The sequence below is a fragment of the Monodelphis domestica genome, chromosome 6 (genome assembly GCF_027887165.1).
Source record: "Monodelphis domestica isolate mMonDom1 chromosome 6, mMonDom1.pri, whole genome shotgun sequence".
In the NCBI taxonomy this organism is placed as follows: Eukaryota; Metazoa; Chordata; class Mammalia; order Didelphimorphia; family Didelphidae; genus Monodelphis; species Monodelphis domestica.
Genome location: NC_077232.1, coordinates 19,011,005 through 19,083,093, shown reverse-complemented (window position 1 = coordinate 19,083,093; position 72,089 = coordinate 19,011,005). Strand labels below are relative to the sequence as shown.

Sequence of the window (72,089 nt, the reverse complement as noted above, 5' to 3'; positions counted from 1 at the left end):
TATCTGAGCCTGGATTTGAACCCAGGTCCTCCTGACTCCAGGCCTGGTGCTCTAGCCACTGTGATTCTTAGCTGTCCCCAGGATTTGTAGATATTTCAAAGTTGTTTGTTTTTATAATATTATTTTTATTGTATAAATTGTTCCTCTGGTTCTGCTCAATTCACTTTGTGTCAGTTCATACAAGTCTTCCCGGATTTCCTTGAAACCATTCCCTTCATCATTATAAAAGCTTTCTATCACATTTATCTGCCACAATTTGTTCAGCCATTCTTCATTTGGTAGACAGCCTCTCATATTTCCATTTTTTACTATCATGAAAGAACTGCTATGAATATTTTTATCATATGGGTCCTTTCTCTTTGTTTGATTTCTGTGGCAAAGATAAAAGTAGCAACATCACGGAGTCAAAGAGTATACACAGTTTAATTGCTTTGTTGGCACAATTTTAAATAGATTTCTAAAATGGCCAGGCAAATTCACAACTTTGCCAATCATTAATATATGGGTTCCCCTACAGTTCCTCCAGCATTTCTCATTTCATTTCTTTTGTCAGCTTTGTTAATATGATGAATGTAAGGTGAAATCTCTGAATAGCTTTAATTTTCATTTCTCTTATTTTGAATGAAATCCCTTTACCACATTCTGCTGCTTCAGATTCCATTAGATATCTGGGGAAATATTTGAATCCATAGACTTCCTTTGCCCTGACATGATCCTGAGGTAGGCCATCTTGAAATTTCACACATTCCATCTTTTTTTTTTTCATATAGTTAAATGGAATGAGGATCCATGATTTTTCATTTGTTATGGTCTTCTAGAAGGAGGAAACATTGGCCAGTAGGTAATCTGTCTGCTCTTTGTTTGAATCTCTTCCAGTTGAAGGTGTGGAAAAAACTGTTGTTCCATACACCATGTGAGGACCTTGGATTCTCTGATTTACTTGATCATTTTTAAGGGGGTAAACTAGTTTAAGAATTTAAAATTTAGGTTTTATGCTGAATATGAAAGTTCTAAAGTAATATTGTGGTTGCCGATTTAAAAAAATTAACTCTTAAGTCATGAGTCTGTTAGCTGCTCTTAACAATTTACTTTAATAGAGATATAGTAAAAGAGAGAAATGTAGGAAGGAAGTAGAAAGTATTGCCTAACTAGATACCCCATAGTTTCTGTCCAAAGAAGTTCAATTCACCACCCAGTAAGGGCTCTCAAGTCCTGATCTCCATGTGAAGTCATGGTAGTCTCTTAAGCCAGGAGTCCTGGTGGTGTCTTCAGCAAGGAGTTTACCAATGCAGCCTCCTCCAAAGGCAAAGCAGGAATCTCTGGAACCAGTCTCTCAAAAAGCTAGGAAAGGAAGGCCAGCTACTCACCCAGCAAGCCAATGGAAGATCCAGGGAAAGAGTCTCCTCTTTCAGTCCAGGTCACTGATGCAGAGTCTCCAAAGATGAACTCCATAGAAGAGGAAGTTCAAAGGAGAAGTCCCTTGGACAGGAAGTTCAGGCCTTTTTATAGTCCTTTTTCCACATCACTTTCTGACCCTTCCCCACTTTACACAAACTAATCACAGTCTTTCAATTTGTCTAGCACTTCCCAGGAGCAGAGAAGTGGCCTCTGGAGTTGTCACCAACACACTTTAGCAAGTGACTTGTGAACTCTCTTACTTATTGTCAAGTACAGGTACTTTAAGTTCTTGATTTCATTAGCTAAAAACAGACAAGGGGAGAGTTAATCCTATCTTCATACTAGTAAACATTTAACAATTGGCTCCCTTCTTAGCATGACACATTTTTTGTTCTATTCTGCATCATTAACATTTTAGCCACAGTTTTCCTAATTCCAGGCAATCAACAGAAGAATAAAATGAGCATCATCTGTAGCATTTGTTGATTTTTAAGCCATAAATGCCACACTAAAAAGTTTAACAGTTGGTTCTCATGATCCAGGTCAAATGGCTCTAGCACACCCCTACTATATGACTGATGATCAATCCAATCCTTAGTATCTATCATTGCTTCCTGCAAAGAAGAGTGGTGATGTTGCCAACATTTGAATATAGCAAACACACTAAATAGGATCAAAAGCAATCATCAGCTCACTTTCTACTTGTGTAATTTTTTGTTTTATCCTGACTTCCCAGGTGTATGAGTATCTGTTGTGGGTCAAGATCTAAGATTTTTTTTTTGCTCAGGATGCAATAGGGATATAGATGAGGATAATATTAAGCTCTTCTGTGGTTGAGGAAGTGACAAAATTGCTTCTTCCTGAGACCTGAGTAGCATGAATTCTGACCTTGTATCAAAAAGATCATGAATTTAGTTCTGGTCTAATTCTTAGGTCTATGGGCAAATCAAGTTCCCTCTGAGTTCTGTTTTTCATTTATAATTCAACTAATTGTGCTAGATCTTTATTGTACTTAAGGCCCTCCTCCTAAGAATTGGGTAAATGATCATAGTTGACACTATTCTTGCTCTCATTGAAATTAAAGTCTACTGGGGATGTAAAAGTCACACAGATAAGTACAACATATGATACAACATGAGACTGGCCAAATCCTCTAAGAAAATTTGAGAAGAGAGATCTCTTATAAGATATTCAGGAAAGATATATGGAAGAGTCTACTACTTGATCTGAGAATTGATAAAAAAAAAGAAGCTTTCAGTGGAGATGAGAAGGAGTAGCATTCTAGACATGAAGAATTACTTGTGAGAATGTTTAGGGCAGGGGAATTGGTAGATATGTTTAGCTAGAACATTTAAAAATGAAATGAGGAGGATGATTTAGAGAAAGCTATATAGATATCAGATTTATTTTGTTGAAAAGAACAAAATTCAGAGATGGAATCTGATTTGCCCATGGATGTAGAATTTTATCAATAATCTCTTGGTTAAAGACACCAGCATTCTCTCTCTCTCTCTCTCTCTCTCTCTCATTCTCTCTCTCTCTCTCTCTCTCTCTCTCTCTCTCTCTCTCTCTCTCTCTCTCTCATTCTCTCTCTCTCTCTCTCTCTCTCTCTCTCTCTCTCTCTCTCTCTCTCTCTCTCTCTCTCTCTCTCTCTCTCTCTCTCTCTCTCTCTTTCTCTCAAATAGGTAGATAGATGAAAAACAAGGTATCCTTAGAAAGGACAGACGGGGAAGATTAAGAAGTCTCCTGAAGAAGGTAGAACTTTTAAGGAAACTAAAGATTATGAGAGATTTAGAAGGAGGGAGAGCAATTGTGAGATATAGCCAGGATAAAGGCAAGGAGGAGAGAGACTGAGTATTTTGTTCTTAAAGAATTTTATAGATATCTTTTTATTTTATCCTCATTATAAGCTTATGAAATAGTGAAAGTATTGTTGTATCACTTCTCTGCTCTTCAACTCCCTCTTTTCCTTGTGTAGTTACAGGATTTTGGAAGTCCATTGTGGAATCCAAGGAAGAGAAGAGAATGCAAGTAGAAGTGACAAGGTAAGATAGCCAAGTCTAGTCCTGGAAAACACGAATTGAGAATATGATATACTCATTAAACATCAAAAACTTGAGGTAAAGATATCAAGGTTTAACATATATGTTTGAGTAGAAAGACAGTGACAATCATCTTGCTGTTGACTCAACCTACTCTTGGGTCTAATTTATTTTACATAAAAGTTGGTCAATGGGCCATATTGAAAAGCAATTGGAAGTCCCTGCCAGTGAAAGAAAAGTGAATACAAAAGCACTGACTGTGCAAGTTTTTGTCTACACTAGATCTCATGCCCATGCCCTTATACTGGCGAAGGTTAAACCTGCTCTTCTGCAACTTATCCCATACTACTAGGGGAAGATCCTTCTTACATGAAATGCCTCAATGTGTTCTTGGGGTCCCTGTTCAGGTGCCACTCTGTCAGGTCTAGCCTGACAGTGAATTGAGGTATTGGAAAGGTGATAAGAAGGATGAAATGAATACACTGGGAATCCGGAGGACCATAGATAGCTATCAAGGCAAGGTTTATTGAGAATAGTTTCTTTTTTTGTAGACTATGCTGGTTTTTCCTTCCCTTTCCAGTCAGAAATCTGAGTGAGGAGGGCAGGCTCCCTGTGTATGGAGCTAAGGAGCACAGGTTTTGCCTGAGGCCAGTTTTTGAGTCTCTCCAGCATGGAGCCCTTCTCTGTACTATCTCTGCACCCAAGGTCGGTGCTCTTCAGCCTGCTGGGGTCTCAAGTAAAGCTGCTCTCAGGGGTAGGTCCTTGGTGGTCTTAGTCAACTGCCAAGGACATAGAGATGCCCTCCCCAACCATAACACCCCCTGTTGATTCTAGCATGAGCTGGCTTTGACTCTGGCTCCATAAGTGGAGTGGGGGAGGGTTGATCCAGTTTCTATTTTATAGAAAAAGCAAAACAAGGTGGGGATTTTGCACAAGTTTTTTCTCATATGCAGTAAAGATAATAATTTACAGAGTGACCTTAAGCAGTTACAATGCAATCTATATACCTCATTGAGTCTTAGACAATGATTTCTCTAAGAAGATAAATCATTATGTGAAACAACCTATACTCAGTGTTCCAAAGAATGCATAAATCAGTGATTTTATATGAAGTATATTGTGTAGGGCTACACTAACACCAAACCCCCCTTTTGATGGTAATAGAGGAAGTGGGTTTTGGCAGTATGACAGGATAGGGCCCAGGGCAAGGTCCTGGATCCAGAAGGCATCAGACCCAATCTCACAGACAGATAGATCAAATGGTTCAGGATGATATCAGGAAGTTCAGTAGATGACAACAAGTCTGGAGATAAGCAGATAGGATGGGAAAGACAAAGTAGAAATAGCCACCAAGGGAAATCAGCCAGTCCCTCCTGTTCAAACCAGAGAAAAACCCAGCTCCAATCTCAGTTAACTGCCTCACACTCCCCCCCCCCCCATTCTAGAATCTTTTCTTTGCATCTGCATCTCCCTGCAAACCCACCTCATTGGCTCTCTTACTTTTAACACTTTTGCACACTGGCAGCTAAAGCAGTTAGAGGACTTAAATACTTTCTTAGAATTACTGGTTTGACTACCTATGGGGCTACTTCAGTGCTTCCTGGGGCAATGGGAAACTATAAGCAGACTATTTTATTACAGTATTATTTATTGCTTTTATTTGTAGGGATTAAATTTATGTTTGGACTAAATATAAGAGAATGGGGTTGCCAATTGAAAAATAATTAATACAGCTCAAGTCAAAATGACTTTTAGCAGCTTTATTTACAAAGAGAGAGGGAAAGAGTGAGAGTAGAAAAATGTGTAAGGGTAGAGTAAGATATCTAACCTAACACACTAAATATTTGCTCTGGTCCCTGGCTCAAACCAGGCAGGGCTAATTAGCCTTCAGCCAGAGGATCCTTAGCTGGAGGGCCTGGTGGTGAATAAAACAAAGATTCCACCCATGTGATCTCCTACGAGAAGGGGAGGCCTCTCTGGAAACTAATCTCTACAGAAGCCAGGAAAGGAGACGATTTTTCTTTTTCTTTCTTTTTTTTTTGGAAAATTTTAATTAGTTAATTTAGAATATTTCCCCATGGGTACAAGATTCATGTTCTTTCCTTCCCCTCTCCCCAACCCATGCCTGTAGCTGACGTGCAATTCCACTGGGTTTTACATGTGTCATTCAAAAAGACCTATTTCCATATTATTGACATTTGTACTTGGATGATCATTTAGGATCTATATCCCCAATCCTATCCCTATCGACCCTTGTCATCAAGCAGTTGTTTTTCCTCTGTTTCTACTCCCACAATTCTTCCTCTGAATGTGGATAGTGTTCTTTCTCATAAGTCCTTCAGCATTGTCCTAGATCATTGCATTGTCATTAATGGAGAAGTCCATTACATTTGATTGTACCACTGTGTATCAGTCTCTGTGTACAGTGTTCTCCTGGTTCTGCTCCTCTCACTCTGCATCAATTCCTGGAGGTTCTTCCAGTTCACTATTTCTTTGAGCACAATAGTATTACATGACCAAAATATACCACAATTTTTTTCAGCCAATTCCCAATCAGAAGGCATGCCCTCATTTTCCAATTTTTTGCCACAACAAAGAGCTTGACTGTGAATATTCTTGTATAGGTTTTTTCTTATTATCACTTTGGGGTACAAACCCAGAAGCGCTATGGCTGTATCAAATGGCAGGCTGTCTTTTATTACCCTTTGGACAAAGTTACAAATTGCCTTCCAGAATGGTTGGATAAATTCACAAGTCTACCAACAATGCATTAATGTCTCAATTTTGCCACATCCCCTACAACATTTATTACTTTCCTTTGCTGTCATTGTTGGCCAATCTGCTAAGTGTGAGGTGATACCTCAGAATTTTTCGATTTGCATTTCTCTGATTATAAGAGATTTTGAACACTTTTTCATGTGCTTATTAATAGTTTTGATTTTTTTTTATCTGAAAATTGCCTATTCATATCCCTTGCCTATTTATAAATTGGGGAATGGCTTGATTTTTTGTACAACTGATTTAGCTCCTTCTAAATTTGAGTAATTAGACCTTTGTCAGAGGTTTATGTTATAAAGATTTTTTCACATTTTGTTGCTTCCCTTCTAATTTTGGTTGAATTGGTTTTGTTTGCACAAACCCTTTTTAAATTAATGTAATCAAAATGATTTATTTTATATTTTGTAATTTTTTTCTAGCTCTTGCTTGGTCTTAAAATCTTTCCTTTCCCAAAGATCTAACAAGTATACTATTCTGTGTTCACCTAATTTACTTATAGCTTCCTTCTTTATATTCAAGTCATTCATCCCTTCTGAGTTTATCTTGGTGTGGGGTGTGAGATTTGATTTAAACCTAATCTCTTCCATACTGTTTTCCAATTTTCCTAGCAGTTTTTGTCAAATAGTGGATTTTTGTCCCAAAAGCTGGGATCCTTGGGTTTATCATAGACTGTCTTATTGAGGTCACTTACCAGGTCTATTCCACTGATCCTCCCTCCTCTCTCTTAGCCAGTACCATATTGTTTTGATGACCACTGCTTTATAGTACAGTTTAAGATCTGGTACTGCTAGGCCACCTTCCTTCACATTTTTTTCCATTATTTTCCTTGATATTCTTGATCTTTTGTTCTTCCAAATGAACTTTGTTATGTTTTTTTTTCTAATTCAGTAAAAAAGATTTTTTTGGTAGTTCAATGGGTATGACACTAAATAAGTAAATAAGTTTGGGTAGGATGGTCATTTTTTATTATGTTAGCTCATCCTACCCATGAGAAGTTAATGTTTTTCTCATTGTTTAGATCTAGTTTTAATTGTGTGGAAAGTGTTTTGTAGTTGTGTTCATATAGTTCCTGTATTTGTCTTGGTAGATAGATTCCTAAGTATTTTATATTGTCTAAGGTGGTTTTAAATGGAATTTCTCTTTCTAACTCTTGCTGCTGAGATGTGTTGGAAATATAAAGAAATGCTAATGATTTATGTGGTGTTTTTGTATCCTGCAACTTTGCTAAAGTTGCTTTTTAGTTGATTCTTTAGGATTCTTTAAGTAGACCATCATATCATCTGCAAAGGGTGATATTTTGGTCTCCTCCTTGCCTATTTTAATACTTTCAATTTCTTTTTCTTCTTTGATTGCTACTGCTAGTGTTTCTAGTACAAATGCTAAATAATAGAGGTGATAATGGACAACCTTGTTTCACTTATGATCTTATTGGGAATGCATCTAATTTGTCTCCACTGAAGATGGTGCTTGCTGATGGTTTAAAATATATACTATTTTTTTTAGAAAGGCCCTTTTATTTCTATACTTCCTAGTGTTTTCAATAGGAATGAGTATTGTATTTTGTCACAGGCTTTTTCTGCCTCTATTGAGATAATCTGTGGTTTTTGTTGGCTTGCTTGTTGAAATGGTCAATTATGTGAATGATTTTCCTAATATTGAACCATCCTTGCATTCCTGGCATAAATCCCACCTGATCATAATGAATAACCCTCATGATCACTTGCTGGAGTCTTTTTGCTAGTATTCTATTTAAGATTTTTGCATTTATGTTCATTAAGGAGATTGGTAGTTATCTTTCACTGTTTTTGACCTGCCTGGCTTTGGAATCAGTACCATATTTGTGACATAAAGGAAATTTGGTAGAACTCCTTTTCTTATTATGTCAAATAGTCTGTATAGTATTGGGAGTAGTTTTTCTTTGAATGTTTGATAGAATTCACTTGTGAATTTATCCGGTCCTGGGGATTTTTCCTTAGAAAGTTCTTTGATGGCTTGTTCAATTTCTTTTTCTGATATGGGATTATTTAAGTATCCTATTTCTTCTTCTATTAATCTAGGCAATTTATATTTTGGTAAATATTCATCCATATCACCTAGATTGCCATATTTATTGCCACATAATTGGGCATAGTAGTTTTTAATGATTGCCTTAATTTCCTCTTCATTAGAGTTGAGGTCCTGCTTTTCATCTTGGATACTGTTAATTTAGTTTTCTTCTTTCTTTTTTTAAAATTAGATTGACCAGTAGTTTGTCTATTTAATTTGTTTTTTCTCCAAACTACTAGCTTCTAGTATTATTTATTAGTTCAATAGTTGTTTTACTTTAAATTTTATTAATTTCTCTAATTTTTAGGATCACTAATTTAGTTTTCATCTGGGGATTTTTAATTTGTTCACTTTCTAGTTTTTTAATTTGCATGCCCAATTCTTTGACTTCTGCCCTCCCTAATTTGTTAATATATGAACTCAAGGATATAAAATTTCCCCTGAGTACTGCTTTAGCTGTATCCCATAGATTTTGAAAGGATGTTTCATTATTGTCATTTTCTTCAATGAAATTAATTGTTTCTATGATTTGTTCTTTAACCAGTTTTGGAGAATCATATTATTTAACTTCATATTGATTTTTTATTTGCTTCTCCTTGTACCCTTACTAATTATTATTCTTATTGTTTTATGATCAGAAAAGGTTGCATTCATTATTTCTGCTCTTTTGCACTTGTTTGCCCATGTTCTTATGCCCTAGTACATGGTCAATCTTCATGAATGTACCATGTGTTATTATGATTTTAAGGAAAGTGGAAAAGAAGGTTATACATAAGGGAGGAATCACATATAAATAAAATGAATTCATTAACAAAGAAGGGAAAGGTAAGGGAGGATAAAGGGAAGGATTTGCATCTGACTTATCCCTGTTATTTAACTCACTATCTAGCAACTCTAAACTAAATACCTAAGTTTCCTAAAGCTAAGTCCAACTGGGAACCAGATTTCTCACACATAGAGAATCCTTGGTGGGTCAGGTACAGGAATCCAGCTGGGTCCTCAGATTGCCCAGGAAAAAGATGTTCCTCCAAGTTTTCACTCTGTCCACCAGAGGGTATGGAGAATTTCCTCTCACCCTTGTTTGATTGTATTCAAAGAGGCTGCTTGTACACTGTCCAGGAGTGTCCAGGAGAGATCAGATCTTCACCTGTGAGGCTTCTCTTTCAGCTCCAGACTGACAGTTAGAAACCTGCTCCTTTCAAAAGCTTAGAATCCTGACCCAGTGGCTCTCAGAATCCAGGTCTGTCAATCATACTCTTACTACTTTTACCTTCCCTTGCTACAGTTCCCCCTTTGTACAAAGCCTGAATTATGTTGAAAACACTATTTTGGTATTTGTGCACTAACTAATGTACTTACATATTAATTAAACTAAAATATCTATCCAAAATAACAAATGACCTACATTCAACTATCTTAAGTCTTCTTAGAGATCCATCTTATTTGCAAACATTCCAGTCCTGCCTGGATGACAAGCTGTCTTCCAAGGAACCACTCACTTGAAGCTCAACCGAGAAATGGAACCAGTTCAGAGATGCAGTAAAGTCAACATCAAAAGCAGTCGTAGGCCCCAAATAACGCAACCACCAGGACTAATTCGATGAGAACAACACTGCTATTGAAGACCTATTGAGCAAAAATAACAAAGCCTTTATGGAATGGCAAAATAACCCAAACTCTGCTCCTAAAAAGGACAGATTAAAGTCTCTCCAAGCCACGGTGCAGCATGAGATCAGGAAGATGCAAGACCGATGGTGGGAAAAAAAGGCAGAAGAAATCCAGCATTTTGCTGATATGAAAAACTACAAACAATTTTTCAGTGCCCTCAAGACTGTCTATGGGCCATTAAACCCACCACCACTCCCTAGAGTTCTCCCTTGAGAACTCTACTTAGATCAGAAATGGGAAGACCTCTACTCCACCCGTACTTAAGACTGCTTAAGGGGAGAAAACTCCTTGCTGAACAATGAAAAGTACTTAAACCCATACTTAAGCCATGCCTGTTTTTAGAAAGGGGTGCTAAGTACCTATAAAGGTCAGGCAACTTGTGAATTTACAAGGAACAAAGAACTGGGAAACTTACTCAGAGCTTTCCTGGTGTGGATTACTCAAAAATCCACACCTTCTTAGGTGTGGACTAAGAATGGTCTGTCCTTTGAAAAACGTCTACTGTGATTGGTAGATGTAAGGACTTAGGGGAGGTGACATAGGAGAAATTGCCCTTTAAATAGGAGCTCAGATAGGAGCTCAAGGGACTCATTCTGAAATATTCAGATTGAGGATTGAGCTGGTGAAAGCAACTGAGATGATGCTGGCCTGGTGTCACCTGAATCCTCGCTTGAACAGATCTTATGGTGAGTAATTAGGACTGACTGATCTTTTCTTTTAGGGCTTAGGCCTGGGTTGGCCAGAGCTGCCTGGGCCAGCCTATTCTTTTCTCATTTATTTTCTCTCTCTCTCTCTCTCTCTCTCTCTCTCTCTCTCTCTCTCTCTCTCTCTCTCTCTCTCTCTCTCTCTCTCTCTCTCTCTCTCTCTCTCTCTCTCTCTCTCTCTCTCTCTCTCTAATTCCTCATTGTATTATTAATTAAAAATCTCCATAAAACCCAGTTGACTTGGGTATATTCATAATTGGGAATATTTCCCTGGTGACCACCTTATATTTGATTTAAAACAAGACACTGTAGTGAAAACATATTTTCTGCTGTCACAATTTACTCACCCACTCTTATATCTACTATAATTTATATCTTCCACTATTTTACTCACTACAGTTTATGACTCCAACCATTTTAACTCTTTCATTTTATGGCATCCACTCTTTTAAATGCCACATGCCCTCTTCACAGGAAGTCCTGAGAACTCCAGAGGCTGTTCTCTATCTCACTTCCTGCATCTCACATGTGCCAATGGTTGCTCTAGCTTGACCTAGGACTGCCCAGAGGTCTGTCCTATTTTTGCACATGTCTGTTGAAGGCCATATTCTCAAATAATTAAATCTTGCATTTGCTGCAGCCCTTCCTAATCTTGTTACACTGAGTAGGGTGGAGATTGTAGTTTCCAAGACCTCATTCTGTTATTGCAAATATCTCTATTGTTATTGATCAGGAAATAGCTAAATCCAATCTTCTAAAGAATGGTCTGAATAGAGTGGAGTAGTTTTGAAATTCACACATCTATTACCTCTTTCTTATTAATTTTTTGGTTTGATTTATATAGATCTGATAGAGAAAAGTTCAGGTCTCCCACTAGTATACTTTTACTATCTATTACCTCCTTCAACTTCACTAGTTTTTCCTTTAGAAATTTGGATGCTATGCCATTTGGTACATACATGTTTAGTACTGATATTTCCACATTGTCTATACTGCCTTTTATCAAGATGTAATTGCCTTTCCAGTCTCTTTTAATCAGATCTATTTTTACTTTGACTTTGTCCAGTATCATGATTGTAACTCCTGTCTTCTTTTTCTCAGTTGAAGCCCAAAAGATTTTGTTCTAGCCTTTGAGCCTTACCTGTGTGTGTCTACCTGCCTCATGTGTGTTTCTTGTAGACAACATATGGTAGGATTTTGGTTTCTAATCCACTCTGCTATTTGTTTTCATATTATGGATGTGTTCATGCCATTCACATTCAGAGTTATGATTGCCCCCTGTGTATTCCCCAACATTTTGATATCCTCTCCTTGTTTTGCCCTTTCTTCTTTCACCATTTCCTTTTAAACCAGTGGTTTGCTTTTAATCAGTCCCCCTAATCCCCACCCTTATTTTACATCCCTTTCAACTCCCTCCCTTTTTGTTCCTTTCTTCTTCTTGATCATCTATTAAATTCCCTCCCCTTTCTCTTTCCTTCCCTTTTTGTACTCCCCCACCCCACTTCCCCTCTTAGTTTTCCCCTTCTCACTTTCCCTGTAGGGTAAGGAAGAATTTGATACCCCAGTGGATCTAGATGCTCTTCCTTCTCAGAATTGACTCCACTGAGAGTAAGGTTTAAGTATTACCTATTAGCACTCTCTTCCTCTCCTTGTTATAATAGTATTCTTCCCCTCCCCTTCCCATACACCTCTTTGTGTGATATAGACTATCACATTTATCTTATTCCTTCAAGTTTCTCTTGGTGCTATCTTCTATCCCTCCCACCTTTTCATTCTTTTTTTTTTTTGCATATCATCTTAGGCCACTTATTACCCTAACCTCTACCTATGAATAATTCTTCTAATTACTATAATAATGAATATAATTTTTGAAAGTTACAAATAACATTTTTCATATGTGAATATGAACAATTTGATATTATTGAAGCCCTTAAAGAAGAAAATTTAAAAAAAAAAACCTTTTTTTCTCCCCTCTCTTTCTTATTTACCTTTTCATGTTTCTCTTGATTTTTGTGTTTGTATAGCAAACTTTCCACTTAGTTCTGGGTCTTTTCTTTACAAATACTTGGAAATCTTCTATTTTGTTGAATGTCCATACTTTCACCTGGAAGTATATAGTCAGTTTTGATGGGTAGGTGATCCTTGGTTAAAGACCCAATTCTCTTGCCTTTCTGAATATCATATTCCAAGCCTTGCAGTCCTTTAGTGTGGAAGCTGCCAGATCTCCTGTAATCCTGATTAGTGCTCCTTGACATCTGAATTGTCTCTTTCTGGCTTCTTGTAAAATTTCCTCCTTAGCTTGGAAGGTCTTGAATTTGGCAATTACATTCCTGGGGGTTGTCTTTTGAGGATTTAGTGTAGAGGGTGTTCTATGAATTCTTTCAATGTCTATTTTGCCCTCTTATTTAAGAATATCAGGGCAGTTTTCTTGGATAATTCTTTGTTAGGGGTAAAATTAGGGGTTGTTGACTGAACATATTATATTAGTGGTCACCAGGGATTAATTCAATCCTAATAAAATACTCGTCAGTTTGAGATTTTTATGGTGGTTTAATTATAATAGAGGGAAGAAATTAAGAAGAGAGAGAGAAAAGGGTATAAGATTTCTCCAGCCTAGCCTAAGCCAAGGGAAGTTCAGAGAACTCAGCCACGAGGCCTCCTCAGAAGATTAAAACTAGCTTGGCTTCCAGCCATAAGGTCTATTCCAAGATGAGGGGCCTCCTAAGAGGATAATGCTTTAGGAAGTAAAGGAAAGGAGGAATAAGCCTAATCACTCACCTAGGTCACTCAGGGAAGATGCCTCACTGAACCCATGCTACAGAGCTTCTCCATTCACCTCACCAGCAAGCCACAACCCCCAACTCAACAAGACACCCAGCACACTGCCACAAGCCATATGAGCCAGAGAGAAAGCCACATCTCCATGAGAGAGGCCAGAGAGAGGAAGTGATGCGAAACATATAGATTGTTCTTTACATCACTTTCTGTGTCTTACATGTACCAATGGTAGCTTATGTTTGACTTAGGACAGGCCAGGGGGACTGTCAGTTGTTTCTTATTTGTCATTTTCTAGCACATGTAGTCATAGGCCATCCTCCTCAACACTTAATCCTTAAGTAGGGATATAGACATTCCTGGTTTCTAGGATTTTAAAGAGTAATCAGGATGGAGAAAATCTAAAATTCACATCTTGTGGTGTGATGTCAAGATTTCTGTTTATTTCTGGGTTTTCAGGTAGACCTATGATTCTCAAGTTGTTTCTTCTCAATCTGTTTTCCAAATCATTCATTTTCTTAATGAGATATTTCATGTTTCCTTTTTTTTTTTTTGGTCAGTCTTTTGACTTTGATTTATTAATTCTTGTTTTTTTGTGAGATCATTGGCTTCCAATTGCCCAATTCTGGTCTTTAAAGACGGGTTTTCCACTATAATCTCAGGTTGGTCTATCCTGCTTTTCATGGCTTCCAGCTATTTAATTTTGTTCTCAAATTTATTTATTATTTCATTTGATTTCTGGGCTTCTTTCTCTAATTGGGAGTTCCTATCTTTTAGACTGTTTTCTTTTTGAACTATTTCCAACTTTTCTTGACAAAAGTCTTACATCTTTCTCAAAATCTCAGATTTAAATTCTTCAAGAGCTTGTGGACAATTTCTCCATAAAAATTATCCAGAGTCAATGACTACTTTTTGATCTTCTTGGTGGTTGGAAGTTGCATTTTCTGGGCATTGTTTGCCATCACTATGCTGGTTTTCCCTTCCCTTTCCAGTCAGAAGTCTGAGTGAGGAGGGCAGGCTCTCTGTGAATAGAGTTAAGAATCTTGATTTTTGCCTGAGGCCCCCTTTTGAATCTTCCAGGCTTCTACTGTGTGCCACTTCCCTCTACGCTATCTCCATGCCCAAGGTCAACACTCTTCAGCCTGGTGGGGTCTCAAGTCTAGCTACTCTCAGGGGTAGGTCCCTGGTGGTCTTAGTCAGCTGCCAAAGACCCCTGCTTGCTCATGGATTTCAAGCTAGAGGTGCCCCCTGCTTGCTTGTGGATTCTGGATCATTGGCTCTGTAGGTGGGGTGGGTGAGGGTTGACCAGCTCGTATTTTGGTGGGAGCTATTTCACTCCCTTATAGTGTGGAAATGCCCAAATACCAAGTACTTTCAATGCTGTGCCCTATTGTGGAGTCCCTTTGTTCATCTGAATTTAGATATTTTGACCTTAAGAGGTAGTTGATATTGGTAGGTAGTGAGGAGAGGAAGAGTCCTCCTTCTACACTGCAGCCATGTTAACCCTGAAGTATTCTATCTCAGGAGTCAGTTTTTCATTCACCCAAGTCATAGCTCCACATTGCAATCCCAGTCCAAGATTGCAATGTGGAGCTATGACTAGGGTGAATGAAAAACTGACGCGAAGTTTGGGCCCTTTTTAAAGATCCTCTTTTACATCCCTTCCTGTCCCTTCCTCCACTTTACAGGGACCAATTACAGTCTTTGAATTTGCTTAACACTGCCCAGGGGGCAGTTAGTGGCTTCTGGAGGTATAAACCACTTTAGTAAGTGGTGTGTTAACCTCCCCTACTTAATGTTAAATAGGGGTGTGTTCACTTTTGGTTGATTAAATGTAAAAATGGTGAGGGGAGAGTCAATCCCATATTTACATAATGACTCTAGGAAAAAATAAAACACTATAGGCAGGCATGATCTATATGTATCAGATAGTCTACTCCATTATGCCAAAGTCCATTCTTTAGTTAAATTTTACATATAGTCTAGGAGGAGGCAGGACAAAATCCATGATAGATAGTGAAAGAAAGAAGTAGAATTAACCTATTTGGGCGAAATTCACACTTCCATATCCTTTACACTACTGAGTCAACAAAACAGCCCAGAAAAAGGCAGAGCTGAAGATAAAGGGCTATTTTATCACTGAAAACTATAGCTAGTTGTCATTTCCTAAACACTTAAACATTAAGACCTATTTGGAATTCTTCAAAGATGCTGATCTTGTTTTTAAATGTGACCATGGTACTGGTTGCTAAAAGCCTCCTAGTGATTATGTTTATTATTTCCATTTTACAAATAAGAAAACTGACACAGTACTCAGATATGAAATTACTTGCCAGGATTATAGACAGGAAATTTCAAAGTTGCCAGTTTTCTCTTGACTGATTCTGGGACAACTCTTGACTATACAAGGTAACCTCTACAAATGGTAAGACTTGGTATCTGTGTATTTAAAAACAAAACAAAGCAAAACAAGAAATGAATTGGAGGCTAATAAATGTATGAGTCCGGATTTCATCTCAGGTCTTCCTGACTCCAGGCTCAGTACTCAATCCACCGAGACACCTAGCTGTCTCCCAATATGCCACAGATGTAAAAATTTACACACCTTAAGGTGAACAGTTGCTTTGTTTTCTGATAATTAATGTAAGAATGGATGTGATGAAGCTTGGGGTACTTTGATAAAAGAAGAGAGAAAAAAGGAAAGGGGATGAGAATCAAGAAAGAGAAAAATGAAGCAGGAAAGACTGGAAGACAAAATTGAAAAGAGGGTCAAGAAAATGAAAATAATAAATTGAGCAAAAGAAATCTAGGCAAAGGTTTAATAAATGGAGGACAAAGTGTGTGTGTGAGTACATTTAGAGCTATATATTAAAATAGAAAGAGATATAATAGCTGACAAGGCATGGGAAGATGGAAAAAATTCCAATTTTGAAAAATAACAATACTATAGACAATTGGAGGAAATAGAAACTCTCCTAAATTTAATTGTGAATATTGGTTGAATAATATAATGAAATGAAGAGTGACAGATTCCATAAGAAAAGAAGTCCTACAATCTGTTGCTTACAACATTTATAAAACAAAAATATAAATAAAATTGATCTCTTTTGAATAAAAGACTAGTAGAAAAATTGTTAGGGTCAGATGACATGGGACATTTAATAAAATTTTGTGGACGATTCTAAATTCCTTTCCAAAATGGTTGTATATTTTCAAAGGTCAGCCAAGACTGTATCAATGTATCTGTTTTCCCATAGGCTCTCAAAAATTTATCATTTACTTTTTTGGTAATCTTTACCACTTTGATGAATTTGAAGTAAAATCTCAGAATTGCTTTATTTGCAAGTCTCTAATTATTAATGATTTAGAATATTTTTTTCATAAAGCTTTGGTTGGGTTTCTTCTCTTGATAACTCATATTTTAGACCATCTATCAACTGGAGAATGACTATTTTTCTTTTAAACTTGAATCAGTTTCTTTTATATCTTTGATGTAGACCTTGATAAGAGAAATTACTAGAGATTTACCCCAGTTAATCATTTCCTTTTTAAACTTAGTTTTATTAAAATTGCTTGTGCAAAATATTTTAATTTCATGTAAACAAAATTATCAATTTTGTGCTCCTTGATTTTCTGTATTCTTTGCTTGATCATTAACTTTTCTCCTATTCATAGAAGCAAGAGGTATTTCCCCCCCAAATGTCTCTAATTTGTTTGCAAGAAGACTTCTATATCTAAAGTTACCTTTGTATGAGGTGTGAGTCTAAATCTAATTATTTCTACATTATTATCAAATTTTTCCCATTTTGGGGGTCAAATCTTTGACCTTGTAGCTGGGATATTTGCTTTTATCATATTTGCTTCTACATGCTGCAAATTTAATTTTTCCCACTGACTGACTTCTCTATTTCTTAACCATTACCAAATTGTTTTTAATTGCTATTTTGTAGTATAGTTTGAAATGACACTGCTAAGCCCATTAGTTACAATTTCTTTTCTTTATTTGTCTTATTATTGAATTTTTTCTTCCAGATGAATTATTTTTTCTGTTTTTTTGGTAATGTGTAATTAGAAATCTTGAACCCTTGGACTTCATCTCCCAGAATCCTTTTCCCTTCATCCACATTTCATCCTCAAGTTTGGTAAATAAGTTGTGTGTAACTATGCCCTTTCTTTCTCTTCTCATGGTGCTCTGCACTCTAAGGGCCATGTGTGGGGTCCCGGGAAGTTTTCTTTCCTTACTGAGGTTATTATTTTCTTTATGCTTCAAGTATTTAATAATATACTTTATAAAACAAAGAACTTGGAGTATTTGGGTATTAATTTCTAATCTTATAATAATTTAATTGGTATGGTATCAAATAGTAAAATTAATTTAAATGGTAGTATCATTTTTTATTAAATTGGCTTATCCTATTCATGAGCAGTTATTTTCCCAATTATTTAGGTCTGCTTGCAAGCAGTTAATGAAATACTGAACTCTGCTCTGATCACAGTGATAAAAGTGCAACAGTCAAGGAAAGGTATTTTCTCATAGATTTCTGTCATTAGCTTATTATGAGTAAAGTGTGGTTCAAGAAGCCCTGACTAGGGGCAGCTGGGTAGCTCAGTGGATTGAGAGTCAGGCCTAGAGGTGGGAGGTCCTGGGTTCAAATCTGGACTCAGAGACTTCCCAGCTGTGTGACCTTGGGCAAGTCACTTGACCCCCCATTGCCTAGCCCTTACCACTCTTCTGCCTTGGAGCTAATACATAATATTGACACCAAGACAGAAGGTAAGGGTTTAAAATACACACACACACACACACACACACACACACACACACACACACACAGACACACAGACACAAGAAGCCCTGACTAGGTTTGTGGGGAAAGAGAAGAAATAGAGTATCTTTCTCATTGCACTGGTTCTACCATCTCTTCTTGGTGTAATCTTGGACAAGTCACCGAATTGCTCAAAGCCTCTTTTAACTCATCCTTAAGATGGATGGAATAACCCTTACATGCATACTTTGAAAGGCTGTGTTGAAACAAAAATTGACTACTGGATGCTGAAGAGCCAACATATGTAAGAATTGATTGAATTTACAATTGGAATATCTGGGATAAAGTACTAGCTCTGTGTCATATTAACTGTGCAACCTTAGACAAGTCATATTGATTCTCTGATTCTTGGTTTTCTTATTAGTAAAATGAAATTAATAACATTCCCATCATAATGAAATCTTAGTTCCTCATACTCTAATAGGTTCTGATCTGGACTAAGTCCTATAAGGTAAGTGGAGAACAGGAGGTATCAATTGTAAAATGGAAATGATACCTTCAAAGCCAATTGAAGACTAGACCCAGAGGGATGAGTTTTTATTAACTGGTGGCCAATCAAGCCACTCAGAAGATATACCTAAGGCTAATCCATTTTCTATCCCCCTAGTGATTTGGGTCCCGTATGTGGCCAGCCTCCAGGAAATACACTAGTCTAATTAATGATTGACACTTGCATCGTAAAAAATGATTAAGTCCAGTGAAACCAAACAGTCGTCAAGTGAAATTGTGATTTTGTGAACATGTCAAATTGATGTTCATATCAAGTCATTCAGTCAAATGGGCAGAGACATAATCAATATTTCTCACTATCAAATTGGACACTCAAAAGAAGATGTGTAAGTATATTTACTTAAGCTCTGGACATTGGCACAGCCATCACAAATGGCCTAAATAATGTAAATCTAATTTGAAAATCAAGTTCAACTCAATATGTGGGGGCAAATGCATGGTGGGCCTTCATAACAACTTAACTGAAAAATTGACAAGTATATGATCTTTATGTATCTGCCCACTGAAGGGGATCCTTTCCCAAGAAATCCAAATGGATTATTTTTCAGGCCCATTTCCAACAGATTGCCTCAGTAGTACAATGGATCCAGGCCTGAAATACCAATGGAAATGAATATGCTACACAGGATTGAGGTTATCAGAGAGGCTTCCACCTCTCATAAGAAGAAGCTAAGAGAGGGGGCAGCTGAGTATCTCAGTGGATTGAGAGCCAGGCCTAGAGATGTGAGGCCCTAGGTTCAAATTTGTATGACCTTGGGCAAGTCATTTAACCCCCATTGCCTAGCCCTTACTGCTCTTCTTTCTGCCTTAGAACCAATACATAGTGTTGATTCCAAGATGGAAGGTAAGGGTTTAAAAAAAAGAAGCTAAGAGAGTGAAGGCTAGTTATACATCCTGTCAATTCCATCACCATGTGCAAAGGAAACACAAAAGAAGGTCTCCCCAGCAGATAAAGCCAACCAGATATTAAAACATCATATACTGTAAATACCTTGGTGTCATTCTCACTATTTTTGTTGGATTATTTGATTTTCCATTTGATCTTCAATCCTGATCCAGGATGGTGAAGACATTCATACCCAAGAATCACTATGAAAGTAATATAGAATTTTCTGGGGGAATTTATAGTTTTTATTATTCCCCAAGAACATTGCAAGGGTGTCAATAGTACTTTTTTTCCTATGTCCAACTCAAGAAATGACTCCAGTAACATGTAACTTCAGCAAAGGTGGAAGTTTCACCTGACTTTAGAAATATCCAATGGGTACCTCTAAAGTACCCTTCAAACTCTTGCCCACAGCATGTCAGTCATAGCCATAATCCTCCCTATAGCCTCCTATGTACACTAATGTGCTCAGCTTCTGCTCATTGATTCCTTCACTGTCCACTTATGCCTTGGGCAGGACAACTTATTGGGACAGGGTGGAGGAGGTAGATTAAGAACTGAGGAAAATTATTGCCCACTGGGGATATGGATGAACACAATGAAATTTTCCCTATTATTAGTCTTTTTCCTCCTCCACATGTGAATAACAAAAAAGTTTTTTAAAGCTACCTCAATGTGGACTCACTTTTTATCCCTAATCCATTGCTGTAATGAGGTATATCAATTCCAACTTTGGGGAATTATGAATTGGGTAGTCCACTCTGGATAATAAGTTGGAAATATACACCAAATACCACTAAATTTTTCATAATATTTTGACCCATGGATACCACTACTGGATTTATAGATTAAAGAGATCAAAGAATGATAAAAGGATCAATTTATATAAAATATTTATAACAGATTTTTTATAAAAGCAAAAAATTATTAAAAAGGTATCCAAATACTGGGGAAGAGCTAAACTAATTATAGCATATAAATATAATGGAGCCATAAACATGATAAAATGAATAATTTAAGAGAACTAGAAAGTCTTATATAAATTAATGCAGAGGGAAGTTAGCTAAACCAGGATAACAACTGATATAATAATAGTATAAAGAGAAAATCACTTTAAAAAATTCCTTTCTTTTCAATTAAAATTTTTTCACTCCTTTTAACTTTCCTTCTTCCCATTCCTTGTACGAATTGGAGATGGAGGCAGAGAGGGGGTATCCTTTGAAACAAATGTACGTAGTCATGTAAAAATCCCCTTATTGATTATATAATATATTTAAATACAAAATGTATTTAGATATAATGCATTTAAACATCATTATTTTGTAAGAATTTGTAAAGTCCTTCTTTAGTCTACTGGAATCATTGTTGAGTATTGAGTTGATTAGAGTTCCCAAGTTTTTCTGTTTATTGTACCTATTCTAGAAGTAGTGCCCAGACATGAATAAAATCCTCCAGTTATAGTCTGATCAGGGCTGTATATATGGTGGGAATTATTATGCACCTCATTCTTTTCATCATATCCGTCTTACTGTAGTCTAAGTTAGAAGATTTTCTAGCTCTGATGAGACTGTTATTTTGTGTAAGTTCTAGAGAAACATATGCACATTAGCTATAATGATGACTATTGTTGAACCCATCACAATGCTTTAGTCATATCTCTGGATGGCTGACCACAAAAACTGCCATATATTTTCCAGACAAATTGTTAATTGTTAACTATGAGTTTCTCCTCTGCCATCTACCTCATGCTTTTTAAATGCAAAAATAACATCTTTTTCTGACTTACTAAATTTCATGTGATTAGAAACTATATTTTAGTCCATCAAGATCAAAATAATGAAGTTTACAAAGTGGTGACATGAAAATATGCCTGCCATCTATACTTATCTCAAGGTAATTGGTAAAAGTTTTTAATGTCAACACCCTAGGGCACTCCCTTAGCCTCTACATTTGACTGGTAGATAGTGGTATCAACCAATCAGAGACGTATCCTTGAATCTAGATATTTAAAGAGATATATTTTCCCAACTTTAAAACTTGGGTAAATATTTTGCTAAAAGAAAGGTAAATAAAATATTTCCTGAATTGATGAGGTTAGTATATCTTCTGTACATTTGTCCTTCAGGAATAGGTCCATTAGGCTGAGGGGACCAGGATAAAATGAATGAATTGGACACAATCTCAGGGATAAACCTCAACATAGATTAATAGAAAATTTTTATCAGTAATGATTAAAACCACAATAGTTTATATATTTATGGATTCACCAAATTCTTTCTTCTTTATATCCTTATAAGGTAGGTAGGGAAAATATTCAAGGATGAGGAAACAGATTCAGACTCATTATGCCATATCTTGAAAGTTCTGTCACTAATAAGAGATATTATATTATTTTGTCTATTCTAGTATTATATTGGATTTATATAATAATTCTTAAAAGTTTATAGAGAAGTGATTGTTATTTCTATTTTATAGATGAGTAAACTGAGGATTGGAGAATTTGATTGGATTGCCAAAGTCAAATAGTAAGGAAGTGGTTGAATCCAAACTAGAAACTGAGTATTCTGATTCCAAAGTCCGATACCTTCTCCACTCCCAGTTCACTAACAATGAGCTAAGAATTACAAAGATGAAAATAGAAAATGAGAGGATGATCTCCCTGGACAATCAGATTTGGTCCCTATAGTTGGAGCAGGTTTAATGACTTGTGTTTGTGCTTTTACTCTGGCACTGCCTAATGTCACCAAGGGACTATACTTAAAGATCTGTATAAACTCCTAACTGATCACTATCATCAGTCACAAACATCCAGATAACACTATTTTGGGGACTCATTGGTATGGGACCTACTTGGAGGAAGGACCCTCCTGAGTCTCTCTCTCATTCTTCTGCTATCTATTTTCATCTGAAACAAATTGGAGAGGAAGTCACTAATTTTCTTGCCAATCCCAATGCCACAGTAGCTAGAGATGACCCATCAGGATCTAGTGATCTTTGACCACTTAGTTCCAGGGATTTGAAGGCAGCTTATTTCAATAACGACATTTATTTCCTGGTATTAAGACTTTAGCTTCAACCACTACCTATCAATGTGTTTGAATACCTTTGTCTTTTGGAACTCTTATTGATCCTTTTCTTGACATCAGGTAAGTTCTGAGAAATCAAATCCTAGAACCTAACACTTATGACAGGAGTGATGATAGAAGAGAGTTCAATATACTGAATAGAGCAATAGTCTTAGAGATAGGGAATTGTTCATTGATTTTAGCTGTGTCTGACTTTTTATGACCCCATTTGGGCTTTACTTGGCAAAGATATTGGAGTGGTATGCCTTTCCTTTTCCAGTTCATTTTACAGATGAAGAAACTGAGGCAAAAAGGGTAAAGTGCTTTGTTCAGGTTGACACTGCTATTAAGTGTCTGAGGTCAAATTTGAACTCAGGAAGATGCCAGACTCCAAACCTGGCACTCTTTCATTATGCCATCTAGATGCCTGAGAGACAAGAAGATCTGGTTTCAAATTTTACTGCTGACACTAAGTGTGTGAACATGGGGAAGCCCCTATTATTTGCTGAGATTCCATTTTCACATTAGGAAGTTGATGTATAATAATGCCTTTTGTCCTTCCCAACAAAGGTGCTATGAAGTTAAAATGAAATAAAATATTCAAAGAGTTCTATAAGGGTTTCAAAGGGTCCATAAATGCTAATAAGCTACTATGTTACAGTCATACCCTGATAATAGCTCCTCAGGTTTGCCTTTCTGTGGCATCTAATCATCCCTAACTTATCTTGAATTTGGTTATTCAGCCATAACCTAACTATATTCTCATTTTTCATGTTTAGGCTTTTTGGAATGCTTCACTAAAATATAAAGACGTAGGATCTAGAGAAATGCCCATGTCGGCCAGCAATCAGATATACCTTTCAATACCAGACCCACTAAGCTGATAGGACCAAGGTAAGATGGTTGAATGGGACACAGTCTTACTGGATAGACTTCAGAGTAGTCTAAAAGAATAATAATAGAAGGGGGAAGCTGGGTGGCTCAGTGGATGGAGAGCCAAACCTAGAGATGGGAGGTCCTAGGTTAAAATCTGGCCTCAGACACTTCCCAGCTGTGTGACCCTGGGCAAGTCACTTGACCCCCATTGCCTAGCCCTTACCACTCTTCTGCCTTGGAACCAATACCCAGTATTTATTCCAAGACAGAAGGTAAGGGTTTAAAAAAAAGAATAATAGAAGTAGTAATTATTCAAAGCAGAAGGGTTCACATTTTGATCATTTATTATAAATTACAAAATTTTTTTCTATTGAGCAGGGAAATATCAGCAATTTATTGAGGAAATGGGGATTCAGATAAGTAATGTCATTTTTTAGACTGTCTAGCTAATTAGAAGCACCACACTATCTGTTTGTATGTAGTATTACATTTGAAACTCTCCCAAAACCTGTAGTCATTCAAAGTATACAGGGAAAGGATTAATATCCCTGGGTTACAGATGAGTAAACTGAGGCTGTGAAGAGTTGAATGATTTGCCATTTAGTTAAATCAGGTTCAGAAGTCAAGTTTTCTGACTCTCTTGCCCAAGTTGTTTTCTACTATACTTCACTAACAATGAGCTAAGGTGAAAATAGAAAGGACAAAGATGGCATCCCTGAGCAATCTGCTTTGTTCTCTGCTCAGAGGAAAGCTTATTTATTGAACTGGATGCAAGGGAGTGCCCAAGTGCTTCCAAGATAGCACAGTAGTCTGTCTTTAAAAGACAAGTTCCAAGGTCTGCATGAAGCCCTTACCTGCTCACTGTCATTTGCCACCAACACCCAAATGCAATCCTCATCGAGCTCATTGGCTTGAGACACACCTGGAGGCAAGACCTCCCCAGGGTCATTTTTCCTTCATCTGTTTCTATTATTCATCCTGAAACTGAGTGGGAGGGAAGGCCACTAACTCTATGACCATCCCTACAGTAGTAGTAGCCAAATATGAGCTCTCCAAATAGTGGAGCTTTTGACCAGTTAGCCTAAGAGACTAGAAAACAAAATACCAACACCCACCTGTCAAGGAGCTTGAAAGTTTTCTCTTCTGGAGCCCATCAGTCTTTTTCTAAATGTTAGCTATATTCTAAGAGGTAAATCCTAGATTCCAGTGCCTGGGAGTGGGAGTGGGAGATAAGAGGGAGGGAATAAACATGGCGGAGTGGAATGAGTGACAGATTCCTACAGGGAAACATGGGCTCAAATTCTGTCTCTGATACTTGCCATGGTCAAGTTCCTAATAGTATCTGGACCTCAGGTCCCCCCTTAGTAAAATGAGACCAAAAAGATCTGTGCAAGGTGCTCTGGACAATGTTGAAAATATGATAGCAATTATTATCTACTTTTCTGTAGTTTTCAAGGTGATTTTCTAGCAATTAACTAAAGGAACATTCTAAACAGTAAGGAAAGAGGTAATAGTTGTGCTCCTAATGCAGATAGAGCCTTAATAACAAGTATTTATTAATATAAATAAATATAAATAAAATTTATTAATAATTTATTAATAATTTTTAAAAAGCATTGAAGAAAGCAAGACTATGAACAGAGTCTCATGTTAAACTAAGAGTCTGCATTTGGGGTTGGGGGAGAAATACAAAGGTTAAATAGGACCTGGTTCCTGTCTAAAATAATAAACCATATTTTCAGGGAGCTCTTATACATGATCTTTTTTTAGTATCAAGACAAATCACTGAACTACATACCATAATGATTATTATATTCATTTAATAAATTATAAAACTGTTCCTACAGGAATTTGAGTTCCTTGTCCAGGGTAATGAAGCTAAGAAACAGTTGAGTCAAATTTTCCAAAGTCCCATTCTAGCTATTTACCCATCATTCCTTGTTGTCTCAAGGACTGTAGGGAATGGACAGAAAAATTATTAGCCTTATAGGCTACTTTTTTTCTGTCCTTTCCACACTGTGATCATAAGTTCTTCAGAACATTTTCTCATCCACTATCTCACATTAAGCCCAACAGCATGTGTAATTAATTATATCTTCCTTTTTTCTAAGCAATTTGGAGATTGTAACAGTATGTCACACATAAATACAAGATGTTTAGTTTTTTCCAGTGGTATCAAACTCTTTCTGACCCAATTTGTGATTTCTTAGTGAAGACACTGCAATATTTTGCATTTCCTTCTCCAGCTAAATTTTCAGGTGAGGAAACTAAGGCAAACAAGGTTAAGTGGCTTGTCCAAGGTCACATAGCTAGCAAGTGTTTGAGGCCAGATTTGAACTCTTGAAGATGAGTGTATTTGATTTCAGACCCAGCATGCTATCTAGGGAAACACCTGGCTATCCAAACCACACACACACAAACCTATGACCTAGAAAATATAAATATTAATATTTCTATCTCACAGAAGTGACAGATACTGAGAAGATTCAATTTAGCCAGTCAATTAACATTTATTAAATACTTACTATTGGGTAGTACAGTAGATAAAACACTGAACTTAAAATCAGGAAGACTTAAGCCCAAATCCATCCTTAGATAATTATTAGCTATGTACCCTGGACAAGTCACTTAACCCTGTTTGCCTCAGTTTCCCCATCTGTGAAACGAGTTAGAGAAGGAAATGGCCAACTCTTCCAGTATCGTTGCCAAGAAAACTCCAAACGAAATTATAAAGAGTAAGGAACAACCCAAACAACTTAACAATAATAAAAGCACCTACTATATGTTGAGAATTATGCTAAGTTCTGGGGATATAAAGGACTCAAAGCTGTCTGGGCCTTCAAGATACTCACAATTTAATATGAGAGAAGATATGCATGATTTGAATCCTCTATTAGATACTTACTAGTTGTGTAAACCTGGGAAAGTCACATAACTTTGCTCAGCCTCAGTTTGCTCATCTGTAAAATGAGAACATCACATACTTCAAAGGGTTGTTGTAAGGATCAAATGAGGTAAAATTAATAAAACTATTTGAAATCCATAACGTACTATAAAATATTGTCCTTGTCATTTTTGTTTTTGTTCAAAACAAACTTAATAAGCTTCCAAGGCAGGATTAGATCTCAGGTCTTTTCTGAGACCTGATTAGGCTTATTTACTAGATGGTTGTATCTGAAGTGGAGGAAAAATGCTCTTTCTTTTCTGTGCTTCAAGGACACAAGACCATACTGTCTAACAGAGCCAGTCAAATATATCCTAAGCCAAACCTTAATTGCAATGAATTTTGAGGGTTCTCAATCCAGCATATGAGAATGATATTCTTTGAAAAGGTCTATATCCTACTGATAGGAGAACAGCTCTGGAAGTAGAGGAGATCTCAGGGAACAACCCTTTCATTTTCTATATGAGCCAAATGAGTCCTAGGTAAGGAAAATGACTGGCCAAAGGCCAAAGAGGCAGTAAGTATCTTAGATGAGATCGGAACTCAAACTCTCTGAGTCTAGAGCTTGTCATCTATAAAAATGATCTGGAGGAGGAAATGACAAGCCACTCCAGTATCTTTGCCAAGAATATCCCAAATGGGGTCATCAAGAGTCAGACATGACTGAAAAAAAAATAAACAACAAGCTTAATGCTACTTATATATTAATTTGTCAGTAATCTGTTTACATATTTGTGTACACACTCATTTCTCCCCCCTCGATGGAATATAAGCTCCTTGAGGATAGGAGTCATTTCAAATTTGTCATTGTGTCTCCATGGTAGTTTCCACATCCTAGATACATAATACATCTTCATTTTATTGAATTCAATTCACAGGACGAGCCTCAGTATAGATTAGTTCTATTTATGTTTTTCTCCTCCAGAGTTTCTTTCTCTCTTACTTTCTCTTACTCTCTTCTCTCTTCAACTCAATCCAAAAAATGGTTTATCAATTGAAAAATGAATGAAATCTATTTCTGAGAAAAGGCCTAGCCCCTTTTCCATGGACATTAGCATATACTGACCCTAAAGGAGTGTATCACTTAAAAAAAAACACAACAAAACCCCTTACTTTCCATCTTGGAATCAATACTGTGTATTGGTTCCAAGGCAGAAGAGTGGTAAGGACTAGGCAATGGGGGTCAAGTGACTTGCCCAGGGTCACACAGCTGGGAAGTGTCTAAGGCCAGATTTGAACCAAGGACCTCACATTTCTAGACCTGGCTCTCTATCCACTGAGCTGCCCCCTGAAAGATTGAAAAAGACAGGAAACACAAGGAAAACAACCTCTTTCTCAAGAGGAATCTAGAAGTACAGAATTTGATGGTTCAATGATAGCTCTGGTGACAACCTCCAAGACTCTCTGGACCATCAGTCCCTGTCCCCAGTACTCATACAAAGGATATGTTTTTTGCCATAATTCATATTAGAGAGTTAATTCTTCTAATGATTTTTTATGTTGCAGGTCAATGATCTCACTTCCAAATGGCATCTATGGAAAATAGGACACAGGTGAATGAGTTTATTCTTTTGGGATTGACAGATGCCCCAGAGCTTCAGGTGCCCTTCTTTTTGCTTTTTACCCTCATCTACCTCATTACATTAGTGGGGAACCTGGGCATGGTGGCCATGATCTCCTGGGACTCCCACCTCCACACTCCTATGTATTTTTTCCTCAGTAACCTCTCTCTGGTGGATTTTGGTTACTCTTCAGCCATTACACCCAAGATGATGGCTGGGTTTCTCATGGGGAATAAGGTCATCTCCTACAATGGATGTGCTGCCCAGATGCTCTTCTTTCTGGCCTTTGCCTCCACTGAAAATTTTCTCTTAGCCACAATGGCTTATGATCGCCATGCAGCTGTGTGTAGGCCTCTCCATTATACCACCACCATGACAACAAGTGTATGTGCTGGTCTGGCCATTGCTTCCTATATCTGTGGCTTTCTGAATTCTGCCATTCACACAGGAGACACATTTAGCCTGTTTTTCTGCAATTCTAATGTGATCCATCACTTCTTCTGTGACATCCCTCCACTCCTCGATCTCTCTTGCTCTGACAGCCACACCGCAGAATGGGTGCTCTTTATTGTAGGGGGATTCACTGCCTTTTTTGCCATCCTGGTCATCTTGGCCTCCTACTTGTTCATTTTCATCACCATCTTGAAGATTCGCTCTTCTGAAGGCCGACAGAAAGCCTTCTCTACCTGTGCTACCCACCTCACAGCTGTGTCCATATTCTATGGGTCAACAATCTTCATGTACTTACAACCCAGCACTAATCATTCCATGGATACAGACAAAACAGCATCAGTGTTCTATACCATGATCATTCCCATGTTGAATCCTCTGATCTATAGCTTGAGGAACAAAGAAGTCAAGAGGGCTCTCCAGAAAGCTGCCAGGAGGCAAAGATGTTCATAGGCTTACATTTTTAGGGAGGAAACACTATAAAGATCTTCTTAATTCTTTATCCTTAACTCCAATGGTTTCTCCTTAGCTTCAGGATGAGATAGACAATTGTTTCACCTGGTATTTAAATGTCATCACAACCAGGATCCAGATTAAGAGCAATTTGTGTGTGTGTGTGTGTGTGTGTGTGTGTGTGTGTGTGTGTGTGTTCTTCTTATTGTTTGCTTCATACTATGGTCCAGGAACGTGATCTACTTAATGTTTTTCACATTCAAACTTCTATCTCCTTAGACACTCCTCCATCCCTGAACAGACTTGCCTCAGGCTTGAATATACTCTTTCGTCATCTCTATCTCTTATAATGTCTAACTTCCAAACCAAACAGGATGCATCCCTTCCTCCTCTCCCCTCCCCAAATCAGGCCTTTTTAATTTATTCAGTTGTTAAGGCTTCCTCTCACTGAAATTGCCTTTCATTTTCTTTACATAATTTTAATACATAATTATGTGTTTATGTTGTTTTTTTTTCTCAATAGAATGTAAAGTCCATGAAGGCAACAGCCTTGTATTCTTTTTTAAAAATCTTTGTAACTTTAGTGATTAATATAACATCTGGTACATAGAATGGATTAAATAACAAACATCTTATTTACTGGTCAAATAAAGGATTGATTGACTAATGTGGTTGTTTATTCTTTTTATTAAGGCCTCCATTGAGGGGGCAGCCATAAACTCTTTGAACAATACATTCCTCTTTTGGATAACATCAATTTTTAGGAATGTTTTCTTCAGATCAAGCTTCAATTTCCCTGTTGAATATATCCATTACTGTTAGTTCTGCATTTAAGGCTAAGTAGACCAAGTCTAATCCTTCTGTCATATCATAATCTTTCAAATACCAAACAACAGTTATCATGATCCTACTTTGTTTTCTCTCCTCTAGGCTACATGTTAACACTTATTATCCTGGCCCTTATTGGCTAGAAGGCCAGGCACATTCCATTTCAGTCCTCACCTAGTGTTTTCAAGTACCATTAAAGGAGTTTGGGGATGCCTAGACTCTTTGGAAATGGACATCTCTCTCATCAGTGTACTTCTATCTTGGGTATGGGAGGTGAGGTTCCTCTATGCTCATTTTGTTTAGCCTCTAACATATCCTTTTACAAAGGAATATTTATTTCAAAATCTATAATCACAAGCAAACTTATTTCCCACAAATATAATTCCCATCCACATCATCAGCTCTGGGTGGATTGGCAGGATATTGGGTTCTCAGTTCTCAGATCCTATAGAGCACAGTTCTAAATTCAAAGTCTAAGACCCCACTTTGGCTTAAGTCCTAGGCATCCTGGTACTTCCAGGCTTCCCTAGTGGCATGGCTGACTGTGCCATTTCACCTGGAAACTAGCCCTCATTTTAACATGGCTTGAACTCCCAGGTCAAATGGGGATCACTGTACCCAAACCAAGGAGGCTTCCCTTGAATGGTAGAAGAACCCAGGGAAGCAGGATACCTGGCAATCTCAGCATGCTCATGTAAACCTCTTCATATTTGCAAAATATGCAAATCTACTTTGTCTTTGACAATGATTCTGCTTATTACACCTATTCTGAAAATAATGCCATTCATTCACATAATACTTATTTTGATGTGACCAGAGTAGTATACAATGGGACTACCAACTGTGTCATCATCCTCTCTCTAAAAAATAAATATTTAATTTAAATATTTTTTTCTTTCAAAATTTTAAATTCCAAAATCTCTCTTCCCCTCTAACTCTCCACCATTGTTAAAGATGAAGAGATCCCCTCTTTAGCTGGTATAAAGGGGCGACCAGGATTTTACAGAACCTGGTCTGACAGGGAAGTCTCTTCAAGGCCAGAGAGCAAAAATGGCTGCTCTCTCTGACCTCAGGCCAGTGAGTAATCAATCTGACTGCTTCTCTGAGATAGAATGGTTTAATAACGTCGATAACTAGGTATGGGGTGAAGGAAGTGGATTGAGGTTTATTCCCTGTAGCTAACAAAATATAACTTGTTTTTCCACCAACTGACTTTGATGGCAAGTCTCTTCTGTCCTTGACTAGAGTTGAGGCTATGCTGAAATACACTCTCTGCCTGATAAATCCCTTCTATTCTTAACTAAATCTAGGCTAAATCCACTTAGAAACAAGTCTCTAGATTGTAGATTGGACAGAAATGAAGACAGGCTTCAGGGGCGATCCAGTCTCCCTCTGAGAATACCCCACAAAGGCAAACTGCTGGGTCTGATCAGCTTCCTCTCAGATCTTGTTCTTCACAGAGTCATAGGAGAGTCATACGTCTCAATGGGATTCAGGCTTTTATTAAATTCTCTTTTAGGAATGGTTTCCACTTTCCAAAGGGTTGAAGCAGGGGTGTGAGAGCTGATCGTCCTTCCAGAGTCAAGCTGGCTGTTGGAAATCACAGCATCCCCTCTCCTCCCAAGATTCTAACAGGGTTAAACCCTATCAGTCTTGCTTCACCACATTCTATCCCACTCTCTTCATAATCCATGTGGCTTCCTAAAATCTCCTGTTATACCATCCAATGAGAAGCTGAACAATATCATATTGATTATACTTATGAAATCATGAAAAAACATTTCCAAATGACCCATTTTGGAAGTAGATTGCATTTTTTATTTATTTGCTTGTTCATTTGTTTATTTATTTTAAAACTCTTACCTTTGTGAATTTTAGATTTACTCCACCCTGCTTAGTCTAACAAAATAAAGAATGTCTACACCCCCACTTAAGGATTAAGTGTTGAGGAGGATGGCCTATGAAAGACATGTGCTAGCAAGTGACAAATAAGAAACAACTGACAGACCACCTGTGCTGTCCTAAGTCAAGCTTAAGTTACCATTGGTACATGTGAGACGCAGGAAGTGATGTAAAGAATGGTCTATATATTTTGCATCACTTCCTCTCTCTGGTCTCTTTTTGTGGAGAGGTGCCTCTGGCACTCTTTTGGCAGAGAGGTGGCTGGTGGCAGCATGCTGGGTGTCTTGGCGTAGCTGCAGCTTTTGCCTGGGTTTGGTGGTGAGTGTCCTTGATACAATACTGGAGAAGCTTAGTAGTGTAGTTCAGGTGATGCATCTTCCCTGAGCTCTCTCAGAGTGTAGGCTGATTCTTTTTTTTTTCCTTTACCTTTCCTAAAAATGCCATTGTCCTAGGAGGCCCATCATCTCGGAGGCCTTGTGGCTGGAAGGTCTCTGAACTCCCCTTGGCTCAGGCTATGCCGGAGAAATCTTATGCCCTTTCCCCTCTCTCTTCTTCTTAATTCCTTCCCTCTATATTAATTAAATCACCATAAAATTCCCAAATGGACGAGTATTTTTATTGGGATTTGAATTAATCCCTGGTGACCAACTAAATTTATATTTCAGTCAAAAGACCCTAAATTTACCCCTTACACCTTCCATCTTGGAATCAATACTCTGTATTGGGTAGAAGAGTGGTAAGGGCTAGGCAATGGGGGTTAAGTGACTTGCCCACGGTCACACAGTTGGGAAGGGTCTGAAGCCAGATTTGAACCTAGGACCTCCCATCTCTAGACCTGGCTCTCAATCCACTGAGACATCCAGCTACCCCCTGGATTGCATTTTTTAAATCATGTTTCTTTTGGAGTTCCCTCACATCATTATATTGGTGAGAGTAGCCAAGTCTCTTGCAATTGATCATTATGACAGTATTGCTATTACTATGCACAATGATCTCTCAGTTCATATCATTTTACTTTTCATCAGTTCATATAGGCTGGATCATATTTTGTTTTTCTGAAATCACTCCCTCATCATTTCTTATAGCAAAATAGTACTATTTCATATTCATATGCCACAACTTGTTTAGACATTCCCTAATTGTTGAGCATTCTATTAATTTACAATTCTTGGTTACCACGAAAAAAGCTGCTATGAATATTTTTGTACCCGTGGGTTCTTTCCCTACTTCTTTGATCCTAGAAGTGACATTGCTATATATGCATAGTTTTATGGCCCTTTAGGCTATTCTCCAGAATGGTTGGACCAGTTCATTAGTGGACCTATTCTTCCCTCATCCCCTCCAACATTTATCATTTTTGACAGATATGAGGCAGGACTTCAGAGTTGTTTTAATTTACATTTATCTGATCAGTAGAACCTTAGAGCATCATTTTATATATCATTATTAAAATCTTTGATTTGTTCTCCTATAAACTGCCTGTTTGTATTCTTTCATCATTTATCAATTTGGGAATAGCTTTAATTTTTATGAATTTGACTTCTATATTCTATGTATACTTGGAAAATTATGCCTTTATCATAGAAACATACTGTAAAATTTTAAATATTATTCCATTGACTATAATGTATTTAGCCTAATGTAGTTTCCCCTGATTTTCTCTTTTAATTAGGTCCCTTTTTGCTTTTGCTTTGTCTGAAATCATCCTTGCTCCCCTTTCATTTTTTTTTAGTTCTGCTAAAACATATTAAATTCTGCCCTCGCCTTTTATTTTAGTTCTGGGTCTGTCTTGTTGCTTCATATGTATCTCTTGTAAGCAACATATTGTTGGATTCTGCTTTCTAGTCGGCTCTGTTATTCTCTTCCAGTTTGTGGATGAGCTCATCCCATTCCCATTTACCATTATGACATAACTTTATACCCCTGTATCCTATTTTCTTCTGCTTCTTCTGTTCTCTCTGTCTCTCTCTCTGTCTCTCTCTCTCTCTCTCTCTCTGTCTCTCTGTCTCTCTCTCTCTCTCTCTCTCTCTCTCTCTCTCTCTCTCTCTCTCTCTCTCTCTCTCTCTCTCTCTCTTTCTCTTTCTCTAGCCTGTTCCTCCTGAGAAGTCTATTTAGCTTCTAAGTACTGATTCCCTTAATCTGTCCTCTCTTCTACTGTCCCTTCCCTTTTCCTAAATCCCTTTCCCCTACTATTTCCCTATTTGCTAAGTTCTATTTCTATACAATTCAAGGTGTATTTCATTGAGAGTGAAGGAACTCTGCTTTCTTACAGCTTCAAATGCTTTGTCTTGAAACAGTGACCAGGGCCATTCTTCCCTTGCTATTGAAAGTGCAAATGCTCCTCTCACCCTTAGAACTGTCACCAGGATTGTTGCACCCTTGTGACCAACCATAATTGGTTCTCTTACCCTGAAATTACAACCCAGAACTGTATATGATTAATGGAGTTGCCAGATAGTACCGGTTGAACCCAGTGCCAATAGAGGGTCCTCTCTAATCTTTTTCCTTTAAAAAATACCTTACTTTCCATCTTAGAATCAATACTGTGTATTGGTTTCAAGACAGAAGAGAGGTAAGAGGTAGGCAATGGGGGTTCAGTGACTTGCCCAGGGTCACATAGCTAACAAGTATCTGAGTCCAGATTTGAACTCAGGACCTCATTTTTCTCGGCCTGGCTCTCAATCCATTGAATCATCTAGTTGCCCATATCTAATCTCTTTCTGACCAATTGTTGAACCCCATTACTGTCTCTGGGCTAAAAGATTTTGAAGCTGTTTCTCTCCTCCTATTGCAGTCATTTTTAAGACCCGCTACTGATACTCTTGGCACATTTCAGGCCTGAGTCCACCCCAGTATTACAGATCTCTTTTGTAGATCTTCTAAGTGTTCTCTGGGAAAATGACTTGGAAGCTTCAGTTTGATTTGAGATGCTGTTTAATTGTTTGGAGAAGAATATTGAGAGGTCTATAATGTGACAAGGAAATCACTTTAAAAGACTGATATATATTAATTTAAGGTCACCAAGGAATTCAGCTATGTAATTCCTAAATGAAAACTCAAGTCAGCCGTCAACCTTTTATGGAGGTTTTAATTACAAACAGGAGGAAGAAAGGTATTAGAGATAGATAGATAGAGAGAGAGATAAAAAGAGAGAGAGAGAGAGAGAGAGAGAGAAGGGGAGAGAAGGGAATAGGGCTTAAATATAACTGAGGCAAAGAAAAGAGATCAGTCCCTATCACTCATGTGACCAAAATGGAGAAACAGTCTCAGGGGCCTCCACCTCCAGCCTCCTTCAGAGCAAAACTTCTCAGAGCACAACCTCTCAGAGCAAAACCTCTCCAATCCCCCTCCAGTCCTCAGATCCCCGTTATCTTTAAGGAAACCATCTAAATGCCCTCCCCTCAGTTCTCACATCTACCAATCACTGTCCATGTTTCCCCTGTGCCAATGGTGGCTCTAGCTTAACCCAGGACCGCCCAGAGGTCTGCCCCCCTTTGCACATGTCTGTTGAAGGTCATATTCTCAAATAATTAAATCTTGATCTATGCTGCAGCCCTTCCTAAATCCTGTTAGGCTGAGTATCGTGGAGATTGTAAGTTCTAAGACCTGGTTCTGTCATTCCAAGTATCTCTATTGTATTAATTCTAAAATGAATCGTGACTCAAAGAACTTCCTGTTCTATGCTTAAGCATAGGTCAAAGCCCTTTCCATTGTTCAGCAAAAGGTTTCTGTCCTAAAGCAGTCCCAAGTAGGGAGGAGAAGGAACCTCCCATGCCAAGGGGGTTCACATTCTAATAGAGTTCCCACTATCAGTAGGAAATTCCCTCCAAGCATGAAACCTTCCAATGGTGAAATTTCCAACATTCACAAGTCTAAGAAATTTTAAGGTTTACACTAATCTGCCATTTTTAACTACACAAGTCATCAATGTCTTTCTCTTTTTAAAAAACCTTTACCTTCTGCCTTTAGAATAGACAACAAATATAGGTTCCAAAGCAGATGAATAGCAAGGGCGAGGCAATTAGAGTTAAGTGACTTGCTCAAGGTAACACAACTAGGAAGTGTCTGAGGTCAGCCTTGACCTCAGAACATTCCATCTCCAAATTTGGTTCTCTATGCATTGAACCAAAAAACTGCCCCATCAGACACTCCTAATACAGTCTAAATTAGTAGGATAATTCATAGCTCAAATGAGACTTGTTCTTTGCAAACCTTAGAGCACCATATAAACACCAACTACTCTTGTTACTATTAGTAAATACATCATAATGTGTTAATCACATATTGAGTTTGCAGTCCACAAAGAATACCAAAACTCCCATATCTTTTTGCAGACAAATTGCTTGCTAAACACCGATTTCTCTTCCCTCATAATCTTGTGAATCTAATTTTTTTTAATGCAAGAGAAACACTTTTTATTTGTAGAATTGAATTTCATGTGATTAGACTTAGAACAACATTCTATCCTATCAAAATCTCATAATACTAGCATTTATGAATAACTTTAAATTTGATAAATGTTTTATGTTATCTCATTTCATCTTTATAACAACCATGGATAATCAGTATTGTTTTTATTCCCATTTTGTGGAATGGGAAATTGATAAAGACAGAAGTTAAGTAATTCCCAGAGTGACAAACTAGTCAACTCATAGGCAGCAAGGTCACATCATGGATGGAGCATAGGACTTACTGTCAGAAAAAAGGAGAGATAATTAAATCTATTTTATTCCCAACATCTACAGCCTACTAGATCTATATATTTGTAGGTCTTTTGAGAAAATGTTCACTAACCTTGAGAGAACAAGGTAAGGTCAATGAATGAGATACGGTCCCACTGAATAGACTTCTGGGCAAGCCAAAAGAATAATAGGAGTATTATTAATAGGAGTACAAATTTTTGGATTTACAAAACTGTTTCTTTCCAATAGTCCTATCAAGCAGGTACAGAAGTTATTATTGTTGCCCTTTTATAGAGGGGAAACTCACTTTCAAATAGGTAATGTCACTTCTTTCAGGTTTCATAGTTCATAAGAGGCACCACCTGATCTTTTCCACATCCAGTATTTCTCTGATTCTTACAACATCTTGTCAATCTACTGAGAGAAGATGTTATTATTTCCATTTTACTGATAAGCATATTGAGGACTGGAAAAAATAGAGTGGCTTTGCCAAAGTCAAGCCAATAGAAAATAGTTCAATTGAAGTAAAAACCTTGTATTCTAATTTAAAAAATTAATTAATCAATTCTAATTTCCACAGCCAAAACATTCTCTACTCCATCTCATTAACAATGAACTAGGAACTACAAAGGCAAAAATGGAAAATGAGAAAATCACTGCTCGGGGCAATTAGGTTTGGTCCCTATGGTCAGAGAAAATTTTAATGACTAGTTATGTTTATGAGTTGATTTTGAAGCTCCCAAGTCCCTTCAAGGGAGCACAGTAGCTCTTATGAGACTATACATGAAAAGCTATATAAAGTCCCTGCTTATCTCTGATTTAGCCACCAACACCCAAGTGTACTTTTATTAGTGCTTTTTGGTGACCCACCTGGAGGAAGAAACTCCCTGAGTCATTCACTCATCCATATTGTTTATATTATTCATCCTGAAACTGAGCTGGAGAGAAGGTAACTAACTCCTACCATCCGTATCATCGCACTAGCTAGGGTGGAAGTGTCAGGATCTGGTATAGCCATCTAACTCCAAGGAGTAGAAGACACTCTCCAATGGGGTCATGTGATTCCCAGCATGGAGACTTCAGTACCAGTGCCCATATGTCAAAGGGTTTGGCCAACTTTCTCTTCTAGAAATCCATTAGTCTTTTGCTTGAATCAGGTAGGTTTTGAGAAATCAGATCTTAGAATCAAATATGAACTGAGAGAGGGGAGCAGTGTGATGTAACTAAAAAACTATAGAGCAGCAGATGGGGAAATCTGTACTCAAATCTTGTCTCCAACACTCAATCGCTACGTCTCTATGGATGAGCCTTTAGAGTCTCTGATACTCAGTTTTCACAGGAGTAAAACGGACTGTGAAAATGCCTCTAAGTATTTCCTCCATGCTGAATCTTTGAATTTGAAAAGAGAAAAAATGAGCAAACTACTTCATAAATTTTAAAAGTTAAATAAATACCAATTATCATTGTCACACCAAGCCAAGAACAGCTCCATAGACATGTCCCTTAGATTCTACTTTCTAAGCAGCATCCACCCATCAGTGATTCATCATTGAACTTTCACTATGCAGGTAGGTCTGAACTAATGTAACTAACTTATCATGTAGCCTACCTTGTTTCATCTTTTAGATTTTGTCAAGTGCTTTGCTAAGATAAAAACTAATTTATGTACATGTATTCTTTTTTTTAAAACCCTGACCTTCTGTCTTTGAATCAATACTATATACTGGTTCCAAGGCAGAAGAGTGGCAAGGACTAGGCAAGGGGGGTTAAGTGACTTGCCCAGGGTCACACAGCTAGGAAGTGTCTGAGGCCAGATTTGACCTGAGGACCTCCCATCTCTAGGCCTGGCTCTCAATCCACGGAGCCACCCAACTCTCTATGTACGTGTATTCTTAGGGAATATGTCCACTAAACTGAAAGAAGTAGGATAAGATGGATGAATGATACCCATTTCCATAGGAAAGATCTAAAGGTAGACTAAAAGGATAATAGGAGGTGTAATTATTTAAAGCACAATAGCTTACATATTCAGGGATAAGGCAATGAAATCCTTTGATGCTCTCTAAATTGAGAGTCCTCATGAGAGACCTCAATTGGAACTGTGGCCTTAATATGTACAAAACATTTTTTCTTAAACCAATTAAAGGAAGATCACATGCAGAGCATCTGGTTATATAGTTGGTGAAAATATTTATAACTTCCATTTCTAAACTCTTTAGGGATTACAAAGGTCTTCCATATACACAACTGAGACAAATCATAAAAGTATTAATCTTCCAATTCCATACATAGCATTTTGAATATATTGTGTAGCCCCTCAACATCTCACTCTAGGACTATTGCAATCATTTTCTTTTCTTTCTTTTTCTTTTTTTAAACCCTTACCCTTACCAATACTGTGTATTGGCTCCAAGGCAGAAGTGTGGTAAGGGCTAGGCAATGGGGGTCAAGTGACTTGCCCAGGGTCACACAACTGGGAAGTGTCTAAGGCCAGATTTGAACCTAGGACCTCCCATCTCTAGGCTTGGCTCTCAATCCACTGAGCTACCCAGCTGCCCCATTTGCAATCATTTTTTTGGGCCATCTCCTAACACCAAATCTCTCTCCATTCAAATCCATCCTCCATTCAGCTACCAAAGTGATTTTCCTTAATTGCTGTCCTGAAACCCTCAGCCCTTCACTCATTATACTTCAAAGGCTCCCTATTACTTCCAAGATCAAATATAGAATCATCTCTCTGACTTTAATAGTTTTTTATGACTTGGTCCCTTTTCTAACTTTCCAATTTTCCTAGTTTTCTCCTTTCCATGTTCCCTAGGATCCAGATCCACTAGCCAACTTTGCCTTCTATGCTCCATCTAATCTTCTGAAATTATTTTCTGATTTATGTTTTCTGATATTTCTCATATATATATTCTGATATATATCCATAGCATATATGGAGATATATATATATATAAATACATTTTGTATAATATATTTCTATATCTACCTTGGATGTATGTATATGTGTCCCATAGTTGCTGGTAGACTTCCCTGTTAAACATAAAGATTTGGGGGGTCAAGGGCCATGTTTTTGCCCTTCTTTGTAGCCCTAGCCCTTAGCAAAGCTCTTGGCACATAATAGGTGATTCATGAATGTGCATTTCTTGGCTAACTGACCAAAGATGATACCAGTAGCAGCAGGACTGGCCTCAGCAATAGTAACTATTAGAAAGCCTGACACTTTTATAACACTGTAGTTTATAAATCACATCACATCAATTTTTTCGAATGTCAGTGCTTATCTAAAGAGAAACAGTGACGTCTATTTCAACAGCTAATTCTTTTTTGATTTTTTAAAACCTTTTAAGAAATACTTTATAAAATCTCCAAGGCACTTTTTTACATTATCTTTACAGTACCTGCTAGGCAAAACAAGGGAGGACAAGACCCAGCAGAAGCAGCAGTAATGATATAGGCACCTGAAGCACTGGAGACATGAGTTGTCTCCCTACATCTTTGCCAAGAAAACCCCAAATGGGATCATGAAGAATTGGCCACAACTGAACAACAACAAAATGGAGCACTCAGAAGTGATCTCAGTACTCCAGTGACAGAATCTGGTGGATCCATTGGATGTCATATTCCTGGATGCTGCTGGCCCTCTTGATGCAGTCCAAGATCACAGTAACGTTCTTGACTGCTATATGGTGTGAGTAAAACCTATTAAATTTCCAGTTCACTAAAGACCCAAGATTTGCTTATCAGATAAACTGCAGACTACTCCAGGCTCCCTCACGGAACACTTAGGAATTTATAGTTTGATCCCCATGGTCACACTTTGCTTTTCTCTCTATTTAATTTCGTCTTACTAAAAATAGGATATGTTTTCTTGAGATCTATTGGAATTCTGATTCTTTCACATATGGAAGCAATTCAACTTTTCGTCTCCAGCTTCATGTCAACTGCAATTTGGACAATCATATCATCTATTGATAAAATATAAAAATATTTGGAAATTATACTTCTGTGCAGTGGTTTCCTGGAAACCTATAAGTTGATGTCATGTTTTTTGTATTTATTCTTTGGGTCTAGTAATTCAACTATTTCTGACTTCACATAATTATACTATCACCAAGCCTGGATCTCACCAAATATTCCTTAAACATATCATGAGATTTGTTTAACATTAAAATCTCAGTGAATTATATATATATATATATATATATATATATATATATATATATAGCACTAAACCATGCTATTACTTTAGTTTTCCCCCTTCATATATCAGTGATTTCCATCAATGCAGCAAACTCCCAAGTGAGTAAGAGCCCTCTGCAAAGCATCACCATCTGCTCTGGAATTGATAGCCTTGGAGAATTGTCTGTGGAACTAAAATGTCAAGTGATGTTTTCAGGGACATATAGCCTCTGTGAGTCAGAGGGAGAATATGAATTCAGTTTATCCTAACTTTGAGACTAGATCTCTCCCTAGTATACCACATTTTAGCAACCCTTTCACAAAGAGGAATAAGTTTAGTTTGTTATCATCTATTCTTTTTTTTTTTAAATAAACCTTCCGTCTTAGAATACAATACTGTGTATTGGTTCCAAGGCAGAATAGTGGTAAGGGCGAGGCAATGGGAGTCAAGTGACTTACCCAGGGTCACACAGCTGGGAAGTGTCTGAGGCCAGATTTGAACCTGTCTCTATGCCTTGCTCTCAATCCACTGAGCTGGATTAACTGGGCTGCCCCCGTTATCATCTATTCTTGATGTATGAAGTCATGTTAAAGTTAGAGTTCATGGAAAATATCAAGATTTTTCAAGGAAAAATTAGGCCAATCTGCATTGGGAAAGGTCTTAGGATATTAGTCTCATTACAGTGGGAGCCAGCTCGATTGACAGTTTATAGTTAGAAAGTGAAGTAACTATAAGAATATATGTATTGTACCACTTTGTGATCATTGCTTTGTTTTCTAGATAATCATATACTAACTCTTTAATACATGCTAGACTTTCCCAAGAACTTATATTTTTCTTAGCTATGATTTCAGTTATCATACATTTTTTTGAAATTCTAGACACCATTTGCTTTTTCTTCATTTCTTGACTATATCTCTAATTCTTTTCAATCTTTCAAAAGTTATTGAGGAAAAAAAGGGGTAGGTAGGTAGTACAGTGGATAGAATACCAGGCCCAGAATTTGGAGGACCTGCCTGAGATAATTACTAGCTGTGTGACCCTGGGCCATTCACTTAATGCCAGTTGCCTAGCCTTTGTTAGATTTCTGTCTTAGAAATGATACTAAGATGAAAGGTAAGGAAGGTTTAAAAAAAATCTCTGATGGGGGCAGCTGGGTGGCTCAGTGGATTGAGAGCCAGGCCTAGAGATGGGAGGTCCTAGGTTCAAATCTGGCCTCAGCCACTTCCCAACTGTGTGACCCTGGGCAAGTCACTTAACCCCCCCCCCCAATTGCCTAGCCCTTACCACTCTTCTGCCTTGGAACCAATACACAGTATTGATTCTATGACAGAAGGTGAGGGGTTACAAAATAAATAAATAAAATAAAAAATCTCTGAGGAGAGTTCAGAAGGCAAATTCTTTGAGTACCTACAATTATAGTCTACCATATCCCAATGACTAATGATTCCACTATAGCTAGTTCTGACTCCAGGTCTCATGTTCTATCCTCTTTGAAGTGTTGCCTTTGAGGACATGTGAGGGAATATTAAGTATTGAATAGCAAATAGAGCACGACTTTGAGATGGGAAACATGTGTTTGATTCTCATCTTAGATATTTGCTCTCTAGATGACTCTGAGGAAGTTATTTAACCTCTTAGTCTTTGCTTCTTTTTCTTTTTACTGGGAGTAGCAAAGCCTTGGTTAGCTACTTCATGTTTCTATCATGAGAATCAAATAAGATACTGTATTTAAAGTACTTTGAAAACATTGACACACTATATAAATATCAGTTATCTTGAGTGTTATGTTCATATGAGGAATATTTGGTTCCTGAAGGTCCAAAGATCATTCTCCTTGTCAGGGAAGGTAAAGGCTAAATACTGATAAGTCAATCATCTTTCCCTTCACTTGATAGTTTCCTGATCTCATCCACCCTATGTGCATCAAGATCGAATCCTACCATTTTACTCGGTCCTTTTCGTTCACCCAACTTAGGTTAAAAAGAAAAGAAGCTTCTAAAATTTTTGTTTAGCCTTCTTTTCCAGCATGAACTCATTTGGAGTCATCGGCATTCCTGTTACTATTCTAATAAGATTGTTCTATTTTATAGTCATCCTGTTAATCTTGCATCTTTCTTCTGTATATGGCTTCCACTTTATTTCATGAATTTTATGCAATTTGCATTAATTTTTAGGAAATCCCTTTTTCCCATCCTAACTAAAATGATTTTTCTTTGTGTCTTCAGAATTTCATTCTTGAGAACTTCTCATTCCCACTGGGCTGAATTCCCCTTTAGATTTGAAGTCCAAGAATCATATATCCTATATATCATGCTGCCAGAAATCTTCTTTCCCCAAATCTAGGGTCACCTACATACTGTTCCTTACTTTCATGCTCTTAATTTTCTAAACTCCAACCTGGATTTATTACTTGTCCCCAGGGTTCATATCAGTTACTTCCATTAATGTCTCTCTCTAATACCATGTTGTAGAATGGAAGTGCTGAAATCTTGAGGACTATTTAAGTGGAACACAAACTTTTGGTATAGCCTAGTGACCGAAGACATGTTTACTGTATAAATCTGAGCCTGCTTTGGTGCAAAAGGGTTCAACATCAGGGGACTGGCCACCAAGAAAAATTCTTGGGGTTGTGGCATCTTAGAAAATGGAAAAAGAAACCCTTAGTTCTTTGTATATTCTCTTCTGCTTCTATAATGGTGGGAGTAAAGTTTCAAGAAAATTCAATTCAGGGGGCAGCTGGGTAGCTCAGTATATGGAGTACCAGGCTGAAAGATGAGAGGTTCTGGGTTCAAATCTGGCCTCAGAAACTTTCCAGCTGTATGACCCTGGGCAAGTCACTTAACCCCCATTGCCTAGCCCTGACCATTCTTCTGCCTTGGAATCAATACACAATATTGACTCCAAGTTGGAAGGTAAGGGTTAAAAAAAAAAGAAAGAAAGAAAATTCAATGCAGCAGTAGAATGATGCATTGATCAGTTATCATCCTGTAATCTCTTCATATGTATTAACATCAATATTTATCAACCTGGTTTCTATTGGCAGTCGTCCCTATGTCTACCACCAACTGTTGATTTCAATTCACTTGACAAACCTCAAAAACACTTTGCTTTCTGACCCATGGAGACTTTCATTGGACCTCTGGTGATTTTTCATTGTTCTTTTCCTTCTTTTTTGTTTCTCAGTCTTTCCTTGTTGCTCTTCTCTGTCTTCTTCCTCTTTTCTCTTTTTCCACTTGATTTTCTTCTTTATTGGAGTGAAGCATGTTCACAACTAAGGGCCTAGAGCTATTATCTTCTGCACCAGTTTACCTCTGCTGATTCTAATTTTCCCTGTAGAAGAAGAGTTCCTTATATCCTAAATGGAGATATAACATGTTTGAAATTGTCTGTGGACAATATTTAAATTTTCAGAAGAATTAAGGTAGGATTTCTCTCTCAAGAGGAATTTCAATTCTGTTCATAGAATGTCTGCCATGACCATAACCTAGAACAGTGATGGCAAACCTTTTAGAGACTGAGTACCCAGATTTCAACCCTCAGGCTGCCTGTGAGCCCTTTATGTTACCCAAGACAGGGGAGAGAAGAAGTACTCCTGTGGGGTGCTGAGCAGAGAGGTGGGCGATTTGGGAAATGTCCTCAGGAGCACATGGAGAGGGGAAAGGGAGCAGCTCCTTTTGGAACACTTCAGCACATGTGCCATAGGGTCTCTAACACAGCCCTAGAACTTCCTGGTCTAACAGGCACCTCTCCTATGTAAGACATATCTCTTGCTATGGGTTGTACTTGGGAGAGATTCACTGCATTAATTTACTTATTCTTTGGTTTCTCTTTGGCCACAGGTGAATGATTCAACATCCAAAAGGCAGTGATGGATAACAGCACGGAGGTGAATCATTTCATTCTTGTAGGATTAACAGATACCCCAGAGCTTCAATTACCCCTCTTCATAATCTTCACTCTCATTTACCTCATCACTGTGGTGGGGAACCTGGGAATTGTAGCGCTGATCTTCTGGAACTCTCATCTCCACACCCCCATGTACTTTTTCCTCAGTAACCTTTCTCTGGTGGATTTTGGTTACTCCTCAACAATTACACCCAAGGTGATGGCTGGATTCCTCACAGGAGACAAGTCCATCTCCTATAATGGATGTGCCACACAAATGTTCTTCTTTGCAGCCTTTGCAACCATTGAAAATTATCTCCTGGCATCCATGGCTTATGATCGCCATGCAGCAGTGTGCATGCCCTTACATTATACAACCACCATGACATCTAGAGTATGTGCTGGTCTAGTGGTGGGTGCCTTTATCTATGGCTATTTGACCTCCTCCATCCAAATAGGAAATACCTTCAGTCTTTCTTTCTGTGGTTCCAATGTGGTCAATCACTTTTTCTGTGACATCCCCCCACTTCTGGCTCTCTCTTGTTCTGATATCCATAAAAAAGAACTAGTTCTCTTTATCTTAGCAGGATTCAATGCCTCTTTTGCCATTTTGGTCATTCTGTTCTCTTATTTATTTATCTTCGTTGCCATCCTCAGAATACGCTCTGTTGAGGGCCGCCAGAAAGCTTTCTCTACTTGTGCTTCCCACCTCTCGGTGGTTTCCATATTTTATGGAACGATTATTTTCATGTACTTACAACCAAGCTCTCATCATACCATGGACACAGACAAAATTGCTTCTGTTTTCTATACAATGATCATTCCTATGTTGAACCCTCTGGTTTACAGCTTGAGGAACAAAGAAGTCCATAATGCTTTCAAAAAACTTACTGGGGGGCAAAACATGCATTAAAAAATCTATTTTCTGGGGGCAGCTGGGTGGCTCAATGGATTGAGAGCCAGACCTAGAGATGGGAGGTCCTAGGTTCCTAGCTCTGTGACCCTGGTCAAGTCACTTGACCCCCATTGCCTAGCCTTTACCACTCTTCTGCCTTGGAACCAATACACAGTATTGATTCTAACATGTATGGTAAAAGTTTAAAAACAAATCTATTTTCCTAGGCAAACAACTCAATTTGAGTGTACCTTTTCTAGGCTCCAGGACTCAATTCATGATATTTCCTTAAGATCAGAGTCATTTATTTTGGTTTGAATGGGGGGAAATGCAAATTCAATTATGAACTTTGGCACTTTCCAAATGGGTGGTCCTAGACAAGTCTCTTCCTTTTTCTGGGTCTTAATGTCATTTTCTTTAAAATAAAGATCATTATGCTTGACTGCCAAATAACGAGGGACATTGTGAAACTCAAAGGAGGTATTATACATGAATGAATTGCAAGTCTCAAAGTTCTATATAAATTGGACTAATTATTGAATATTTTCCTCAATTCCTCAAACCCTCTTGGTACATTATTTTAGAAACATCAAGACGCCAGCACCTATGATTCTCCAGAAACATGCTCCATTTTGTAAGAGTTAAAATTTGGGGAAACTGATGCAGGTAGAAATTAATTTCTCTCTGCAAGGAGTATGATATTTTTAGAGGTTTATTAAAGGTTGAGAATTTAAGAAAAATACAAGTAAGAAATGCACGTGCCAGGTGGGCCAAGAGGCCCAATTCAATTTCACTCACATCATGAGATGCTTCTGCTTGCCAGCGGAGACAGGAGGAGAAGAGCCCAATAGCCTTTTACAACCAGGTTAAATAGCCCATCTCGCTCTTGGCCCAGGTAAGAATTCAGTGATGTTACAAAGCATTCTGGGGAAGTGGAGCAAGGACTTCTGGGGATTGAAGTCCTGGATTCAAGTCTCCATTTTTACAATTTCAAGAAATTTACAATTTCTCTCTATCAAAGTTGATAAGCCCCTGCCAAAGAGTTTCTTGTTCTGGTCAAATCAGCAGGCACACACCTTAAAGTCAGGCATTTAAGATGGCATAATAATAAAAATAACAGTCTTCCTTTCACGTCCTGAGCCCCCGTCTCCTATCCCACAAATATAAAGATTCTTAGCGTGACTATTGAATCAGCATACCAATTGTATGTAGAGAATAACACATGGGTCGATTGTTGTTTAGTTGTATTAGTCATGCGTGTGGAGTCCTTGATGACTCTGGACTTATCTTGGCAAAGATTCTAGACGGCGATTCGCCATTTTCTTTTCAAGCTTATTTTATAGATGAAGAACTGAGACAAACAGGGTTAAGCCACTAAGTCATGCAACTACTAAGTGTCTGAGGTCATAGTTGAACTCAAGAATGCTATCCACTTCCAGAGAGACGATTGGTGAACTCTGAATAGGAGTATAATTTTCTAACTTTATTTTTCTTGCTTTTTGAGAAATGTGGCTAATATAGAAATTTGTGTGTGATTTCACCTGTATAATTGATATACTCTTGAGGGAGAGAATTCAGGACTCAAAATTAGAAAAGAAAAGAATGTTTAAAATAAATATATTCCATTTAAATACTATATGTTTTATATATTTATAGACAGAGGATGAAGACACTGTTGGTAGTTCCACTGTATATTGTTCTGGCAATATACAATAAAGATGCTAATATAATAATAATACAAATAATGAGTGCAAAAATGGGCATTACATAATGAGCTGAATCATATCAAGAGGAGGTTATCAAGGACAAAATAGGGTTGGATATCATGTCATATAATAATTAGTAGAAGGAATAAGGTATGAACATGTAGAGAGGCTAGGATGAGCATGCTGAGATTGCCATGTGTCCTGCTTCTCGGTTCTTCCACCATGTAAGGGAGAACCTTCTTGGATCTAATTCTGGGAGTCTGAGCCTTGGTCACCCTTGAACCTAGTTCCCAAGTGGGATGATACAGCCAGCCATCCCTCTAGAGAAGACTGGGGAAACCAGGATACTTAGGACTCAAGGCAAAAGGAAGTCTAAAACTTGGAATGGGGGACTGGGCTCTCAAGGAGCTAAGCTGAGCTGTGAAACTAATACCATTCTCCCCCACCCCACCCCCAGCCCCACCCAGAGTATAAATTGGTAATGGGATTGGCAATTATGCCTTCCATGTTGGGGGAAGCAAGTTTTCATGTCAGTGATTACATATTTTGAACAAATATTCCTTTGTAAATGATAACATGTTAGTGGTGTAATTGAGGAAGAATGGCCCAAAGCAGAGAAAAACCTGAAATGGAATGAAGATGGGCCCAGGGGAGGCAGATGGAACAGTCATGAGCCAGCAGGGGAAGAGAATTCATGGAATTCAAAGGAAGATTTGTTGGCCAGAACTGAGTCTGGTCACTCTCTTACTCTCTCACCAGAGACTCTGACAAGAGCCAGGGAGGGAGTTGCTTTTCCAAGACCCTTCTTATCTTGGCTGAGCAAAAGAAGTTCTTGCCCACTGAAGACCTCTGCTGACTTAAACTCACTTTCCCTTAGGGGAAAGTCAAACCATTTCTCTGAAGAGACTTTGTGACAAAACAGTTGATGCCATGCTGAAGGCGTGACTTTAGAGTGGTGTGCAATGAGGCAAGGGCAGGGGCGTCTGCCCGAAGACATAGGGGGTGACCCTCATAGTTTAGGGGACATGACAGATAGATGCCTTAGATACAACCAGATGGTATCAAGGCATAGCCTGGAGGTGTATCTCTTTGTCCATCTAAAGGATGATCCAAGGAGGATAATCCTCTGAGGGTCAGATGTCTGGGGTTAGGAGTGTGCAGATGGAAAATTTGACACACCTGGGCTACATTCCCAGAATCCTTTTAAGTTACATCCTCATGTTACGTAAGGATGCTTGGGAGATAAATTTGGCTGAGACCCATGCTGTGCTGTGGGGCTCTTTTTTCAGAGCTTGTGCTTTTGATAAAGTGCTGCCAGTGTTCCTCTCTCTCTCTCTCTCTCTCTCTCTCTCTCTCTCTCTCTCTCTCTCTCTCTCTCTCTCTCTCTCTCTCTCTCTCTCTCTCTCTCTCTCTCTCTCTCTCTCTCTCTCTCTCTCTCTCTCTCTTTGCTCTGTTCACTTGACTGAAAGAACCTTTTTTCTTTTCACTCTTTTATTATTATTATTAAAATCCGACAGGAGTCACTAGAATGTAAGGGAGCAAAGACATTTCCCTGCCTGAAACACTTCTATGGTTTGGGGGATACGATGGCCATGCCACTACCACATTTATGTAGGGTTATACGGCACCGTTTTTAAACTCATCTTTGGCTTCTGTCATGTGATAGGCAAATGACAGGCTAAAAACAATTTTAAAATCCCAGATCACCCAAGTTATTTGCCAAAAGAACTTCTCTGCTTTTCCTTCAATGGGTATTAAAGCATTTTAATTTGGTGCTTGTCTATGGGGTCCATATAAACCACATTAAACATTCCACTTGAAGCTAAGATAGACTCATTTAAAATTAATTAATAGAGTCCTAACTTGGATACACAATGCATCTATAGGACGACTCCTCTTCCTATTTCAACTCTGGCCTCAGAAACCTACTAGCTGTGTGACCCTAGGCGAGTTCCTACTCCCATTTCTCTCAGTTTCCTCATCTGTAAAATGAGCTGGAGCAGGAAATGACAAAGCACTCCAGTATCTTTACCAAGAAAACCCCCAAAGGGCACAAAGTATCTGACATGGCTGGAAAATACCGAACACTGTGTGTTTGGATATGTTAATGCCTTTGCAATTTCCAGAGTGCTTAGAAATAGGAGATATAACTAACTATATGAGCTGTGGGGATAACGAATAAGAAAGTTTTCTGACAAGCATATGATCACATAGAAAAGAGAAAAGAAAAATGATTAGACTTGAGACAGCAAGAGAAATAGCTAGGCTGAGAGTCAGGAAGACTTGACTGATATTTATTAGCTGTATGGCTCTGGATAAGTTATTTAAATTCTTGTAGGCCCAATGTTGTCATCTATAAAATGGGTCTAATAATTTTTAGAACACCACAATGGTTTGTTACAAGACTAAAAGAGAAGATGGATTGGAAAGCTTCCTAAAAATATGATTTATTGCTTTGGACAGGAAGCATGTCCTGTCTAAATTTTGGATTTCTCTCCTCAGTCCCCTCCCTTTCACCTCTGAGTTAAACACGAGGCTCTGCACATAGTCTTGTTTCCATAAAGGCTATAAAGAGATCACTTATTACTTAGGTTCTATCTGCATTAGGAGCAAAGTTCTCACCTATTTGTTTATCCTTTACAATGTTCTTTTAGTTAATTATAAGACAATCACCTTGGAAAAACTATAGCAAAGTAGAAAGTAATTGGCACTATATTTTTAACATTTTATAGAACACTCTGCATAGATGTTGTCGGTCTCATTTTACTAATGGGAATTGTGAAGCTCAGATAATATTGGAGACTTTCCCATGGCAACACAACTGTCAAAGACAATGCTGGAGTCAGAATTTTATCCCAAGCCTCCTTATAGGAATCCATCCCTGATCCCACTACCCATACTCCTTCTTGCCTTCCTATCTTGTCTACTCCATCTCTCAGAATGGACCCAACATTTAAGAAAGATTAATGGGGGTACAAGGGCTAAATCCAGATAGCTACTCTGGATATCAGGATGACAATGCAGTTGGTGACCTCCCCTCCTATTCAGTTTCAGGATAAATAATAGAAAGTAGATTAAGGAATAACTAACCCAGTGGGGTCTTGCTTCTAGGTGTGCCTCAAGTCATGGAGTTCTAAGAGCATTAAATTGGGATACTGGTGCAAAAGACAGTCATCAGATAAGGATTTTATGCTGACTTGGAACTAAGAGATGTTGTGCCAGTGATAATGAACCTTTTAATGACCAAGTGCCATCCCCCACCCAGAGACCATGTGCCATGCCCCACTCCCCCACCAAGTGCTTGGTATACCCTATTCCCACCTTTACTCCACACAGGGAAGGGAGAAGGTGCTTCTATGGGGCTGCTGGAAGGATAGGTGGGTGAAGTGAGGAATGTCCTCAATGAGTGTAGAGGGGGAGGGGAGTGGCCTGAGCACTCCACTCCCCTCCAACTCTGCCACCTGTGAACTACCCACCTTACCCCACATAGGGTAAAGTGGGGGATATGTGCCCACTAAAATACTCTATATGGCATCTTTGGCATGTATGTCATAGGTTCACTATCACTGTTGTATTGATTTAGAATCTTGAACCCTAGAGACTACATTTCCAAAAAATCCCTTTTCCTTTTTCTGTTTGTGCATCTCCTTATGTGGATGGAGTTTGGAGTTTCCATGTCCGCTTCACAAGGGCTCTCTCTGGCTCAGACTATGCTATGTTGGAGGCTCTTGAACATTGCCCTGGAAACAGTTCATGAACATAATGAGCCATCAAACTTTCTTCTGATCGTAGGGAGCAAACATGATTGCCCAGGGAGGCCACCTTTGCCCTTTCTATTTTCACCTTAACTCATTTTTAGTGAGGTATATAGAAAACATCTTGGACACAGAAGTCAAAAGACTTCGCTTTTGGCACTGGTTAAACTGAATGTCAAATCGTTTAACTCTTCAAAGCCTCAGTTCATTCATCTGTAACACAGGGATATTAATCTTTTCCCTGAATACTTTGAATGACTTCTGTTTTTGTGAGCTTCAAATATGATAATGGATATAAAAGAAAGAGTGTGGTAGCTACAATTAGCTAAGCAACTTTCAACTGGGCTTTTTGCAAGTTTCAAGTTTGCTTTTGCTCCCCTGAGAACTCACTCCAAGGGAAATTCCAGACACACCTGTTTCAGAGTGAACAATAGACCTTAAAGGGCTTGGTGACCCCAGTTTGGATGGGTCTAGTGAATATAGTCCTTTTTTGTCTTAGTAGTTTCTCTCATTGTATTAAAGTTCTCTCCCAGGTAGTCCAGCCCTTAGCTTGACCCTTTCCTTTTGTATTCATTGTAGTAGATGACTCCTTGATACCCCAGCTATTGGCTACAGCCTCTTTCCCAAGCCTGCTGGCAGCCTATCAATGCATGTTTGCTATAACAAGTTACCCAAAAGATATAAAAGACCCCAAAGTGTTATTGTTCTTTGGAGAATCATCTCAAAAGGTGATCCTCCCAAAGATACTGTCCCCAGAGTCCCAGGGTTCTGACTGTGTAGTTTCTTGATGTTTGGCTCTGTGGTAGTGGCTGATTATTGGACCTTTCTCCTGATTAAAGACATGTTTTTTGCTGACTACTTTAGTAGTTCTGTGTTATTTCCAAGTTAACACAACCTAAAAGAAATGACATTACTTGTCTGAATCTCAGTATCCTCTATAAACTGCTTATATTTTCCTATGCTATTTAATAGAAAAAAAGTGTTTTGTAAATCATAATAATTAACCAATATATGAACTCTTCTGTTTTGAATAATTTTTTTTAGTTCACTCTGAATTCTATTTGGTAAGACTGTGTCCTTTTGCACGCCAATCAGTAGACTGCCAAGCAGAAGGTTCCTCCTGAGTAGGTGTGACGACTTAGGCAGAATAATGAGATGGGAGACAGCTTAGATGTTTCAGACTTGTTGCACAGGCATGGAAAGAAGCTGCTCCACCAGGCCCAGGGTTCCTGTTTATTATATAACTAAGTGGTTACATGCTTTTCTGGCACATAGTCTCATTTTTCAATATACATGATTTCTTGCAAATAATTGGATATGTCACACATTAATTTTTGACAAATAATTTAATTAGCATTCTATGATCATCTTGCATACCATGTTGCTACAATAAAACAAAGTTTGCTAGAGATAAATGACACAGGCAGGGTAACCAGGGGTCAGTTCCCACTGACCTGTGGGATGACCAGCTAAGAGAACCTTTATTGCTTTTAATCAGCTTTCATAGTCAATCAGAATTACTTAGGCGATAAGTAACAAAAACATTTGCTGCTAGGTGCAGGATTAAAGGCTAATTTAATACAGGTCAGATTTTGGTCTTTTCTATTTTTTAATTTTCATTTCTCTATGTTTCACTCAAACACTTTGTGATTTTGCTCTGGCTATTGTAAACATAAACCAGTGAAGTGTGTCCTATTGGCCTGGGTTTGAGAGGTGATTAATGCTCCTGACATGCCTGGCTTGCCATGGGTGTGGGGTACCTAAGTGTGATTCTGCTAATAGAGAGAAAGGAGGGAGGTAGTGGGTACATAAACTTCTTTAGGTTTAAATTCTGTAAATATGATCTTGGGGGTGGTATTCTGGAGGGATTAAACACGGGATATATGTATTAATCTTGTATTTTGCTCTTATATTATTTTTCCCGAAACTAGGGAGAGAACAATAATGATAGCAATTCCATTAGTAAGGGAAGTTAGTGGGAGAAGTCACATAGAAGGGGCCTGAGTAGGTGTCTCCATATTTCCAGAGGGTCACTTTGCAACTCTGGTATCCATGTGTGACCATGTCAGTCAGCATGGGTTTGATTGCCCCCAGCAGTGTCCCATTCAACCATCACATCTTGGTCCCATTGGCTTAGTGGATCTTGTCTTAAAGGACATATGCATGTGCATGTGAATATCTGATTGATTGACTAATCTGGGAAATGCTCTAGATTTAATTTACTTATATTCTAATAAAGCATTTCAAAGAGTCTAAACATGAACAATGAGAATATAGTTCGGTTCGTTCAGACCTGGTTGAACAGTTAAATTCAGGATAAATCAGGGATGGATAGGTACCTCAAAGGAGGTCAAGTGTAGGATAGTGACCCTGGGAGCTATTCACAGGGCTATGACTTAAACATAGGAAGCTCTTAAAGTTTATATAATCCTTTCCATACTTTATTTCATTTCAGCTTTGTAGATCATCTAAGGGGAAAGTACTAAAGGCATTAGCATCCATTTTACTAACAGTGGAAACAGAATTCAGAGAGTATTAGGGACTTGCCCATGTTCACACTGTTAGTGTCAGCAATCAAATTTGAGACTAGGTCTTCCCACCTTTTGACTAGCTAGGTGATAGTGTGGATAGATTGTTGACTCATCTTCCTGGGTTCACATCTGGCTTCAGACACTTACTAGCTGGCTGACTGTGGACAAGACACTTAACCCTGTTTGCCTCAGTTCCTCATCAGTAGAATGAACTGCAGAAGGTGATGATCTTGTGTGGGGGTCCAGCCCTCGCAGGAGGATCCAGGGGGCCCTTGCAGGAGAAAAGGGTCAGCATCAGCGATGTGAGAGAGGAGATGAGAGACAGTTAAAGCTCTACCTGCAGCCAGGCATTACAGAAACTGCTCTGCTTAGGTTCAGACTGATTTTATTTTTATACACTCAATGATTACACACACAGGTTCATTTCCATCATACATTAACTTTTACAAAATTGTTTGATTGGCATTCTCTAATGATCCTATATTCTTTGATTCCATAAATTTTAACAGAAGACCCAAAGCTTTGCAGAAAATATTTGTGTTCTCATCATGGGGTTGCTCAGCTATAGGTTACTTGTTCATTGACCTGTGAGGTACCAGACATGCAGTTAAGTTAAGAATGATTATTCATTACACTAACCAATTACACAATCAATCAGACTTCAAAGGATACAATCAACATACCTCATTCCAAGTGTTATTCCAATATCTCCAGTGTTTTACTAAGGTATGCTTGACATGTTGCCTAGCCTACAGAGTTAACAAAATAATTAGGTGCAGTGGAATGTACCAGCCTTTCCATGAAAGGCAATTCTCTATATTTTTTCCATTATCCTTCTATGTTAATATACCTGATCAGGGAAGCTTATCATCCCTGACCTTTTATTATGTAAGCTCCTATATATGGTAGTGGAGGATGCAAGTACAGTTTTGTTGGGAGTTTATACCTAGGGGAGCCCCATCTACGATCCCTTATCCAAATAGGTACATAGGAGTCCTTAGGTTTGATTTTGTAAGTAGAATCTCTTGGCGATATTCTAGGAGGAATTTCTGTATCATTATATGTAAGGGTGGGATTTTCCTGGGGATCTATAAAGGCCCTAGTAACAGCCTCCACCTGTTTTTCTGTGTTTCCCTGGAGCCAAGTAAGAATAGTAATCATAACAATTCCAATAATAGAGTGTTAGTAAGAGAGGAGTCACACAGGGGAGTCTGAGTGGGTATTTCCATCCTTCCTAGGGGCTTCAGTGCAGTCCCCGGATTCTACCTACAATCCTGTCAAACAGTGTGGATTTGATGGCTCCCAGAAACCTTGTTTTATGCAACCCCAAAATTTATCTTTGTCCCTTGGAAACTTGCCTTCAGGGAACTCTCAGTCTGGCCTTTATCTTAGACTGAACAGTGTACCATTAGTAGTAGTCTCTTGGTAACCGAGGATGACTATTGTCTTTGTGCGCTTTCATCTGTGATGTAGATGAGTGTGCACAAAAACACTTGTGCGTGAAGGAGATTTAAGTGGAAAAGTTGATGCACAGGGACAGTCCCACTCTCTCGGCTTTGGAAGCCTGGGTCCATTGGCAGGAAAAATCGTTACACCTGGAGACTTCCTCAGCTGTATTAGATGGCCGTGTTTTCTTTTGTGCTCCAACACGCCCTAAGCACTCCACAGTGCTTTGTTGTGTTGCCCTCTCAGCCGTTGAACCTTCTTATTGGTTTCTTCCGTCTGTTCAGCCGAAGCAATCTTCACATGCTGGGTGAGCAAAGCCCTGGTTCACCAGGGGTCCACAATGACCCAATGGCTACCCTCACAAGGTTTAGTCAGCCTGTTGAAGCCGTTGCCCGGGGTGTGGCCGCTGCCGCATGCTAGCAGCTACTGGGAGCCACAAGTGAGAGCTGGGTATCAGGTGAGGGTCAGAGGTTGGAGAGCTACCCTAGGAGGGCACAACAAGTCCTCCATACCAGAGATACTCCTCCTCTTGAGCACCCCATACACCCCAGTGTACCATTAAACATCCATTAAACACCCTGAATAGGAGTGATAGAAATACTCAAACATTAAGTCCTCTTTTTGTCTTCTTAGTCACTTAAGACACTTCTTGGTACCTCAGTCTCAGGCTGCAACCCCTTCCCAAGCCTCCAAGTAACCAGTCAGTGTGTGTTGACTTTCCTTAATTCCCCAAAGTGTATATAGGACTCCAAGTTCTTGAGTTCATTGGAAAATCTCCTTTTGAGATGCATTTTCCCAGAGACAGTGTTCTCCCAGTCCAGAGCTTGTCTCTATGTGGGATTTTGTGTATGACATTGTGGTGGCTGATAGAGCATTGTTTCTCTTGTCCTAATTAAAGGTTTGTTCTATCCAACTACTTTAGTAGTTCTGGGTTTTTCAAGGTGAACAAAGGAACAAAGGAAATGACAAATGGCAAACCATTCCTATATCATTGCCAAGAAAATCCAAGATTTATAAATAAAAACTCATCTGGAGGTGTATTACAAGATTTATAAAGAGAAAGAGAGAAAGAGAAATTGAGTATCTAGCCTTTCTAATTTAAGATAAAATATTCAGTCCCCATTGCAGCCAGCACTCCTAGGCACAGCAGCTTTGCAGAGATTGCCAGAGAAGATAAGGCTGCCAGAATGGTTAGACAGTCTACTCAGATAGAGATACAGGAGCAAAAGAGACCCACTCTATTTCCTGCACTGTCTTTTCCAACCTAAGTTCCTCCATTGTATCTTTCCTTGGCCAATGGGTACCTGACAGGATTCCAGGAAATGCCTACTAGGATGCAGTGTCAGGCTGTCAGAAGAGTGAATCTGATTCCTATGTTGGTTGCATGGGATCAAAGCTGGGATGGGGGCCTCCTAAATATTTACCTCACACAAATCACAAAGAGTTGGACATGGCTAAAATGAATGAACAACAACTTCCTGTCTCTAAGTCTATTATTCTATTTGTTATATCAAACTCTCTCTTCTACAATCACTCCAATCTTAAGTTTTAGATCCTAGGACTTATTTCTCAGAACCCATGTGATTTGAAGAAAATGATTGAGGGGGTTCCAAAAGAGAACATTTTTCAAACATCTTGGACCTGGGTGCTAGGACTGAAGTCTTAATGCCAGGAAGAAAATATTCTGACTTAAGCTGTTTTCACATTCTTGGAACTAAGAGGTCAAAAGTCTCTAGATCCTGAAAGGTCACCTTCAGCTCCTGTTGTAGTAAGGTTGTCAATAGAGTTAGTGACCTTCACTCTGACTCAATTTTAGGATGAAAAATAGATACCAGATGAATGAGTGGCTCAGGACGGTCCTTCCTTCAGGTGGTTTCCATGCCAATGAGTTCTAAGAGCACACTTGGATGCTTGTGACTGAAGGCACTGATCAAGTAAGGGCTTATAAATACACTGAAGTACAGTCCTTCTGGGACCAATTCACAAATATAACAAGCCATTAAACTTTGTTCTGAATAAAGAGACCAAATCCTATTGCATGGGGAGATCATTTTCTATTTTTGTCTTTGTAATTCTTAGTTCTGAAGTGAGATAGTTGTCTTAGGAATCTGAATACTGGGTTTCTAGTTTTGATCCAACCACTTCCTACCTGATTGACTCTGGCAATCCAATCAACTTCTTTAATCCTGTTTACTCATTTGTAAAATAGAGATAATCATCACTTTTCTATATACACTAAAGGGATTTTATATTAATCCAATGTTATACTCAATGACAAAAAGATAGTGTAGTGTCTCTTATTAGTGACAGAACCTTAATGACATGACACAACTAGTCTGAATCTGTTTCCTCATCTGAGAAATGCTAATATTTTCCCTTCTTAGTTTACAGGGATATTAGAAAGAGTTTTGTGAATTCACACATATAAGAGCCAATGTGGTTTTAATCATTGCTAATTATTAATTTTCCTTTAGTCTATTTTGAGGTTTATCCGATGAGATTGTGTTCCATTCATCCATCCTACCTTGGTGGCCCCCTCCTCAACCTTAGTGAACCTGTTACTGAAGGATAAATGAACAAATCTGCTCTATTTGGGTAATATTGTAGATTTCATTTGCCTTTCTTTTGGCAAAGCATTTACCATAGTTTTAAAGATGGAAAACATATCTCTTTGAATATTCAGGTTCAAAGACAAGTCTCTGTTTGGTACATGCCACTACCTACCAGTGGAATGATGTGTTGACTAAGAGTGTGTTGCATGAGACACTTATCAATGAGTTTGTTATAAACCTATTTGACAGGCATGTTTTCAGATTACACAAATAATAGGTCTAATTAATAAGTCAAATAGCATTCCTGTGGTCCAGTGAATACAGTACTGGACCTGGAATCAAGAAGAAGAGTTTAAATCTAGATCCTGACACAACTAGCAGTGTGTTCCCCAGAGCATCACTTAATAGCACCTATTGTAGGGGGTTGTTATAAAGATGAAATGAGATATGTGCAAAATGCTTGCCAAAATTAAATATTCCCTCTTCAAAAATAGTAGCTATTGTATTAGATCTTGGTAGGCTAGAATTTTGGCTCTAATCACATGAAATTTAATAGGACAAATAAAAATATTACTTTTGCATTAAAAAGACAAGTGCCACAAATGCAGTGTAGATGAGAAATGAGTAGTTGGCAATTTGTCTGGAAAAATATATGGTAGGTTTTTTAGGATGCCAGCAGATATGTGATTAACCATTGTAATAATCACAATTATAGCTGGTGGGTATATATTTCTCTAAGGTTTTCAGAGAATAGATAATCTCATTTGAAGTATAAAATCTTTTATTACTACAAGAGAAATTTTCTCTTGTGTCACCTCCCCTAAATTTTCATGTCTACCAATCACAGCAGACGCTTTTCTCCAGGACTGCCCATTCTTTAGTTCTCACCTTCTTTGATTAGATTTTCTCCAGGACTGTCCACTCTTTAGTTCTCACCTTCTCTGGTTAGATTATATCTTTTGAGCTACTTCACACTTCTTTGTTAAGCTCACCTTTTGTGAGTTACTTGACCTTTTTGTGATTAATTTAACCTTTAGAGTTACTTAACACCTTTTTGTATTAGATCTAAAAATAGACTTAGCTTAAAGTTCTAGCTTCACTATAAGGTATGAGTTAAGTACCTTTATTGTTCAATCAGGAGTTTACAACTTTATCTTCCCCTAAAACATGTCTAAGTAGGGTGGAGTAGTTTTTAAAGTTCACAGTATTCTCATAGAGATAGGTTTAATAAATGTGTTTACTTCTCACATGTGGAGGAGAACAACTTTTAGGAGGGAAAGCCTGAGAGAATTACCACTCTACATATACCGGTAGGGAACAATAAATAGGGGAGGATAATATCCACAAGGGAAAGCCCTTAGCTGCTCATGCTTCAAATTTATGTACTATTTCAGAAAAAGAACCAGTATGATAACAGAATACAAATGGAATATTGCACTGTTATCTATAGGACCAGTAAAGAAAGAATATTTTTCCAAATTATTTATTATGGGATATGGAATAAGGATCAGAGTAAGACAAATTTTAGGAAAATAGAGAACTTAGTCCTAATGGTACCATTTTACCAAGAGGCTCAAGAAAGGGGGGGGGTCATGGAGCCAGAACATCCAAACCAATTTTCTTCAATTCATGATCTACCTCCTCTACTCCATCCTAACCCTCTATCATCTAAACCAAAAGCTGTTCTGCCCAGGGTATAGTTGGACAATGAAAGACACAGTGAGCAAAATTTGAATTCATTCTAATACATAGTGGCATATGATGAGGATTATTGTAATAGCTATCATGCAGAGAGCCAGGTTTTAGAAGGTATATTAGAACCACCCATCAGATATAGACTTATTCACATTATAAATAATGCTTGTCATTGGTTTTAAATAAATATGGATCATTTAAAGAAAAACCCCATTTATTTCAATGTTATCTCATTTTTTTAGTAGTATAGGCACTGTATTTCATCAGAAAATTTTTTCAAATATATTGAGACAATCATATGATTTTGTTATTGATATGATTAATTATTCTAATAGTTTTCTAATATTGAACCATACCTGCTTGCCTGGTATAAAACTCATGTGGTCTTAAAGTATTATCTTTGTGATATATCTCTTTAATCTCCTTGAAAATATTTTTATCTAGAATATTTGCATTAGTGTGCATTAGGGAGATTGATCTATAGTTTTCCTTCTCTGTTTTAGCTCTTCCTTCCTGGTTAAGGTTTCAACACCATATTTGTGTAATAGAAGGGATTTGTTAGTGTGAACTTTAGATTACTCCACCATACTTAGTCTAACAAAAACAGGAATATCTACACCCATACTTAAGGATTAAGTATTTAGGAGGATGGCCTATGACAGACACGTGCTTGCAAATGACAAATCAGAAACAACTGATAGACCCCTGGGCTGTCCTAAGTCAGGCTTAAGCTACCATGGGTACATGTGAGACACAGGAAAGTGATTTAAAACCATCTATATATTTCACGTCACTTCCTATCTCCAGCCGCTTTCTGTGGAGAGGTGGCTCTGGTCTGCAGCATGCTGAGCGTTTTAGCATCTTGGTGTGAAGGCAGCTAGTCCGATTTGAAGGTGAATTTTTCTTGATACTATCCTGGGAGAAGTTGAGTAGCTTAGTTCAGGTGAGGCATCTTAATTGAGTTCTATCAGAGTTTAGACTGATTCCGTTCTCCTTTACCTTCCAAACATTATCCTCTTAGAAAGCCTCGAATCTTCAGAGACCTCATGGCAGAGGTCTTTGAACTTCCCTTGGCAGAGGTCAGGCAGAGAAATCCTATGCCCTCCCCTCTCTTCTCCTTAATTCCTTCCCTCTATATTAATTAAAATCGCCATAAATTTCCAACTGACTTGGGTATTGTATTTGGGATTTCCTCTGGTGACCAAAATTAGTTTAGATTTTTGTCACAACCCTAAAATCACCTTTACAGTAGAATTCCTTCTTCACCCTTTTTCTCAAATAGTTTACATAGTATGGGATTTAATTGTTTTTAAATGTTTGGAAAAATTCACTTTTGAATCCATTTGTCCCTGGGGAATCTTTTCATAGGGAATTCATTAATGGTTTGCTCAATTTTTTTCTGAGATGGGATTGTTTAAGTATTCTATTTCCTCTTCTCTTAACCTGGGAAATTTATATTTCTAAAAAATATTCATGTACTTCATTTAGATTGTCAGACTTAATGGTATATGAAGGTGAAATAACTCCTTAAAATTGCTTTAATTTTCTTTTCATTGGTTGTGCATTCATTGTTTTCATTTTTGATAATGGTAATTTGGTTTTCTTCTTTTAAAAATAATATTAACCAATTGTATATTTATTTCATTGTTTTTTTAAATAATACTAATTTGTTTTTACTTATCAGCTCAATAGTTTATTTCTTTTTCAATTGTATTAATCTCACCACTTGTTTGCAGGATTTCCAATTTGGTGTTTACTTGGGGTTTCTGAATTCGTTCTTTTTCTAGTTTTTTTTTAGTTGCCCATTTTATTGATATTCTCTTTTTTGCTTTAATTGATGTGAGTATTTAGATTTAGAAATTTTTTTCATGAGTACTGCTTTGGCAGCATCCCACACATTTTATATGTTGTCTTTTTATTTAAAGAAATTGTTGATTGTTTCTATGATTTGTTCTTTGACTTACTCATTCTTTAGGACATGATTATTTAGTTTCCAATTATTTGTTAGTTTTTCTTCAATATTTTGTTGAATGTACTTTTCATCACATTATTGTTTGGAAAGGATGCAGTTGATATTTATTCTTTTCTGCATTTTTTGTGAGTTTTTAATGCCCTATTACATAGTCAATTTTTGTGAGGGTGCCATGTACTGCTGAGAAAAGCTGTATTCCTTTCTAATCCCACCCATTTTTCTCTAGAAATCTGTCATATCTAACTTTTCTAAAATTCTATTCACCTCCTCAGTTCATTTCTTGTTTATTTTTGGTTGGATTTATTTAGTTTTCAGAGCAGAAGTTTGCTCAAACACTAGTAATTTTTACTATTTCCTCCTATAAATCATGTACCTATATGTTTAGTATAAATATTACCTTATCTATGGTATCTTTTATCAAGATGTAATTTGCTTCATTATCTCTTAAATTTAGACCAATTTTCATTTTTGCTTTGTCTGAGATCATAATTGCTAGTCCTGATTTTATTAATTTATTTTTGTTTTAGTTCAAGTATAATAGATTTTGCTCCAGCTCCTTAACTTTACTCTATATGTCTCCCTGCTTTAAAAGTATTTCTTGTAGACAATCTATTGTGATTCTGATTCTTAATCTGCTCTTCTACCCTTTTCCATTTTATGGTTGAATTCATACCATTCATATTCACAGTCATGATTACTGTGTATTTCCTTCTTTCTTATTGTTTTCCTGTTTATCTCTTCTCTCCCTTTCTTTCTCCTTTAAGTCTCTCCCTGGTCTTTGAAGTACTTCTCAAAAATCCACCTTCCTTTTTATCCCAACCTTTTCTTCTCTCTCTTTTCCTACTTCCCTAAATAATATAACAAAATGAGTTTGGATGTTATTCCTGCTTTAAGCAGGAATTCTGAGGAAAGTAAGTTTCAATCATTGCTGAACACCCCACCCCCATTTTTCTTCCACTGCATTAACTCTTATGTGCCTTCTCATCTTAGATTATTTATTCCCATCTATCAGTCATTTTCTCTTTTTCCAATGTGTTTCTCATTCTGACTCCTTGATTTAATTTTTTTGGATATCATCCCATCATATTCCACTTACTTCTTGTCTTCTGCTTATATATATATTCCCTCTTACTGCCCTAATAGTCATAAGGTTCTTAATTTACTTTAGGGCTTTAAATGCTTTTAGTGCCTAAGGTACTTTAAATGCCTTAAGTATCATGGATATCTTTAGTATCTTAATTATCACCTTCCTATGTAGAAATGTAAATAGTTTAACCATTTTGAATCCCTTGAGTTTTTATTTTCTGTATACTATTTTTATGTTTCTCTTGAGGATTGTAGATGATCCTTGAATTTTCTTTTCAGTGCTGATATTTTTATCAGGACTACTTGGAAGCACTTTATTTCATCAAATATACTTTTTTACTCTGGAGGATTATGCCTAGTTTTCCTAGGCAAATGATTCTTGGTTATAATTCCAAATCATTTGCTTTCTAGTTTGTCATGTCCCGTGCCCTCCAGCCCATTAATATAGAACCTATTAGGTCCTATGTATTCCTGACTGTGGTTCTACAATATCTGAAATGTTTTTTTTCTGACTATTTACAGTGTTTTCTCTTTGACCTGGAAATTCTGTAAATTGGTTATAATAATCCAGGGAGTTTTCATTATGCTAACTCTTTCAGGAGGTGATTGGTGGATTCCTTCAATTTTTATTTCCCCCTCTTGTCTGAGAATATCAGGGTAGTTTTCCCTGATGAGTTCTTGTAATATGATGTTTAGGTTCTTTTTCTATCTTAGCTTTTAGTTAATCTTTCTTGTATCTATTTATTCAGTTGATTATTTTTCCAGTTGTGGTATTTCAAATTTTCTTCTATTTTTTTTTCATCCCTTTGACTTTGTTTTATTACCTTAAGGAAGTATTAGCTTTGATTTATCCAATTCTAATTTTAAGAAAGATATTTTTCTTTGCTGAGCTTTTGCACTTCCTTTTCTACTTGGCCAATTTTACTTTTTTTAAAGCCCTTATCTTTTATCTTAGAATAAACATTATGTATTGGTTCCAAGACAGAAGAGTGGTAAGAGCTAGATAGTGGGGATCAAGTGACTTGCCTAATGTCACACAGCTAGGGTATGAATAAGGCCAAATTTGAACCCCAAACTTCCTATTTCTAGGCCTGACTCTCAATTTATTGAGTCATTTAGTTGACTGACTCCCTAATATCGTTTTAAAATAGTTCTTTTCTTCAGTGGATTTTTGTTCCTCTTTTTCCATGTGACCAATTCTAATTTTTAGGAAGTTGTTTTCTTCAGTGAATTTTCCACAAACTATTGACATTTTCTCTCATCCCTCCCCAACCCAATTTTCTCCTACTTCTCTTATTTGCCTTTTAACTCATTTTTGAGCTATTCCAGAAGTTCATTTTGGGTCTGGAACACTTTCACAATTCCCCTTGAGGCTTCACATGCTTTTGCTTTGGCATTATTGTCCTGAGTTTTTATACTGGCTTACACAATCACTACAATAAATTTGTAAGACTAGGGTTTTTTTTTGTCTTTTGCTCATTTTATAGAATTTTTCACATCTTTACCTATATTTTGAAGTCCAGCTCTATTCCTAGCATTGAGGCAGTTCTGTCCTGAGCTTGTATTGTGGTCTATGCTAGTACTTGGGGTTGGTCTGGCTGTACTTTGAGGGCACTGCCTTGATGTCTTGCTGTGAAGAGTCTTTCAGCTGTTTTGCCCAGAACACTGCCTTGATGTCTTGCTGTGAAGAGTCTTTCAGTTGTTTTGCTCAAAAGCTACATGTTCCACATAAGGCCTTCTCTTCCTGATATTAGTTTCCCCAGGTGCATTTCACCACACTGAGATGATCTCCCTCCTCCCCACTGATAGATCTCTTAGGTATAGCATGATTTGTGTTGCTCTCTACTCTTGTCCCAATGAGACAAGCCCTTCTACAATGTGTTCTGTTACAATACCATTTCACCTTTTTTTTTTGTTGTTGTTGGTTATGCCAGTTCAGAATTTGTTTTGAGGCTTTGTGTATGATATGATTGTTTGAAGGTGGTATTGGGTGAGTTTGGAGCATTCCTTACTCCACCATCATAGTTCCTAGAAGCAGAAGTCTCTCTACATAACATTTCTGAGACTTCTACATAACTTCTCTATATAACAACTTCTGAAACCATATAACATTCCAAGAATACTGCTTTATGGTTTCCTTAGAAGTTTTTTTTAAATCAAAGATTGAGTTCTAATATTAGAGTCTTGGAATTTTTGACACAATAATACTATATTCTTTTTGCCTTTATATTTTGTGTATCATATTAGTTCTACTGATCAATATATATATTCCCAAATGAATACCAAATTATTTGGATGACTTTTACTTCTTATTATAGTTTAGGATATGCTGCTAAGCCATCTTCTTCCCTATTTATTCCTCATATTTTCCTCTGAGATTCTTGAGCTTTTGATTTTTCAGAAGAATTTCAATATTACTTTTCCTAGCTCTAAAATGTAAGAAATCCTCTGAGATTTGTGCAGGAGAGGCCACATGATTGGACCTGTGCTTTAAGAAAAATCACTTTTGTGGCTGAATGATGAATTGATTAGAATGGGGAGAGATTTAAGTCAGACATACCCATGAGCAAGCTTTTGTAATAATATAGATTTGGGTTGATGAGGGCATGTAGTAGAGTGGGGACAGTATCAGAGGAGAGGCAGGAGAATATTCAAGAGATAGTTCACAAGTCAAAATGATGGACTTTAAAATAGATTAGAGCCACTTCCTAGCTGTGTGACCCCGGGGAAGTCACTTGACCCCCATTGCCTAGCCCTTACCAATCTTCTGCATTGGAGCCAATACACAGTATTGACTCCAAGACGGAAGGTAAGGGTTAAAAAAACCAACAACAATAGATTAGATATGAGACAGAGAGTGAGGAATACAGGATGACTCCTAGGCTGCAAGCCTGAGGAATTTGGAGGATATTTTCTGCCCTTTATAGTAATAGGAAAGGTGAGGATAGGAGGAAATATGAGTTTAGCATCAGACACTCTGAGCTTAAAATGTCTGTTGCATATCCAGTTTGACATGTCTAAAAGGCAATTAGAGATGCAAGATTGAAGGTCAGAAAGAGAGTTTGAAGAAGGATAGGTACATCTGAGAACCATCAGTATTGACATAATATTTAAATTCATGGGAGCTGATGAGATTAGTAAGTGAAGTAGAATAAATGGAGAAGAGAAGAGAAGTGGACTGACCCTGGACAGAACCCTGAGGAATATTTTTGTTAGAAGGCATAATCTGAAAGAGGATCAAGCAAAGGATCCATAAAAAACAATCAGATATCTAGCACCAGAGCACGAGGACAGAATGGTGTCCCAAAAGTCTAGAGAAGAGAATTTTAAGCAGCAGTGTCAAAAGGTGCAGAGTGGTCAAGAAGGGTGAAGAGTAAGAAAAGGTCATTTGATTTGTGCGTTGAGAGATCATTAGTAATTTTGGAGAGAAAAGTTTCAATGGAAGAATATAGTCAGAAGCTGAGTTATAAAGGGTTAAGAAAAGAGTGGGAAGAGAGAAAGTAGAGGCACCTAGTACAGAGAGATTTTTTAAGAGTTTAGTTACAAAGGGCAAGAGAGATAGAAGACAGTAGTTAAGGGGATGGAAGGATTAAGGGAGGGTTTCACAAAAGCAGGAGAATCTAATGTTCTCATGTTAAATCTCATATTTAAGTTTCACAGAAAGAGCTCCCATTGCTTGTATAATTATTGAATGCACACTGAGCACAAGATAATCTTTGTTTCACTTAACTGACTGTAAAACATTTCTTTGTCCTTTTATGCCTATCAGATTAGGATTAATTTGTGAACAGCTGTTGTTCTTCCAGTCTAGCATAGTGAGGGAATATATTCAAAGAAATGTATCTATGTAAAGGACACAAGAGCCCTGAACAGAAGGAGCATCATGTAGTGGATAGAATGTTGTACTTAGTATCTGCAGCTTGAAATGCTTTCTTTCACTTAGTACTTTCTTGGAAAAGTCATTTAATCTTAAATTTTCTTATTTTTAAAATTTTTTAACATTTTATTTTTATATATATTATATATATATATATTATAACATTTAACAGTTAACATAACATAACAGTTAACATTTTCTTAACTGGAAAGCGAAGTGATAGGATCAAGAAACTTTAGATTATGTGATCCTTATGAAAAAACTGAAAGAGTTCATCAGCTGTCCTATATGGAATTTAGGGTCATCATGGGAAATTTCCTTGACATTCTAATGAAATTACTTTCACCCATATCATTTATTGGAAGTCCTTTCTTGACTTGTAGTGCCGACCTTTGTCTATACTTCTTCCAGAAGGTAAATATGAGCAAATGTTCTCATCTGACCTATACTTTCCTTCCAACTCCCTTGATTTCCTCTTCAAGTAGGAAATTGCTCAGGAAACATGAAAAATATTCTTTTTCTTCTCAATTATATGCTTTTGATCTTCAAAAATTACCTTTGCAAAAATCATAGTATCTTTAATCCTGGTATTTTCTGGCTCTAATTCGAGTTCTTTTTGTATTAGGCCATGTTATGCCTAGAAAAAGGAGGACTGAGGCTATTCTAAACGTCAGCATATATCTGAAAATAGGGTTTGGAAGCCTGAGAAAGAAGTTTCAGAGTTTTTTGTCCCTTAAAAAGTATAGATCTAAGAAACTCTTTGCCCTCTCATAGCTTTCCTAAAAGCATTCTTGACCTCTTTATTTCTCAAGCTATAGACTACAGGATTCAACATGGGAATGACCATGGTGTAGAACACTGACACCATTTTGTCTATATTTATGTGATGACTAGAATTAGGATGGAAGTACATGAAAATGATGGTCCCATACAATATGCACACTGCTGATAGGTGGGAGGCACAGGTGGAGAAGGCTTTCTGACGACCCTCAGCAGAGTGGATGCTCAGGATGGTTATAAAAATGAACAGATAGGACATCATGATGACTAAGAGTGCACAAAATACACTGAAACCTCCTATTATAAAGACCACCCACTGAATCATGTGGGTATCAGAACAGGAGAGAGCCAGTAGTGGGGGGATGTCACAGAAGAAGTGATGGATCACATTGGATCTACAAAAGGACAGGCTAAAGGTGTCTATGGTATGGATGGTAGAATGCAGAAAGCCACAGATATAGGAACCAATGGCCAGGCCAGCACACACACTTGATGTCATGATGGTCGTGTAATGTAAGGGTCTACACACAGCTGCATGGCGATCATAGGCCATGATGGCCAAGAGATAATTTTCAATGGACCCAAAGGCTACAAAAAAGAACAACTGTGCAGCACATCCGTTGTAAGAGATAACCTTATTCTCTTGGAGAAACCCAGTCATCACCTTGGGTGTAATAACTGAGGAGTAACCAAAATCCACCAGAGAGAGGTTACTGAGGAAAAAGTACATGGGAGTATGGAGACGGGAGTCACAGGAGATCAAGGCTATCATGCCCAGGTTCCCCACAAGGGTGATGAGGTAGATGAGGGTGAACAGAATGAAAAAGGGTACTTGTACCTCTGTAGCATCTGTTAATCCCAAAAGGATGAACTCATTTACATATGTCCTGTTCTCCATAGATGCCATTTGGGAGCTAGGTCATTGACCTGAAACACACACACACACACACACACAAAATCATAAGAATTAATTCTCTACAATGAATCATTGTATGTACAATGTACATATGTATGTACATATGTATGTACAATGTACAATGTATGTATTGTACAATGAATACATCTCTAATAAGAGGGGTGGTAATAGAGAATTTAGAGTCCAGAAGAATCTTAATGGTTGTTATAAGTATTTAGGACCCCAAAATTAAATGATACTAAATTCCTCTTGAGAAAGAGTAACTAAAACTTGGTGTCATGGGAAAAGAGGAGTAGGTCTTCTGCCAGGAAGTCCCAAGTTCAAATCTGGCCTCAGACACTTAGTACTTGTGTAACCTTGGACATTCTCCCCATCCCATATGATTATGGGAGCCCATTCTATGAACCCTAGATATGAGCTTTGCCATGAGATTATTTGATTTCCTGACTATAAAACATTTCTTTGTCCTTTTATGCCTATAATTAATTTGTGAACAGCTGTTGTACTTCCAGCCTAGCAGAATGAGGGAATTAGTGTAAAAATTATGTAAACACACACACACACACACACACATAAACAAATACATATATTCTGCACATGCATATATATATTTAAATATGTGTGTATAAACATATATACATAGTGTATAGAGAAAATAAATATTAATATAGAGGTATGTAATACACATATATACATATTTACACATGCATCCATATGTACATACATATGCAAAGACCAATTGGATTTGGGTAAAAATACACATGTATATATGCATACACATGTGTATATACACACAAACCAGTTGTATTTGGGTACAAACACACACATATATATCTATCCACACAACCGTTTGGGTTGGTCTCAGGAAAGGTGTAGCATACCAGGTATATTAGCATCTTGTAAGTATTATTGTTGTATTGATATTTTTTCTTATGTGTTCATATACCAGACTCATGGACATGTTACTTATTGATTATTGTATTTCCAAATCTTCCGTCAAAAGGACAAAAGAATTCCTGAGCAGGACATTATTTGGTGCAGGGTCCTAGCTCCCACCTTGTTAGACCACATTTCTTACCAAGTCACATGTTTCATTAACCTCCTCCTCTTTGATTATGTAATTGTCAATTGAGCCAATGTTAAAGCCTATGCCATGTCACATGTTCATTAGCTCCCAGTCCACAATCCTAAATTCTCCAATAAATGTTTGGGGACACGTGCAGATTGCTCTGTCTCTCAATACCATCAGAGGAGCACACACCGTGGAGCCCATATTTTTTAATTCCTTGTCTCTGAGTCTTTATTCCTTTGTTGCTCTCTCTCTCTCTCTCTCTCTCTCTCTCTCTCTCTCTCTCTCTCTCTCTTTCTCTCTCCCTCTGTCTGTCTGTCTGCCTCTCTCTCTCTCTCTCTCTCTCTCTCTCTCTCTCTCTCTCAATCTCTGCTTCTCTCTTCTATCCATTTTCCCTCAGTTTCCAGTCTCCTCATGTGTCCACCCATGAAAATATTAATGTGTAACTGCAGGAGGTTATACAAGGTCTTACACAGAAGGTAATCTACACCTTCATTGGTGATAGGGATTCCAAATGGTGGTGTTGAGTGGTGAGGTCATTTTTGGTATGGAGGTCCATGTTTGCAAGGACTGCCCTGAATGAGGAATAGACCTAGCTCAGGTTAACTATAAAGGTGAATGTGTGAAGGGGAATAACATGGCCAAAGACAAGAACAGCACACAAAATTCAGGTTCTAGAGGTCTTTGAATGCCACCCTGAGGAATTTGTGTTCTAACCTGGAGATAGAAGAAAATCTAATGAGCTTTGAGTATGGGACTAGTGACCTGTTTAGATTTGAGTTACATAGTTATGAAAATCAGTCAAAAGAAATAAGAAACGTGCTACATTTTGAGGAGAACTGGATATGGTGACACAGACCTGGGTTCAAATCTTGCCTCAGATTGCTACTACCTACCTAATGTTAGGTATATCACTTTCTGTCCCTTTCAACAATTTTCTCAACTGTACAAGAAGGAGGTGGTCCCTCCACGTATCTATTATCCTATGTAATGATTTCTAATCTTAGCACCATCAGACAACTCATTGTCATTACCACTGTGAAATCAGAAGGGGGCCACCCTGAAGACTGAAAGCTATTTTTTTACTTTTGGTCCAATTCAAAAATGCCCACAACTAAAATAAATCATCACTTGGCAGCTGGATTTCTGGTGATGAGCCTCTCTTTACAAAACTGGGCTAGTTTTAGGACATCAGAACAACAGTCAGTCTATCCACAGGATATTATAGAAGATTTTCAGTTTGGGAGGCCCTGCCAGAAGTTGCCCTTCCCTAACCTCTTTTTAAGGGAAGCTATAATTACTTCCCCACCAATGAGGCCTTAGAATAGAAAATGCAAGTAGCCTGCCATATTTTATTACTGGCAACTTCTGCAGTGCAGAGACATTTCAGGGGACCAGAGAGGCCATAAAATTAGGGGTACAGTTACAGAAATTTAAATGATGACTCTATATGTGAGTCCCAGGAATTTTAAATGAGATCACCTACTTGCTCAATGCATTTCAATTTCTACATTTATTAACAAAGGCTGATCAAATTTAGAAATATGTGTTTCAATAACCACGCTGTGGAAGGGGAAAAGGGAAAAATACTGTGTATTGGTTCCAAGGCAGAAGAGTGGTAAGGGCTAGGCAATGGGGGTCAAGTGACTTGTCCAGAGTTCCACAGCTGGGAAGCTGGGAAGGATCTGGTTAGATTTGAACTTAGGACCTCCTGTCTCTAGGTCTGGCTCTCACTGAACTACCCAGCTGTGCCCCTAGTGGATAAAGCCTAGATTTGCAATCAAGAAGACCTAGGTGGGAATCCCACCTCAGATACTTAACTGTATGATCCTAGGCAAGTCACTTAAAGTCTCTTGGCCCCAATTTTCTTATCTATAAAATAGTGTTAATAATAATTAAGGCATTTATTTTAACAGAAGAACCAAAGTAGTTAGAAAGAACAAGTCTTTGTAAGGACAAGGGAGACAATGCTCTATTGACTGCCACACAGAGCAAAGCTCTGGTACTCTGGGAATATTGTCTTTGGAAAAATGCACATTGAAAGGGGAGTTTCTAATGAACTGAAGAACTTGGAGTCCTATAGTCTCATGTTGGCAAACCTATGGTACATGTTCTGGCATGTGCTGGAGGGAGCTGCTCCCTTCCCCCTCTCCATGTGTGCCTAAGGACATTTCTTACATCAATCACCCCTCTGCCCAGCAGCCCCATGGGAATGCTTTCTCCTTCACCTGTCTGGGGTAAGGGAGTGGTTCACGTGGGTTGCAGTTTGGGCAATCGGTCTCTAAAAGGTTTGCCATCATTACTATACTCACTCTGGTGAAAGAAGGAAAGGAAATACACTGACTGGTTACAAGTAGGCTTGGGAAAAGGTTGTGGCCTAAGGCTGGGGTACCAGGGGGTAGCTTCAGGGAGTCTAAGATGAAAAAAGGGTACTTGGGGTTTGAGTATCTCTATCACTCCTATTCAGGGTGCTTAAAGGATGCTTAATGGTCCATTGTTCAGTCTAAGATCAGGGTCAGTTTGGGAGCTTTCTGAAGGCAAGTTCCCAAGTGACAAAGGTACATTTGGAGGTTCCATAAAACAAAGTCATTATAGTTAAGAATCAATATTGTACATTAGTTTCAAGACAGAAGAGGGGTAAGGGAGGGGCAATAAGAGTTAAGTGACTTGCTCAGAGTTAAATGGCCAGGAAGTATCTGAAGCCAGATTTGAAGCCAGGATTACCAGTCTCTAGGTTACTTTCAATCTAGAAAACTGCCTAGTTGCTCCCTGTAGTCATCTTTTTAACAACATATTTTAAAAAAATATTCATTTGTTGTTAAGGTTCTATCTGCATCAGGATCACACTTTTGACTCATTCTTCTATAACTGAAAATGACCCTTTAATTATTGCAGAGGGAAAAAAAAAGAGATCAAGAATCTGTAGCACTGCAGATAACAATAATTAGAATTTATACCCTCTTTAATGCATTTTGTGTGTTTTATTTTGTGGGTAAGTGCTATGCTCTTTAGTAACATCCATTTTACTAATGAGGAAACCGAATCTTTGAAAGAGTTAAGCACTTGCCCAGGGTCACAAAGTCAGCCATAGGAATTGGACCCAAGTATTTCTGTCTCTCATCCGCCATCTAAATTCTAATTTCTTTTACAGATGGCTGAACAAGTATATCATCAAGTAATTAGACTTGAGATATACAGCTCCCTTGAGAGTCCATCTCTCAGTCCACCATATCACACATGTCCCTCCACCTGTACACTCTGGATTCTGAGATTTGATTTCATAGAACTTACTTGATGTTAAGAAAAATGGTCCCCAAAGTGAAAGTCAGCCAGGATCTTG

General features: G+C 37.9%; 3 protein-coding genes across 3 annotated transcripts; 2 read left to right on the top strand and 1 right to left on the bottom strand.

The window, feature by feature from the left end:
• The first annotated feature begins 28,044 nt into the window (after nt 1-28,044).
• LOC100023711 (olfactory receptor 5B2-like) lies at nt 28,045-28,983 on the top strand. The gene has a single exon (XM_001367120.4). It carries the CDS (start codon nt 28,045-28,047, stop codon nt 28,981-28,983), a length of 939 nt encoding a protein of 312 aa, XP_001367157.4.
• A 14,909-nt stretch (nt 28,984-43,892) lies between these two features.
• Nucleotides 43,893-45,403, top strand: LOC100026185 (olfactory receptor 5B12-like). Its single transcript, XM_001376850.5, has one exon. The coding sequence runs from the start codon at nt 44,453-44,455 to the stop codon at nt 45,380-45,382; it is 930 nt and encodes a 309-aa protein (XP_001376887.4). The 5' UTR covers nt 43,893-44,452; the 3' UTR covers nt 45,383-45,403.
• A 21,329-nt stretch (nt 45,404-66,732) lies between these two features.
• LOC130453480 (olfactory receptor 5B2-like) lies at nt 66,733-67,681 on the bottom strand. Its single transcript, XM_056803750.1, has one exon. It carries the CDS (start codon nt 67,669-67,671, stop codon nt 66,733-66,735), a length of 939 nt encoding a protein of 312 aa, XP_056659728.1. The 5' UTR covers nt 67,672-67,681.
• Between the last annotated feature and the right edge of the window lie 4,408 nt (nt 67,682-72,089).

Bases quoted from the DNA above. Each gene is read 5' to 3' on its own strand.
- LOC100023711 (XM_001367120.4), top strand. From the start codon at position 28,045: ATGGCATCTATGGAAAATAGGACACAGGTGAATGAGTTTATTCTTTTG.
- LOC100026185 (XM_001376850.5), top strand. From the start codon at position 44,453: ATGGATAACAGCACGGAGGTGAATCATTTCATTCTTGTAGGATTAACA.
- LOC130453480 (XM_056803750.1), bottom strand. From the start codon at position 67,671: ATGGCATCTATGGAGAACAGGACATATGTAAATGAGTTCATCCTTTTG.